The 72,089-nt window shown below is 40.5% G+C and overlaps 1 protein-coding gene across 1 annotated transcript; it reads right to left on the bottom strand.

Annotated features, from left to right (window-relative positions):
* Positions 1-44,207: 44,207 nt before the first annotated feature.
* Alkal1 (ALK and LTK ligand 1) lies at positions 44,208-62,972 on the bottom strand. Its single transcript, XM_042696122.1, has 4 exons — positions 62,786-62,972; positions 48,405-48,458; positions 46,192-46,272; positions 44,208-44,272 (listed from the first exon to the last, which is right to left on the bottom strand). Exons 1-4 carry the CDS (start codon positions 62,970-62,972, stop codon positions 44,208-44,210), a joined length of 387 nt encoding a protein of 128 aa, XP_042552056.1.
* Between the last annotated feature and the right edge of the window lie 9,117 nt (positions 62,973-72,089).

Below are 72,089 nucleotides of genomic sequence, written 5' to 3'. Positions count from 1 at the left end.
CAGTGGCTATGAATGATTTTATACTGAAAATACCATCATCTGAATTAATCAAGACGGGTATATAAAGACCATCCTAAGATGGTGTTATGTTTTACAGTGTTTGTTTTGTTTACATTTAGCATTCCATCTGTACCAATTAAATTGTAAATTTGTTCAGATACTGAGGAGAGAAAATAAAGAGTATGTTCTTTGAAAGTGGTAATAAGCCAACAGGTTTCAAAGCAGTAATGCTTAATAAACTATATGTGTATCCAATATGGTGCATGTACAGAATGATATATCATGATTAAAGAGGACTGGTAGTAATAAATATATGGAAATGCTCATTGAATTGCAGGATAGAGGTACATTCATCACCAAAAGCTTTATTTCAGAAAGCCATTTGCACTGTCTGAACTACTAATAAGAAATAATTGGAGGCAAGAACGTGGCCAGCAACTTCTCTCATTACTAACGTGTGGGGTTATGTCCTGAGCTATAATTAAACTGTAAGGACAGAAACAAGGAAGCTCGGGGCCTCTGTGCAAGGCCCTTTTAATTTTCTTTTTAAAAATACTTCCTTTTATTACTTGTAATAGTATAGACTGCTAGATATAATCTATGTCCAATTCTCTTTGTGTGTGTGTGTGTGTGTGTGTGTGTGTGTGTGTGTGTGTGTGTATGTTTATATTGTGTGTGCCACAATATAACTCAGGGCTTTGAGTACTGTCCTTTAGGTCTTTTACTCAAGACTAGTGCTCTTCCACTTGAGGAACAGCTCTGCTCCCAGTTTTTTGGTGGTTAATTGGGGGATAAGAGTCTCACACATTTGCCTGCTCTGGTTGGCTTCAGACTGGAATCCTCAGATTTCAGCCTCCTGAATAGCTAGAATTATACACATGAGCCCCTGGTGCCCAACAGAACATGACTTTTCTTGGCTATATTAAGATTTGAACTCTGGCTTTACGCTTACCAGGCAAACACTCTACCACGTGAGCCACACCTCCAGCTCAGTTTACATTTTAATTTCAAATGCTAAGTGTTTTTGTTACTCAGGAAACTAGAAGGAGAAGGAAATTGGTGCTGCCATATTAGGGTAAATATAGTGAATTTTGCAACCAAGAACCCACAACCCTGTTTGGGATTTTGCTTCACAAGTATATTCGGTATGTGATTAGTGAAGAAAATGCCCAGCACTGAGCCCTGGAGAAAAGAAACCCAAGATCTTATTGGTAGAGTGAGGAAAAACTGTGTCTGCCAGGTGCTGATGGCTCACACCTGTAATCCTAGCTACTCAGTTAGCTGAAATCTGAGGATTGCAGTTTGAAGCCAGCCCGGGCAGGTAATTCTGTGACTCTTATCTCCACTAAGCCACCAAAAAAAGAAAGCTGGAAGTGAAGATGTGTTTCAAGTGGTAGAGCACTAACCTTGAGCAAAAAAGCTCAGGGACAGCACCCAGGCCCTGAGTGCCAGCCTCAGGACCAGCACACAAAATCAATCAATCAAAAAAAGAGAACTGGTCCTGTGTCATTCTGAGAACTGCCAATGCATTCGTTTCCTCCACTTCTTTTATTTACTGATTTCAGAATAAGCACACTGGAATTTATCTTAAATACAGGTTTTCTTAAACTATAAAACAATGTTATTGCTCTTATGTTAAAATTCTATAATTTGGAATATTAAAATGAAGCCTTTTTACCATCTGTTGCCTATCAGTAAGGAAATGTTCAGTGTAGGTTTTAACCAAATGAAAATTGACAGGGGTTAGGGGCATAATGGTGTGGAGTGCTTGTTTAACATGTACTCGGCCCTGAGTTTGATCTCCAGCACTGCAAAACAATGTTTGTGTGTGCCAGTATTGGAGCTTGAACTCAGGGCCTGGATGCTGTTTCTTAGCTATTTAGTGCTCTACCACAGAGCCACAACTCTACTTCTGTTTTTTTAGAATTAAGAGTCTGATAGGCTCTCCTTCTAGGCTGGCTTTGAGCTGTGATCTTCCTAAGTAGCTAGGATTATAGGCATGAGACACGAGTGCTCAGCTCAAATTTTTAAAAGGAGTAGACACATATTTTTATTATGTACCTACCCCGCTCCTACTCCCCTTCCCTCCTCCCCTCCCCCACTGTTGTCAGCCAGGCACTGATGGCTCAGGCCTGTAAACCTAGCTACTCAGGAGGCTGAGAGTTGAGGTTCTCAGTCCAAAGCCATCCCAGGCAGGAAATTGTATGAGACTCTTATCTCCAATTAACCACCAGAAAAGCAGAAGTGGAGCTGTGGCTCAAAGTGGTAGAGTGCTAGCCTTGAGCACAAATGTTTAGGGACAGTGCCCAGGCCCTGAGTTCAAGCCCTACTATCAATAAAAAGCCCTACTATCAATGATGTTGGCCTCATGCCACAGCTGTTGTTTTGCAGCAGATACCAGTTTACCAGGTTTGAAATAACAAAGTGCTATGTCATGAACCTGGTGTTAGCAGCTCGTTGCTTCTCTTTGCTCTACACTGGTGGCATGTGCTGTGTCAAGATTACTCTGTCTACCACTGCCCTCACTGTGCAGAAACATCTTTGAACAATTAATATGCACTTTAGCAAAAATAATAAATGTTAAGAAGTTGAAACATGTCTTGTCTGGGGTGTATGATGGGCCCATACAGAGAAGGGAGAGGAGAGAGTCTATAGTCAAAATAAGTAAAACAAGGAAACTTGAGACTGTCTGGGAAGGGGAGGAAGGAAGAGAAAGAGAACGACAGAGGGGGCGACCTGGGTGACTTTCATCAAGACACATTATACACATAAATGGTCACGTTAAAATGAAAGCTTCTTGTACAACTGATGAGTGCTAATCCAAAAAACAAGATGCAGCCAGGCACAGATGGCCCACACCTGTAATCCTAGCTACCTGGGAGACTGAGATCTGAGGATCAAGGTTCAGAGCTGGCCTAGATAGGAAAGTTCATAAGATTCTTATCTCCAAATTAAACACCAAAAATCTAGAGGTGGAGCTGTGTCTTGAGTGGTAGAGCATTATTAGTCTTGATCACAAAAGCTCAAGGATAGTACACAGACCCTGAGTTCAAGCTCCAAGTCTGGTATGGCCTAGCAAATATATCCCACAAAATCCACTGGATAGCACAATGTTCTGTTGGCTAAATCCTGTTAGTTCTTCAATGATATCATTGACTTCAGATGCTACTCTATTTGATCTCCTCTTTAACCTCTCTTTTTGCTTTGTTTATATATTTTTCAGTTCTCTTCCAGTTAATCTTCACATGACTACTATAACTGTCAATAAGAAGGAGAAGAAAACCAACACTGTAGTTAGTGAAAGTTTTCCACCTTCTAGAATAAAAATCTTTCCCATCATCTAGTCACACCTTTGTTACAATCTGGGTAGTTAGTGAAGATTTTTCTACCACACATCCTGAACTGTGACCAAACACTCAATTCCACCAGTAGCATATTCTTGCATACTCAGTCAATCTCATACTTGGTGAGTTGTCTTTACTTCTTGGAGAAGGGTCCAGTATGTCACATACCTCCTGTGACAAGCTCTCAGGTCATCTTTACCTACCCTCCTCTGCACTGCACTTTAAAAAAAAAGATATTTGGCATTTTTTCACTGTAGCTAGAAGTTAAACACATCTTTTAAAGCAATTTTGAAAACATCAAGGTTACATCTAAAAGATGCTACTCATTGGGCTGGGAAGGTGGCTCAGTGGTAGAGCGCTTGCCTTACATGCCTGAGGCCCTGGGTTCCATTCCTCAGCACCACATAAGCAAAAAGAAAAAAGCCAGAAGTGGTGCTGTGGCTCAAGTGGTAGAATGCTAGCCTTGAGCTGAAGAGCTGAGGGACAGTGCCCAGGCCTAGAGTTCAGGCCCCACGACTGGACCCCCCCCCCCAAAAAAAAAATACTACTCATTTATCCATCAGAATTATTTTATAATTAGAATTATGTCTCTTCTCAAAATAGTCTGATGACTTTGTAAGCTCTTTCAATCTATCCTACATCCTATCTATCCACTGGGGAGGTCTCAGCCTGTTCCCACTGCCTTTGGGCCTATGGAGCAATTCTGAGACATTCCACTAGGAGGAGACCTTGCTATGACTGTAGAACACAGCCACGTATTGCTTTTTTTCTCAATGAGATCTTTAGTATTTTCCTCAAAAATCTTTTTGTGTACACTTGTGTTGGTAAGCAAAATGTAGACTCTGTAGGCAGCAGATGCAAATATGAAAATACTCTAATAATAGTTTATTAAATAAAGTAGCTAAGGATACTAATAAAGGCCAGTTTCTAGAAATTCGTATTACCATCTAAATTAAGGCCTAAAAGTATACATCAGCAGATACTCCAACACGACTTAGTATTCTTTAAAATCTAGAGAATAATATACCTTAGGAAGATTTTTTTAACTTCAATTAAATATTTCTGTTTAAAAACATTTTGTTTCTCTTTGTGGATAGTTATTAAACTGTAATGCTAAAATGTGCATCCTCTAGAATGCCAGCCTTGAGCAACAAAAGCTAAGCAAGAGCGAGACTCCTTGAAGTCGACTCAGTGCTGGCATGCATATGCGCACGCCGGTGTGCACACACACACATGCACATGCACAAAACAACAACAACAACAAGATTGCACATGAATGAGTGCAAAGGAGGTTTTTAATGAATTTTATCTTGGCATTTATTAATAAAAACAAATACTCATAGGTTTATTTTATGCCACAGTGTAAATGTGTGCTCATGTGTGTAGCATATTTGTTTATATGTGCATGTGTATATGCGTATGTAGCATGTTTGTTTGTATGTGCAAATGTGTGCATGTGTGTTAACACCATCATCCTGATCTGTTAACACCAATGGCAAGATAGCCCATATTATCTGTAGTTTTTATTCAAGTGTCAGCAATCAACTTGGCTTCATTCTAAAATCATCATCTGTAACAGTGCACAAAAGAGAGCAAAGCGCCACACAAGAGCAAGAGCAAAGCCACATTTTTAACCTTTCCTGGCATCCTAACTTCCAGACCTTGCAAAGGAGCCAGGCCACCATGAGTGAGGGGCAGATGGAACAGGCAGTAGTAAGACATTAGAAACATTTTTGAAAACGATTCTACAAAGCCAAGTGGCCTGTGGAGTGGAGATAGGGGGAGACTGGCGTGGCGGAGAGAACAGCAACCTGACTTTGAGATGTGTCAGCAGGTGGCCAGTGCTACCAAATGATGCTAGTGTTGGAGCATGGAGCTGCGAGAAGGAGGAGCAGATGTTCCCGTTCCCTGGACCTGCATTTGCCTCAGTATCTGGCAGATATTTTCTACACCTCACCCATTGGGCGAGTGGAAATTTGGGGCCAGGAGCTGCAGTGGATCCAACCTCGCCAAAGGCAGGACTGCTCCATGGAGGTACCAAGATGCTACTCAGACTAGTACTAAAACCCTCATTACTTGCAGGATGACATCCAACTCTGGAGTGTGACATTCAGGGCTCTCCACAATGCAATCTTCCATGATCTTTCCAACATGGCCTCCTGACACTTCACTTCCTAAAAACCACATTCCGCCGACATAATCATCTCTGTACTGGCATGGTACCCTCACCTTCATCCTGGCCATCCCTCAGCCTGAGATGGCCTTTGCCCACCTGTCAAAATCCTCCAATGCTTAGCTGTAAACCCTCTCTGAGAGGCCCCTCTCCAGGCCCTGCTCCAGCTCCTCTCTAGGCCCAGGGCCCCCATCTGTACCTCAACAATACTTTGACCACTTTTCATGTCATCATTCTGTTTCTCTGTTGGTTGGAAAGGACAATGTATTTGTACTCCACACAGGGTCTACTGAGACCTCTTCTATGTATCATCTGTTGAACACTGACTATGTGTATAGTCTCATTGTAATGTGCTTGGATTTGAATCTTGGATTCACCATTCATTAGCTCTAAAACACAGATGTGTTGCTTCAATGATCTGTGCCTCAGAGGCCCCACCTGTGAAATGGGATAGTAAAATCCCAACTGATTGGCTAACTGTGTTATCACATGTATACTGTGTAGATGGTTCCTGGCCCACACTAAGGGCTCAACATCCATTATTTTTAGCATTAATCCTATTGTTATTTTTCTCTCTGCACAGCAACACTACATCAAAGTACTATCTTAAATTTTGCCAAAAGCCACACAGCTCATGAAGTGGATGTAAAGTCAGGTCTTCTCTATAGCTAGTTCTCTTGATCTCTCTTGTCTTAGCATCACATTTAATATTGCTCTCAGGAAAAAAGAAAAATACTTTCGGGAAGGCTTATTGGATATATAGCAAGTGAATTAAATAACAGCAACACTTTCTGTTAAAATAGCAGAACTGAGGCAGGGTGCAATGTAATCTCATCACTTAGGGGGCTGACACGAAAAGATCCTGAGTTTGATGGAGGAGAAGGATGGAAGGGGTGACACTGACCAAGATGTATCATACTCACAAACTGACATGGTGACTTGAAACCCCTTTGTATAACTATTTATGGATAATAAACATCCATACACCAACTTTACAATAAAAATAATATTTGAAAAAGGATAATAAAATTTCTTAAAAAATTATGAGTTTGAGGCCAACTTGAGCTAGATAATAAGCCTCTGGACTTTCAAGATCATTAATTCTAACTATGATTTTTATAAATGAGGACAGCACATCATGCACCGAGAATATGCATGGAGCAGCTACTAAGTTTGAATCTGTGATATAGGTATTTGAGTAAGACTAAAAAAAAAAACTTAGAGTATGTGACACCCCTACAGAGGGCAATTATACCACTAACAGTGATAGTGGCGCTCTGCATGTCTTATCCTCCCCTTTTTACTACTGGAATTTGAACTTAAGGCTTCCCTCTTGCTAGGTAGACACCCCGTGGCACTATTTTTTGCCTTAATCATTCTTCAGATACACGCTTGCATTTTTGCCTAGGCCTAGATTATGACGCTCCTATCTGTGCCTCCCACGCAGCTGAGATAATAGGCACAAACTTTCATGCACAGTTTATTGGTTGAGATGAAGTCTCATTAATTTCTTTTTACCAGGGCTGGTCTTAAATTGCAGTCATCCCAAAATCTGTTTCCCAAATAGCTAGAACGATAGTTGTGAACCATGTCTTGGCTTTGTGATGAGCAAGTTCCATGTCCTATCATTGCATTATGACTTAGGAGTTATTGCAAAATAACTCAGTTTAACCTGGAATTTTTTGTAGAAAAATAATTTGTTTTCATCAACTCTCATGTCCCAGAAATTCATGTTTTCTATAGCAAACTGGATGGCCCCTGATGATCCCCATTAAAAAATAACATTTTTTCAAGATAAACGTTCATCCTGCCTCATAAGTGTTAGGGGAGAATAAATGTGTAGATGCCAAACTGTGAGGGCATTGGAACAGCAGCCTAAAAAGACCAAGATGGCCCCTTCTCACCTGCCTTTACTCTCAGTTCCCTGTCTTCTGATTATCAGGGGTTTCCTGTCCATGGCCCATCAGAATAGAAATACACTGATAATGAAGAAATTCCAGTTTGAGTAAATCAATAATTTGCCCAGGGATATGGGATGGACATCTTGTAGGGGGATGCCTGTCACTCAATATTCTAGCTACCATGTGGTGGTCCACATATGCAGGGGTTTCCTCCAGGTGTTTATCAGGGGTATCCATCCAGTGTCAAATGTGAAGCTAGGTTCGGTGTTGCTTGCTTGAGTGTGCATTAGAATTGAGTATAGGTCAGAAAATGGATCTTAAAAGTACTATTAGAAGCCGAGTGCTAATGGCTTCTGTCTGTAATCCTAGCTACTCAAGAAGCTGAGATCTGAGGATCACAGTTTAAAGCCAGCTCAGGAGAAAAGTCTATAAGACCCTTATCTCCAATAAACTACCCCCCCCCAAAAGGCAATAATAGATGTGGCTCAAGTGGTAGAGCATTAGCTTTGAACAAAAAGCTCAAGGATAGCTCTCAGGCCCTGATTTCAAGCCCCAGAACTGGCACACAAAAGAAGTACTATTAGAAATTTATTTACAATTGTGTCAGCAAAAATAAGGACATCCACGAGCTATTTCTTTCCAGAAACTGAAGACTTTGGCAGGAACTATCAGAACCAACCTCTTCAGAAGTCTAGGATATAGACTATAGATTTACATCAGCTGAACTCTTTTTATTTAAAAAAAATGAAAAGTCAGAATATTTTATTTATTATTTTATTTGTTCATTCCTTGCAGAAGGATATTTGGCTTGGCTCCAGTTCTGAGTTACTATAAGCACGTCTTTCTATTATGTAGATCTTTATTTACCTACACATGAGTTTCTCTGAGACCACAAGTACTAGAAGCCCTGAGTGTCTACATTGTAAACAACTGAAACCATAGCAGGCAATGCTAATATTATTTTCCAAGCCAAGTTTCTCCCTCCCTCACCAGCAGTGTATAAGACTTGCCATGTTTGCACATCTTTACCAATAACAATTAACATTGTCACCCAAAATTTCTTGCCCATCTTTGTGGCATCTATTATTGTATTTGTTTCTGTTGGTTGTGGGGCTTGAACTCTGGGCTTGGGTGCTGTCCCTCAGCTCTTCAGCTCAAGGGTAGTGCTCTACCACTAGAGCCACAGTGCTACTTTCTGGAGATAAGAATCTCAAGACTTTCCTAACCCAGGCTGGCTGTGAACTGTGATCCTCAGATCTCAGCCTTCTGAGTAACTAGGATTATCGGTATGAGCCACCAGCGCATGGCTTTGTGGCCATTTTTGTCTGGGCTAACTGGCCTCAACTAAGTGACCTCTTATACAGGGCAAAGTGACTGAAACAGGCTAAGGATACATAACATCATTAGCCTCTCCTTCCCAACTAGTGGCCAACTTGAAGACTGCCACGCCTACTCCAGTGGTGTCTGCTTAGCATGGGAAACCATCTTTCAGACCTGAGAATGGGGCTTTACAGAGACCTGTCTCTGAGTATTGGGACTTCACCGAAGTCTACCTAGGAGAATAGGGCTTCAAAGAGGCCTACTCCTGGAAAGGCTGGCAAACCCCTGGGAAAGATGTGTTTCTGCCTTTCTTTTCCTCATAAGAGTGCCTATTAATCTTTTACTGTTTCTACTGCTCTTTGTACTTGCTCATTGTCAACGTTCCCTTATTCAAAGCTCTTTCTTAAGAGTGTTGATGACTCCAATATCTGATGAGTGTCTTAAAAATATGACTAACTCACCAGAGTTAAGTGCTACCCTGAAACCCCTCTTATGGAGGCTAGTAGACAAGTTATAAGTAAATATAAAAGTATTGGGGATTTCACGAAGTCACTTCAGCAGAAGGAATTGTTTGTAAGGGATTTACAAGAAGCTGTAGGCTCAGCTAGAACAGAAAGAATGTATGGCAATTGCTGAGATAATTATTTAGGAGAAAGAATTTCCTGCTATTTACTAAGAGACTTGCTAGATCCAGGTCTCCTTGAGGTTTACTATTAAAGAAAAAACAGGAAAGATCTTATGGGAAAGTTAGGGCCTCTATAAAGATAGGTAATGGTTAATTGGTGACAAACATCGTAATCATTGTATTTCTTAGAGATAAGCCGGAAACAAGTGCCTATCAGGTGATCAGCTGGTGACCACCCAAAAATGAAGCCCTGCAGCAAGATTGTGTAACCTTTTGCCCTTTCTCATGGAGACTTCTGTTATAAAAGTTTGTTATCCTCTGCATTAAATCGCACTCAGCACTCAGCACTCAGCATCCACTCCTCTTGTGTGTGAGTTGTCTGTTTGCCATCTCCCCATCCTATTCCAGGTTTCTCCCGAGGTGTCCTCTGTAGTCCCGACAGAACCCGGTCCGCAGCAGAAGACAACAACTTGTATACCAGTATAGGGATCTTGTCCTGCAAAGTACCCTAATTCCAAGGACCTTCTTTGTCTGATGGGGAGAGGGGCAAAGCACAGGAATCCTAGAAAGGCTTGTGTTTTGATCTACTCAGGATGTTGAGCTGGTTAGTTCCTTGAAATAAAGGAAAGGCAAATGAATAAGTTGCTGCCACCTGGGGGCAGTGAGGAAGTAGCCAACAATAGGAAACCTAGAACCTGAAGGAAGCCAGGGAGTGAGATTTTGGAGGAATGGATAGTTTTGCATAAAAAACTATATTTGTCTAAGTTACTACTAAATATACTATTTCAATGGGATTTAGCTTCATATTTACTATCAGGAAGTACATATCTGAGACAGCAGAAAATATCTGGCCAAGCCCCTCTGGTGACTTTCACTTCTGCCTAGTCTCTGGTCTCAGAGTAACTAGTAAGCACAATCAAGACAAATTTACAAATGCTTGTGTGAGCATTGAAGCAGAGCCCCAGCACTAGCTGCAAATGCATGGAGAATGCATCTTCCTTTCTCTTTCTTTTTTGTTCTTTTTCTGTCTTTTTGTTACACATAATAATATTCAAAATGCCCAGGGTTAACAACAGCAAAGATAGATGCAAAGACAAGTATGACGGATTCACACGGAAAATAGACATGAACAAAAACTATCCTGAAGAAGCCTAGAGATTGGATTTATTAGATGAATACAAAAGTGTGTGTGTGCATGCACGTGTGTGTGTGTGTGTGTGTGTGTGTGTGTGTGTGTAATCAAATGTTCAACCACTGGGCTTTGTCCCAATGTTGTAAGGTGAATCATCCCAGAAGCCACATTTTGAAATATAGAATATTGGGAGTCTTTATTATTCAGTTAGCAGAAGACAGGCCGCCTGTTGTTACAAAGGCCTGCATCATGCAAATACACATAACATAGCTAGGAAACATGCTAAAGAGGAAAGAAATAAGAAAAACAGTACAAACAAGCCAATTCAGCTTCAATGAAATTGGGTTGCTATGATGACCAGAGATGAGCCAGGAGACAGGACACAAGACACGATCACAGAGACACACGTGGCATGGCGTAATGGCTCCTGTGCTGGTCCGGGCCTAAATAGGGTCAGTACAGGTGGTGGGTCCACAGGAAATTCCCAGTCCCGGGCACTGGACTGACAGATTCAGTAACCTATTGGCCAAGTGCTCACCCCTGCCTCCAGGGATCTGGGTATGCCCATCACTTGGGGACAGGTGATAGGGGCAGGGTGTTTTCTTCCTCCAGTATGAAGAAAAGATGCCAGACCCTACAATCCACCATGTGGCCAGTATGGTGCCGGCCAGACCTGACCACCTTACTTCACCAGCCCTTGATTTTTTTTTTTTTTTTTTTAGACAAATCTCACAATACAGTCTGAGCTGGCATCAAACTCATAGTCCTACTTCCCCTTCCTAAGTGCTAGGATTGTACTGCCACCATTTCCTGAGTGGTAGGATTACAAAATTCACTGGAAGAATAACAGATCTGAGAAGACAGAAGAAAAGTCAACAGTCAGGCGCCAGTGGCTCACACCTACAATCCTAGCTACTCAGGAGGCTGAGATCTGAGGATCACAGTTCAAAGCCAGCCTGGGCAAGGAAAGTCTGTGAGACTTATCTCCAAATAACCACCAGAAAACTGGAAGTGGCATTGTGGCTCAAGTGGTAGAGCGCTTGCCTTGAGCTGAAGAGCTGAGGGACAGTACCCAAGCCCAGAGTTCAAGCCCCATATCAAAAAAAAGGGGGAGGTGGAGAGAAAAGTCAACAAAACTTGTATATAAGGCAGATGAAATTGTCCATTTTAAAGAACAGAAAGAAACAGATAGAGGGTCAATTGGAAAATAAATTTGGAACAGTAAAAACAAAAAGAGACAGAATAAAGAAAAATAAATACAGCTGCAAAAGACTATCAGACACCACCGAGAGGATCAACATATCATTACCAGAATCTCAAAAGATGAGAAGAGAAAGAGACAGAAGACTATTGGAAGAAATCATGGTCCAAAACCTCACAAATTTTATACAAGGTATAAATCTACGTGTTTAAGAAAAATCAAATGGAATAGATGCAGAGACTCATACCAAGACAGTACAATATTACAATCAAATTGTCAAAAGCCAAAGAGAAAGGGAAAAATCTTGATACCAATACAACTCAACTTTTCACGTACAAGAGTTCATCAGTAAGATGATAGCTGGTGTCTCTTCAGAAACCACACAGGCTAGAGGCCAGTGGGGATGACATATTTTCAGTGGTGATCCAAACAATAAAATTGCCAACCCAGAAGTCCATATTGGGCAAAGCTGTCTTACAAAGAGAAAGTCAATATTAATACTTTATCAGATAAACAAAAGCAGAGGGAATTTATTCCTCACAAACCTATGACAGATGTGAAAATGTGTCCTTCAGTCTAAGCAGTAACTCAAAGCCACGCAAAGAATCAAGGAGCACTAGTAAAGGCAATAACAAAGGTAAATATAAAACAATTACTGAATGTTTTTGGTTTGTAACTCCATTATCTCCTCTGTAACAAATGCATAAAACAATACTCAAAAACATATATAAGGATATATGTTTTCCTTTACATGTGGAAGCTAGATTTAGATTATAAACTTACAGGTAAATACACTGGGCGGTATGCAAGTGTATACAAATGAATTAACCGAAATATGGTAGATTTAAGGGAGAATTCACATGGTATTATTCCTTAAAAAAGCAAAGTCAAAGTTCAATAAAATCAAAACCAGGAAACAAGTGCGTGAAAGGGGTGGTGGAATCAAGAGAAAAGAAGATAGACAAATGTAGAGAATAAGATGGAGAGGATAGAGTCAATGATTCAATGTATATCCTACGAAATTAAGAAGAATGAAGGAAAGGTTCGGGAGGGAGGGGAAATGTTGAGTGACATTGACATTGATCAAGATGCACTGTATGTATAAACTACTTTGCTAAATGGCAACTCCTTTGTACAACTACTTAAAGACAAAAATATTCATACCACCTACAAATAATAAGAACATACGTTAAGAGATGTGAAACTCATAAAAGATGTAATCTGTGACAATAAATACAAAGGGGGGTGAGAAGATGGAGCAGATGGCATCATGTGAGGTAAATTATATTAATTCAACATAAGTTATTTAGTTTAAGAAATTAACTGTAATCCCTAAGATAGTCTAGGAAACTAACTAGAAAATACGCAATGGAGGAAATAGAAAGTGAATATGGAGTACATGCAGACATGAAGACAGAAAGCACATTTAACATTTCCTAGGGGCCAGTAGGGGTAGTGGTGACAGGAAGCATCTGCTTAACAAGATTTCTGATGGAAGAGATAAAAGTTCTCTGGCACTGGATAGTGGTGAGGGATGTGTAAGAGGTGCTTAGAAGCTGTGTTCACTGAAAAGCACTGACTACTTCATTAGGTCCATGAATTAACTAAAAGCAGGAGAAAACTTTGAAATCCCTACCCCCATTTTCTGTCTTTGTTCTAAGCCACTCATTTTGAGTTGCCTTCTCCACAACCTGAGACACTCAGGAGGGAGATAATAATCAACCAGGTCATACTTTGACCAGGACTGTTTATAAATTATATCCTCTGCCTCAGTTCTGCGTCCATTTGGACATAAACTTATGTCTGTGTCCTGAAGATAGCTAAAGAAAGCTGAAGTGCTATCTTCCTGTGACTGCCTGTGCCATATAATAAATCTCTTTTCTCTATCTTTTACTATGTCTCTTTATTTAGTGTATGGGGGGTGGGCCAGACCAGACATGTGGAACTTAAAGTTTGGGCCTAGAGTATAAAACCTCCACTTTGATTGTCAATGTGCCTACCACAACTGAATTATACATTTTTAAATTGTTGCAGTAGTAAATTTTTATGTTATATGTGTTTTATCACAATAATAAAGGAAGTCAAAATCTAGCATGAGATTCACTCAACATTCAACAGCCTCAGTGGGAATCCATATTCAGTTTTGAACCATACTTGTAACAAATTTGTGGGAATATCTACATGCCATCATCTTTGAAATATGCCAGTGTTCCCTACACAGTTTCCACAGCCTCTAAGGCCAAATGTTATCCATACTAGACCTTACTAAAATGGATTTCTGGGGCTCAGGAATTAACAAGATAATTGTTTTATGCCACTACTAGGACTTTAATTCAGGGCCTAGCCTCTGTCCCATAGCTTTTCTGCTCAAGGCAAATGTGCTTAAAGTCAAATCTCTACATCTAGCTTTTTGATGGTTAATTGAAGATACAAGTCTTATGGACATTCTTGCCCAGGTTGGCTTCAAACCTCAATCTTTAGACCTCAACCTCCTGAGTAACTAGAATTACAGGCGTGAACTACCATTACCAACCTGCAATTCTTTTTCTTTTAGTTTTTTAATTTTTTTTTCTTTTTTGTCAGTCATGGTGCCTGAACTCTGGGCCTGGGTGCTGCCCCACAGCTCTTCAGCTCAAGGCTAGTGCTCTACCACTTGAACCACAATACCACTTCGGGATTTTTCTGGTTATGTGGTGCTGAGGAATCGAACCCAAGGCCTCATGCATGCAAGGCATGCGTTCTACCACTGAGCCCCAACCTTCAATCCTTGATAATGCATATTTACTGATAACAGCAAGGAAACTCATACTTGCAACTTCTTAAATGTTTTGTTTGATGTCTTAATATTTTATACATTTTTCTTTTGGTCCAGGGAATCAAACCCATGCTAAACAAGTACATTACCCTGCATTCCATTCTCTTTGGCATCAATCTATCTTGGCATCAATTTACTAGAACTCTATTTACATTTCTAGATGAGAAATTTTCTGGAGAAAAATGGAAACCGATCATGGCTGATTCTGTATGTAGTGGTGTCTGTACCTAATGAGTGTTCAATAAATATCACCTGACTAAATATTACATATCTTTACAATATGCAGGGGAAAGGAACTCATTAAGAAGCCAAATGAAACCACCTGTGGCTCAAGTAGTAGAGTGTGCAATCATTGAGCAAAAACACTCAGGGTTAGCACCCCAGCCCTGAGTTAAGCCACACACTCACCTACTTACCTACCTACCTACATACACACACACAAACACACACACACAAACACACACACACACACAAAACATCGAAAATCTTCACTTAGAGAATAAATCTTATTATTGGGAATCTAGAAATTTTTAGAAGTGTGTCTACTTTTTTTCCAAAAATGAAGTTAAGTTGTATTGGAGTATGTATGTATTTGATTCATTGTGTTTTTCCATCAATTCTAGGAGCCCTTCCTGCCCCCCACCCATGCATTTTGGTAAATAATCTAGATTTTAGGTTGTTTCTAATGCTTTCCAAAAGTACTTAACTATTACTTGTCTTGAAAGTTGAATGGATTCATTGGATTAAATAAAATAGAGTCCTCCAGCAGGAACAGAAAAATCACAGGCACACTCTGAGGGATGTTTGCAAGTTCTGTTGATGGTTTTCTTATTACTAAATTTAATGTTTTGGGCTGGTAGCACTTCTTTTGGAGCTGAGCACAGGTTTAAAAGAATTACATTTCTAGACCAAGGTTTATTTTGTAATTCAACACTTGACAAAGGCAAATGATCTCCTTTCTTCCTCCCTCCTTCCCTCCCTCCCTCCCTCCCTTCCTTTCTTCCTGCCTGCCTTCCTTCCTGCCTGTTTCCCTGCCTGCCTGCCTGCCTTTCCTCCTTCCTTCCTAATATTTTTACTTACACTAGTTATTCAAAGAGGGCTTCATGTGACATTTCTATACATCTATACCATGTATCCTGTCAGCCTCGCCTCTCTATCACACGTTCATACCCCCGTCCCCTTCCTAAAAAATTTACACAGGTTTCCTTTTTCTATTTCCATACATGCCAACAAGCTTATTTGTCTGTATTCACCCCATTCACCCTCTCCTTTTCTCCTACTGCTATCCATCCCCCAACAGAGCTGTTTTATTGTCTTGTTCATTTCAGTACATATAAATCATAATAATATCTTTATCGGTCTCTTTCCCTGTTCCATCCCCCTGTTGTTCAACAGTTTCTTTAACTGTTTATTTTTTAAAGTTATTCTGGGCATTAATCTCTTACCCATTGAATGGCTGGTAAAGATCTCCTATTCTGTAACTTGTCTCTTCTTTCTGGTAATTGTTTCTTTTGCTGTGCAGAAGATTTTTAATTTCATTCAGCCTCATTTTCCCTTTATTACTCTTATTTTCTTGGCAATGAGTAAACATAATCAGATGTAGTCGTACATGCCTGTCATCTCAGGAGGTGGAGGAGGATCAGAAGTTTGAGGTCAGCCTTGGCTACTACTGAGACCCTATGTCAAAACAAACATAATCAGGCACCATTGGCTCATACCTCTAATCTAGCTAATCAGGAGGCTGAGATCTGAGGACTGCGGTTCAAAACCAGCCCGGGCAGGAAGTCCTTGAGACTCTTATCTCCAATTAAGCACAAGAAGACTGGAAATGATAATGTGGCTCAAGTGGTAGAACACTAGCCTTGTGCTGAAGAGCTCAGGGACAGCATCCAGGCCCAGAGTTCAAGCCCCATGACCAACAAAAAAAAAGCAATAAATAAATATATGTATTTTATACTACTAAGTATGTAGTATTTACACTACTAGCATTGCCTTCAAATACAAACAAGAGCATTCCTTGTGAGTTGTTTTTGCTTTTGTTTTGATTTTTGCTCATTGAAACATGTTAATATTTTTAGAGAATGCAACCATCTAAAATTAGGAGACCAGCACACATCATTAGCTTCCTTCTGCTTGGCAGAGGCAGTGATGTCATAAAACCAACAAAACCTAAACCTCTGCCCTTGGCTAAGGCAAAAAAAAGGATCTCAGTGATGGCTTCCCACAGTCATCTTTCCTATAAGGTTGTCACTCTTAATGATGACACTTCTGGGATCAGAGGTGGGAAAATGAGGGTAGGAATATAGCTACTAAAGTCAGTGGGCTGCATCTGTGAGGCTAATCACTTCTGCTTGGAATTAAGTGGTGGGAATTTTTTCCCAGAGTCCTGCCACACCCATTGTAGCAGCTCCCACAGCACCAGCATGTCACAAGAGGCGTGGACATAGACAGTTTGTCACAGAAAAGTTTTCTTCTGAAGATGGTGATCACTTCAGCGTTTTACAATTGCTAGAGCTTTCCACTGAGGGTTTCTTCAACTGAAAAAAAATCTGATATTGAACGGTGATTTAGAAAAAAAAAATTAAGACCATTGAAAAAGAATCACGCTTTGCTGGTTTGAAATAAAATGTTAACATCCATGAAGATAACTATGATAGACAGGATAATAAGGTCTCATAGACATTCCAAGCTTACCCCTGGAGCTTTTATGTATGGTACCTCAGTAGCAAAAAAGAAGTTGGGCTGCACATGGAATTGAGTGTGCTAAACAACTGACTAAGTGGTGGGAAGATTGACCTGAATTATCCACCTGACTCCACATAATCACCAGGGTCTTTGTAAGTACAAGACAGTGGCAGGAGTTTGTAATAACTAGGAGATTGGAGATACTGTCCTCCTGGGTTTAATAACTAGGAGATTGGAGATACTGTCCTCCTGGGTTTAATAACTAGGAGATTGGAGATACTGTCCTCCTGGGTTTTGTTGTTGTTTCATTTTGTTTTTGTGGATTTTGGGGGGTAGGGGAGTGGTGATGGAGCTTGAACTAAGACTGTCACAGACTTTCCTGAGTGGACTGACTTTGAATTGAGGTCTGAGGACCTCAGCCTCCTGACTAGCTAGGATTACAGGCATGAGCCACAAGCACTAAGCACTGCACTGCTGGGCTTTTTTGTTTGTTTGTTTGATTTTTGCTGATGGTGGGGCCTGAACTCTGGGCCTGGGCGCTGTCCCTCAGCTTTTCAGCTCAAGGCTAGCGCTCTACCACTTGAGCCACAGCACCACTTCCAGCTTTTTCTGCTTATGTGGTGCTGAGGAATCGAACCCAGGGCCTCATGCATGCAAGGCAAGCACTTTACCACTGAGCCACCTTCCCAGACCCTACACTGCTGGTTTTTAAGAGGAAGAAAAAACATACAGCCCTGAATGCAAGTGAAAGAAGCGATGGGTCCTCCTGGCAGCCTGGCAAGTACACAGCGTTTGGGCTGTATACTTTTGGGCTTTGATTTTTAGCCTGCTGAGCTCCACTGGGCACTTCTGACTTCCAAAATTACAAGGGAATCAATTTACACTGTTTTAAGCCACCATGTTGTTAGTACTGGGATTAGAAAATAAATACAATAACTTAAGACCTAAAGTACTGCAACAGGGACACTAACATACACACATACACACACACACATACACACACAGAGCTAATAACAACTCAAAGAGCATTTAAGGTTAGTTGCTACACAGGAATTCATAAAGCCAGGTATAAAAGAGGGTTAATAGCTTTCATCAATTTAACAATAATTCTAACACTGTAAGTGACACTGCTCATTGAAAGCTGAGAGAAATTTCTAAACTATTAGTATAAAAACAAACAAGTTGTGTTCAATCATTGTAGAGGAAAGGTTTTCTAATTTCATCATTAGAAAATCAAAGTACATAATAACTGTCCTACAGAGAGGCAATTAAAGACAATGAGAGCTAGAGGGATAGATCAAGCATAGAGTGCTTGCCTACCAAGCCTGAAGCCCTTGCTAAAGTGTGTCAAGTAATTAATTAATATAAATATGATGGTACTGGATGCTAGAGGCTCACACCTATAATCCTAGCTATTCAGAAGGCTAAGATTGGAGGATCATGGTTCAAAGCCATTCCAGGTAGAAAGTGTGTGAGACTTCATCTCCAATTAACCACCTGAAAGTTAGAGCCATAGTTCAAGTGGTAGAGTGCTGGCCTTAAGCAAAATATCTCAGGGACAATGCGTAGGCCCTGAGTTCAAGTCCTAGGACTGTCACACACACAAAAGAAAATATGGTGCTATTTTCCTGAGTTTTCTGGCATTGTGACAGTGATCTATCTTTAACTATATTTGCTTTTCTTTTCTTTTCTTTTTTTTTTTTGTGCTGGTACTAGGGCTTGAACTCAGGACCTCCTGTCCTTGCTAAGATTTTCTTTCAAGGCTAGAAAAAATAGAAGATGGAGGAAAGAGACTAAGAGTGACTCGGAGATTGGAGATAATGAAGCCACAGAAGAAGCCACAGCCCAGCCCACAATGCAGGTAAAGGAAAGGATGGGTCTACTACTTGAGCCATACATCCATTCTGACTTCTTCCTGGTTAATTGGAAATGAGAGTATCTCAAATGTATCTTCCTGGGCTGGTTTCAAACTAAGATCCTTGGATGCATAGCCTCCTGAGTAGCTAGGATTATAAATGAGCCATCAACACCTGGCTCATTTAATTTTCTTAATCAAAATCAATATATAACTTTAACCAAATTTTCAATTCTTTTTCAAAATTATGTAAGTTTGAGGATGTATAAAATCCAGAATCTTCCTGGAAACTAGACTCTGGTAAACTGCCACATAGAATGTCCCAATCCATTCTTACCAGCATCATTTCTTCCCTTTTTTTTGGGGGGGGGGGGTCCAGTCATGGGGCCTGAACTCTGGGCCTGGGCACTGTCCCTCAGCTCTTCAGCTCAAGGCTAGTGCTCTACCACTTGAGCCACAGCGCCACTTTCGGCTTTTTTCTTTTTGCTTATGTGGTGCTGAGGAATGGAACCCAGGGCCTCATGCCATGCAAGGCAAGCGCTCTACCACTGAGCCACCTTCCCAGCCCCCATTTCTTCCTTTTTTTTTTTTTTTTTTAAACACAAAGAGACCCAGATTTGAAACAGCTGGGCCAGTAAACTACCCCAGGTTACTTGGGTTACAGCTTGGATTAGAATCTGATACTCCAAGGTCACAGACCAAGAGGATGAGAAAGTATGGTCCTCAGACCAACAGCTCACTAATTTCCCAGGACTGTGTTAGTTAAATCCTGCCATATCAGAGCCTCTGGGCTGAGGACTCACAACTCCCAATTTGATAGCACTCCTAGTGATAAAGATGCTCACTGAAGTGTAAGAACCACTACCCTAGAGCAGAGTTTGGAAGGCTAATACCATCTTTCTTTGGAGCAGTCACCCAAGTGTTCCACAAAGTATTGTGATTTTTCTGGATGTTAACTGGGGGTGGGGTGGGTTGTCGGGGGAGTGTCACTCAGCACCTCACATTCTTACCACCCTTCAGTGTATCTTCTGTTTTCTTGCTGAGGGTAAAGAATTATACCGAGTACAATTCTATTGCATATTTTGTTAATAACTCTAACTAGAATCTTGTCTTTCATGAAGCCAGCTTAGTTACTGGAGGCTAGAATTTCGCCAGCATTTGAGGAGCAACGCTGGCAGTGAGGCGCCATCTTGTGGGAAAATGTGGCCCTGCATGAAAATGATACATAGTTTTAAAAAAATTAGTTTTTGTTTATCTTTTTGCGTTATTTTTCCTTTAATGCATTACAAACTGAACTTGCTTTTGCAAAAGGAAATATACTTTTGGGAAATTAGATTGAAGAAAACATAAAAAAAATTGCAAAACATTTAAAACTGATTTTTTAAGTTCTGTGTTTGCTCCACGGTTTTAATGTTTCCTGGTATTACCTATCCTCATGTAGGACCAGTAACAATGTGCAGACACACACAGACCCACACTTGGAGCAGCAGTGCACTACTGCACTACCTAGTTGTTACAAGAGCATGCCTAAGAACACTTGTTTTGCAGAAAGGGTTTCCTTTGCTAAAGTGCAGAAAGAGCAAACACGATGCAAACAGAAGTTCTGAATTGACCACCATCAAGTGAAAGCCACCCAGCCACCACACATCCCTGAGACTTCCAGTATTTAATTGAACCTTTAATTTGTTTTCTTTGCTTTATTATTCTCATAAAAAGAATTCATATCCCCAAAACAATTTCTTAGTGAGTTTAATCTGATATTTGAAAAGAAAACTCTACATCTGTTTTTCTCCTTTATTTACCTGCACTTAACATTCTGGTATTATTTATACCATGATAGATAAGTGCTGAATGGCTAAAACCTCAATAAAATGACTAAAATTGATAGGTGTTTTAAGTTTTTTAAAAAATCTAATTGATCAATCAGCTAATTGGTTTGAAATGAACCAAAAAAAGCTAGAAATTCAGTCAACATTATCAGGCAGATATTAGCATCAATTTCATCACTAAATGTTAAATTGATGTCTATATGAATGAGAAATGAAGAACTTAAAATTAGAGTAAACTATTAAAACTTGTACAAAAACCTACATGAAAAGATCAATAGAAGTAACCACAAAAAAATCACATGCAATGATTATCTAAGTGATAATCATTGTAATTTATTATGACTCTAGTAGAAATTACTTAAAATGAATTTTCTTCCTACTCATTGTTTCTAAGACATCTTTAAAAATGACATCTTTGGAAGATGAATGAAAGCTTCTAAGGTACTTAGCACTGACCTAATGACTATGAAATGTTCATCTCTTTTTCAGATTCAATATACTTTCATGAAAATTCTATTCCTTCCAATTTTCAGTTATTTACAAAACTTGAAGAACATCTAACTCTTCTTATTTAATTAAATATCTTCTGAAGAAAAGTATTTCTGTTGTGAATTATTAATTGTTAAAAACGGTTAGAAGATGGTATACTCTTCTGAGACAAAAATCATAATCAAACCCATCAGTCTATCCCTATGCCCTTTTGTGTGTGTGTGTGTGTGTGCCTGTCCTGGGGCTTGAACTCAGGACCTAGTCTCTGTGCCTGAGCTTCTTTTGCTCAAAGCTAGCACTTTACCACTTGAATCACAGCTCCACTTCTGGCTCTTTGGTGATTAATTGGAGGAAAGTCTCAAGGACTTTTGTCACAGGCTGACATGGAACCACACACCTCAGATGTCAGCCTCCTGAGTAGCTAGGATTACAAGAATGAGCTACTGGCACGCAGCTTACCATGGAATTTTTGTTCTGCTGGGTCTTTGCTAGTTGCCTCATGAGCATTGCAAGTGTTTTCATTCTCAGTGAAGAAGTTTTTACCCAGGCCACCTTTCTAATCACAAAGGTTCCAATAACCCATGTTTGGCAGTCCTTTTTCTTTTTTTTTTCTTTTTTTCTTTTTTTTGGGGGTCCAGTTGTGGGGCCTGAGCTCAAGGCTAACGCTCTACCACTTGAGCCACAGCGCCACTTCCGGCTTTTTTTCTTTTTGTTTATGTGGTATGGCAGTCCTTTTTCTGAAGCCCTATTGGATTACAGCTGCTTACAAAAGTGGTTAGGAATATGTCAGGCAATACCTATTTGTGAGAGAAAAATGACATTAAAAAATATTTTACAGAGGCTGGGAAGGTGGCTCAGTGGTAGAGCATTTGCCTTGCATGCCTGAGGCTCTGGGTTCGATTCCTCAGCACCACATAAGCCAAAAGAAAAAAGCCGGAAGAGGTGCTGTGGCTCAAGTGGTAGAGCACTAGCCTTGAGCTGAAGAGCTGAGGGACAGCGCCCAGGCCCAGAGTTCAGGCCCCACTACCGGACCCAAAATATATATATATATATATATTTTACAGGGCTAGGGGTGTGGCTTAGTGGTAGAGTGCTTGCCTAGCATGCATGAAACCCTGGGTTGGATTCCTCAGTAGTGCAAATACACAAAAAAACAGAAGTGGCACTGTGGCTCAAGTGTTAGAGTGCTAGCCTTGAGCAAAAGAAGCACAGGACAGTACCTAGGCCCTGAGTTCAAGCCCCAGGACTGGCAAAAAAAAAATAAAAAAGGAAACAACAAACAAAAATATTTTATAATATTGGTTTGAGTTTGGGGGCTTGCACTTGGGTCACACCTCTAGTCCTTTCTGTGTTAGTTATTTTTCAAGGTAGGGTTTTACAGTATGCCCAGGCTGGCCAGGGCTAAGATCTTCCTACTTGTGTCTCCCCATGAATTCTCAATAGAATGTGTCCAGTTTCCTATGGGCTTATAGGGATGTAACCCTATTGTAAGCTCAGGAGCTTCTGTATGGCTGTATCTATTTTGGGGGTACAATGGCATGGTATGATGTTTGAATACAATGTAAAATGATCATATTAAGCCATCACCTGAAAGAGCTGACACCTTTTTGTTGAGAAAGTAAAAAAGTAGTTTTTAGGACCCAGGTGGCAAGGACAGCATCTTAGCCTAGCCTTATGCTCTCCTTAGCCCATCTAATTTCAATCAGCTTCCTAAGACTCGGGGAGAGAGTTTGCATAAGACATGATTAAAGTAATAATCAATCAATCATATTGTTGTAGGTCCAAACCAATAAAATGTTACCATCCCAATCACTTGATTATATTAGGAACCACCACTCAGAGGACAACTCAGGGTATAAAAACTTTTATACGGGGCACAAGTAGAGATAGGGAAGAGCAGATGGATGACGAATGGAATTCAACTTTTAAGCTAAATACTTCTGAATAAAGTTCTTCACACTTACCCTCAGTTGTTCTGGACTTCATTTGTTGACATTCTGGGACAAGAGCCTGAGGAGACCGTAGCAGTGATGACAGTTCAACACTGGCAGGCACTGTCTGCTGCTGAGCTGCAACACAATACACATGTTGCTTGCTGCAGGGCTGCAACCCTGGTGGTCTCTGCTGGCTAATGAGCCAGAAGTACTGAGTGACCTCTGCCCCCTACCAGCAAGAGCAGAAAATTCTATAGCAGTATTCAAGATTCAGCCTCCCATAGACACCAGTGTGTAGCAGTGATAGTTCTTGATTTTCTTCCATCCTCCTTCCTCTTCGCATTTTCTTTCTCCCTAGAATGCAAAGTTGGTATTAAGGTGCAGTGAGTATACATTAAGAGTGGAGTAATCAGAAGACTAGCTCTTTTTCCCCAGCCCTAGACCCAAGCTTGGTGCCTGAGACCAGCACGGAGTCAGGAAGAAGCTGGCTAGCCATCCAGGTACCTTAGACCAGCGGAACAACTAGACTCCAACATCTCAGAGTACTGCCTGCTAGCAGCTTACAGGACCCCCAGTAGCTCTCAACCTTCCCAAGAAAGCCTTGGAAGTTCAGTCCTACATCTGACTGCAGCACAAAGCTTATACCTGCCCCTCTGTACAGTATGTTCACAAAAAAATTAAATTAAATTAAATTTTAAAAATTTTTTTAAAAAAGCTTATACCTGGTTGGCATGTGATCTGAGAGGCTGGTTCCTTTGCCTTTCACAAAATGTCTCTGTGAAGCTGTTCATGCTCCAGGAGCCCCATGGTCACATCAAGACATTGCTTCTGCTCCTTTCATGCCCTGCCTTATCTGCTTTGCGCACTGCCTTCACAACCAGCCACTTGCACAATAGCCCTGACTCAGCCCCTGAGTCTTGGAAAGTAGACCACTGACAAACCATTTACGTCTTCAGGTCATTTGTGACTGTCTTTTTTTTTTTTTTGGTCGGCCATGGGGCTTGAACTCTGGGCCTGGGCACTGTCTCTCAGATCTTCAGTTCAAGGTGAGAGCTCTACTATTTGAGCCACAGCGCCACTTCCGGTTTTCTGGTGGTTAATTGGAGATAAGCGTCTCACAGACTTTCCTGCCCCAGCTAGTGGCTGGCTTTGAACCACAGTCCTCAGCTCTCAGCCTCCTGAGTAGCTAGGATGACAGGCTTGAGCTCCCAGCCCCCAGCACTGTCAAAACTTAAGGCCGTGTATAACTGGAAGCTAAATGCAGTTGCCATCAAAGCATCAACACAGTGTGAATGACAGATTCGGTAGTAAAGTCTGCTGTGTTTCAGGTGGCTGCCTTGGCTGCTGCCTGAGGCAGGGCTGAAACAACCCCTTCTCCCACTAGGCTGGGTCCTTCTCCTCAAGCCCCTACCTCTGTAAACTCAGATTCCTCCTCACCTTCTAGGCAGAGGCAGCCCCTGACCTCCTGACACACCCTCTTCTGGCCTGGGTTTTGTTTTGCTCTTAATTTTTTGTTGCAGCAAAACATACCTAATATTCACCACTTTAATCATCTTACGTTCCCTCCAAATGTTGCATAACCAACATCTTTTTCCCTTTGTATGAGGATTTAAACTTGGTTGGTTTTCTTATTCACAGCTGGTGTTCGACTACTTGGGCCATGCCTCCAGCCATTATTTGGATATAGAGTCTAATGGAATTTTCTGCCTGGCTTGGCTGTATTTGTTTATTTACTTACTTATTTTTTTGTGCTGGTTCTGAGGCTTGTACTCAGGGCCTGGGCACTGCCCCCAGAGAATTTTTGCTGAAGGCTAGCACTCTATTATTTGAGCTACAGCTCTACTTCTGGCTTTTTGGTAGAAAATTGAAGACAAGAGTCTCAAGGACTTTTCTGTCTAGTCCGGCTTAAAACTGTGATCCTCAGATCTCAGTCTCCTGAAGATTATAGGTGTGAGTCATTGGGGCCTCACACCACCATCTATTTGTCTTCCCAAACTGAAAATCTATATCTATTCAACAACAACTCCATGTGTCCTCCCCTCTCCAAGACCCTAGTGATCATCATCAGATTATGACAGCTTTCTTTTTCTACATTAGTGGCACCCAAACCACTTAACTTGTCCACTTGTGAGCCCTATGTGCTGAAAGAAACTCTTTAATATTGATCCTGCCTTGGTTTCTCTTTTAACATATTCCTATAGCACAGAAGAAGTGAGAAGTCTATTTGTCCTAATGTGCATACCTGTAATCCTAGCTACTCAGGAAGCTGAGATCCAAGGATCCTGATTTGAAACCAGCCTAGGCAGGAAAGCCTGTGAGTCTCTTATCTCTAATTAATCACAGAAAAAGCTGGAAGTCATGCTGTGGCTTAAATGGTAAAGCACTAGCCTTGAGCAAAAAGGAGCTCAGGGACAGTGCCCAGGCCCAGAGTTCCAGCCCCAAAACTGGCAAAGAAAAAAAAAAGTTTTACTTGCCAGGCACTGGTGGCTTACCCCTTGAATCCTAGCTATTCAAGGGGTTAAGATTTGAGGTGCAAGGTTCAAACTCAGCCCGGGCAGGAGAATTCATGAAATTCTTATCTCCAATTAGGAACCAAAAAGCCAGAAGTAGAGTAGTGGCTCAAGTAGTAGCGTTCCACCCTTGAACAAAAACGTACAGGATAGCATCCAGACCCTGAGTTCAAGGCCCAGTATGGTACAAAATAAAATAAAAACTTTTCACTATTGAATATAAACCTATTAAGCTCCCACTGCATGCCAGGTACAATGGTTTGCCCTCCAAAAGCAAGGGGGAGTGTTTTCTGATCTCATCCAATCATAGTCAGAAGGGGCCAACAGTACTTTAATACAAGAAAATAAGTAAAGATACAGTGATTGAGAAAATAAATAAAAATAACTTCTATAGAAGTGTGTCTTGAGAAAATAAATAAAAATAACTTCTATAGAAGTGTGTCTCTCTCCACTGAGGGAAAGATCAAATCTCACATCCAAATTTTGTAGTGCTGTACAGTCTGTATGAAGTGCATACTGTTTTTGCACCATCAAAAAGTTAAAAAATGAAACATTGAAAGTCAGGGACCATCTCTATCTGATAGCTCTTTATGAAGACCAAGTGGAGACACACTTCTGTATAAGTTATTATTATTTATTTTCTCAGTCCTGCCTTGAGGGGGAGACTGAAGTATCAACTCAACCATGATGTAAATGACATGCTTGAGTCTACTGGCCAACTATTTTTGTGCTCTTCAAACACACAATATTTCTCAGACATCCCAAAGTGGAATGAAAACAATATTCTCTCCAAAATCATTTTTAACAGGATTCAAGATAATCGTTGTAGATAGTCCTTCGTGTAGTACATGGCCTTAATCTTTACCCCACCTCTTGAAGACCAGTTTGACATAACACCTTGTTTTCCAACTAATGCAGTAGGACAGGAGAAAGATCACATCCTGCAGTGGACAGAGACCCACAGACATTCCCTTCACCATGTTGTAAAGGTCAACATCCCTGGTGATGATACACAGATATGATACAGTCCCTATCACAATGTGACAAAACAGACATACCTCTGTGGTATCCATTCCCAAACTCCTGCAACCACAGCCTACACATAAGGAAAAAATAAGAACAATGCAGGTTTGGTAACAGTCAGTGTGTGCCAGTATTGGGCAGTACTGGGATTTGAACACAGGGCCGTGTGCTCTTGCTTGGCACTCTACCACTTGATCTGCATCTCCACTTCTAGCATTTTACTGGTTAATTGCAGATAAGAGTCTATGGACTTTTCTGCCTGGGCTGGTTTTGAACCTTGATCCTCATATATCAGCCTCCTGAGTAGTTAGGATTATAGGCATGAGCCACCAGTGCCTGATGACCAAAGAGATTACTAATAACTTTCTTGGTTTTATCAAGGTAATTCGCAACAAGGTTTTTAGTCCCAGTTTTCTGACTTTAATGGTGATCTACATTGTACTCTACTAAATTGCCTCAAATTGTAAGAACTCTTCCATTTGGGTTTAAATGAGTCCAGTGATACACAGGTTTTGCAGAGATGTTGGGGGCAGGACTTACTGGAAGAAGAGTCCATGAACCATTCAGAGCAGAACAGAACGTGGGTTACATTTTGAAAGAGTTCAAAATAGCCAGATGCCAGTGGTTTACATCTGTAATCCTAGCTACTGTGGAGGATTATTGGATGAGGCCAGCATGGGCCAAAAAGTCCTCCAGATTCAATCTCAAAAGTAACTAGCAGGGGCTGGGAATGTGGTTTAGTGATAAAGTTCTTGCCTAGTATGCAGGAAGTCCTGGATTTGATTCCTCAGTACCACATAAACAGAAAAGGCTGTTAGTGGCACTGTGGCTTAAGTGGTAGAGTGCTAGCCATGAGCAAAAGAAGCTCAGGAACAGTGCCCAGGCTCTGAGTTCAAGTGCCAAGACCAGGGGAAAGAAGTAGCTAGCAAAAAGGAGGACTGGTGCCAGACTTCCTCGAGAGTCTCACACCTGTAATCCTAGCTATTCAGGAGGCTGAGATCTAAGGATCACAGTTCAAAAACAGCCCAGGCAGCAAGTCGTTAAGATTTTTATCTCCAAGTAAGCACACAAAAAATCAGGAAATGGTGCTGTAGCTCAACTTGTAGCCTAAAACCAAAAAGCTCAAGGAGAGTGCCCAGACGCTGAGTTCAAATCCTGGGACTAGCACAAAAAAAGGAAGACTGGAGACATGGCTCAAGATGGTCAATTGCCAACAGTGAAGAAGAAAGTTGAGTAAATGTAGTGGAAAGAAAAAAAGAAAGCTAAACTGAAGTCATGACCAGGAAAAGTGAAAGCATGCAGGAGACCCTAGGTGTGAGTATGGGACATAGCAGTGACATACAACTTGGTGAATAACATACATACTCTTGGTGAGTAGTGAGGAACAGAGAATATTTGAAGTTTAATTGTCACTGAACCACTCTGTGAATAGAAGTAGATATACTGAGGCTGACAGGGTGGCACTGGGTAGAACTGAAGGATTAAAGGGCTTAAAGTAGGGCTGCAAACAAGAAGGAAGACATGCCACATACTGCAAGGGCACCATTACCAACAGCAAGGAGGGCACGAAGATGGATCATCTACTGAACATAATCTTAGGCAGCCTGTTCTTTGTCCCAGCATGAGCCTCATGACCTGTACAAAGCCAGTGTGGAACAAGCTATCAGGTCCTTATACCGGATCTAGACAGCTATATGTGAGCACTCGACTTAGACATACAAAACAAGAAACAATATATTCTGAGTGACAAGGACCATTGAATGCTGTTAATGCTGGGTATTTCTTTCACCATACTTTGTAGACACATACTTTGTCTGTAGGTTCCCAAGTTAGGCATTATGATTGTTGGTGCTCTGTTCAGCCAACAGTGCACCAAGATATGGTACCAGGTGTGTGGTCCGCCTAACCCTGTGCTGAGAATAACAGAGCCAAATAACTTGGTGTTTATAATCTCACCATATCTTTAAATTTCCAATTTATTTTTTTCTTAAATAATGAATAGCTAATGCTATGTGATTTTCTTGTTATCTTGCCATCTCGACTACAAATTCAACTTTGGGAAGAACAATCTTTTTTTATTTTACAGTATTTTGAGATGTGTAGAAAAGTTACAAAAATATGTACATTTCCTGTACAGTCTCCACATGGGTCAGTCCAGCATTACAGTCTGATGTTATCATCATTTTTCTGTCAAACTAAGAAATTGATTATTAATCTCTGACTCTTGACTTAATTCGCAAATTTGTTTGGATTCCAGCTGTTTCTCCAGGATCCAATTCAGTATCATGTTGTATCTTGTCATCTTGTCTCCTCAGTATTCTCCCTTCTTCTTTATAACCTCAACAGGCTAGGAAAGTAGAAGCCAGGTATGCTGTAGAATGTCATTCAGCCTGCCAGGTGCTTGTGACTCATGCCTGTAATCCTAGTTGAAACCAGCCCAAGCAGACAAATCCGAGAGACTCTTACCTCCAATTAACCAGCACAAAGCTGGAAGTAGAGCTGTAACTCAAGTGGTAGAATACCAACCTCAAGACTAAAAGCCAAGTAAAAGCACAAAGCCTTGGGTTATAGCCCCAATATTGGTGGTTGTTGGTTTTATTTTAAATCTCTTTGCCTCAGTCTGGTTATTTGTGAATCTGTGTGTGTGTGTGTGTGTGTGTGTGTGTGTCTGTCTGTCTGTCTGTCTGTCTGTCTGTCTGTGTGTATGCCAGGTCTGGGACAAACTCAGGGCCTGGGCATTTTCCCTGAGCTTATTTGCTCAAAGCTGTATTCTATCACTGGAGCCACAGCTCCACTTCCAGCTTTTGTTGGTGCTCAATTGGATATAAGAGTCTCATGTACTTTCTTGCCTGGGCTTGCTTTGAACCACAATTCTCAGGTCTGAGCCTCCTGTAGCTCAGATTTCAGGCGTGAGCTACCAGCACCTGGCAGTCTAGCTATCTTTAAAGTAAAGCTGAATACTTAGATCTCTTCATTGAGCTCTTACAAAGTTAAAAATGTGGAAAGCAAGCTGCTCAGTTTCATACTGATACATACATTGACAAACAATTAGTGATTGCCTATGATTTCACTCAAATAAATACCAGAAATTAATTTCCATTACAACACAATGAGAAGTTCATTCATTCATTGATGGCTTCATATTTCAATTCATTCCACAAATGCTTTAAAGCTGCTGAACAAAAATTTCTAATTTTGGAAGCTACTATTTTAATAACAATGACACAACTCCAAATGAGGATGGCAGGAAGCTCTCATTCTTTATAGCAACTGGAGAAGAGCCCCATTGTGGGGAGATGATAAATCAGCTACACAGAGGAATGAGTAAAGTAAGCCTCCCATTACTGCCTCTCTCCCTGGCATCTAGCGCAAGCAAATGGAGTAAAGAGGCTCTCAGTATTTCCCAGAAGCTGAGCATAGGAGCATGTTCCTATAGCCTCAGTTTGATGCAGGACAATTGTTTCGGTCCAGGAGTTCTATGCCAGCCTTAGCAACATAGGAAGAAGTTGTCTCCAAACATATATTTTTCTCTATTAAGAAGCAAGAAGTTAAACCAGGCACTGATGGCTCATGCCTGGAATTCTAGACTTTCATCTCCAATAAACAACTCAGAAAAGGCTCTGTGGCTCAAGTGATACAGTGCTAGTCTTGAGGACAAAGATGCTCAGGGCCAGCGACCAGACCCTGAGTTTAAACCCTCAGACTGGCAAAAGAAAGAAAGAGAGAGAAAGAAAAGAAAGAAAGAAAGAATGGAAGGAAGGAAGGAAAAAAGAAAGAAAGAAAGAGGAAGGGAGGGGGAGGGAAGGAAGGAAGGAAGGAAGGGAAAAAGAAAAAAAGAAGCAAGAAGCTTTGACAGACTGCTGGAATCATATGTCTGAGGCAGCTGTAAAACCATATACTCTGAAGCTAGCACATGCTTTAATCTGTGAGATTCTGAACCTCTCCATCACAAACCTCCATTTGGGCTGGAGGAATTACAGCCAGTGCTAGAGCCCTTACCTAGCATGCACATGGCCTTGGGTTTGGTGGCCAGCAAAACACACACACACACACACACACACACACACACACACACACACACACACACACACACACACACACACACCACTTCTTTCACTTTGGAATCAAAACAGAGAAGGGAAGCATTTCATTTTATGAGATTACATCTCTGTTCTTAGGTTTACAGTTTTCTTATTCTGGTCCCTCCCAAGGCCAAGGTTTAAACCTGTGAATTACAGTAACTCATACCCAGAAAATATCTCATTTTGCTTAATCCAAATTAAATTGTTTATAGGGCTGGGAAATTGGCTCTGTGGTAGAGTGCTTGCCTCGCATGCATGAGGTCCTGGGTTCGATTCCTCAGCACCACATAAGCAGAAAAAAAATGCTGGAAGTGGCACTGTGGCTCAAGTCGTAAGGTGCTAGCCTTGAGCTGAAGAGCTGAGGGACAGCGCCCCAGCCCAGAGTTCAGGCCCCAATGACTGACAAAAAGAATTGTTTATATTAGTTACACACTTGCAAATATATTTGATAATTTTTTTGTAAATATCAAACTATGGATTTGAGATATGTTATTGCAACCACTAGGAATGCTTTGTGTGCTTTGATAATAGAATCCACCAGAGGGCAGAAGTACTCAGCTGAATTTTCTGCAATCCATGAAAACCAGTTTACGCTCCATTTTAAATGGAAGCTGGCCCTATTTCCAGCAGAATACTCTTTTTTGTATTTTTTTCTAGGAGCACAGTGTACACATTGAGTAATGGAAAAAGTCTGAGTCTAATTCATATGCATTTCAACCCTTCTCCTTTCCCCACTTGGATTTTTTTTTAAACATATGTAGTCCAGAATGGCCTTAAACTTGAAATCTTCCTACCTCTGTCTTCTAAGTTTGGGGATGACAGGCATGTACCATCACATCTAGAACAATCTTTGTTCTTTGACTGAGCCCATGACTCTAGAATGAGAGGCTCTAGCTGTGGATACTCATGTGTGCCAGACACCGAGCTAAGCACTTCATTTTCTATTTACTTTTTTAAAATTTTACTTTATTGTCATGATGTTGTACAGAGGGGTTACAGTTACATGAGTAAGGCAATGAGAACATTTCTTGTCAAGCATTGTTACCCCCTCCCTTGTTGTTCTCCCATTATCCCTTTCCTCCCCCACCTCCCTCATTCCACCCTCCCCCCCACCCAAAGTTGTAAAGTTCATTTCCAATATACTGTCTTGTGGGTATCCTTGTTACATTTATTTACTTATTTTAAAATTATTTTCTTAGCATGTATTAATAAAATAAAGTGAGAGCTTTCATTGTGATATTTCCATATATTCATATAATATACTTTGATTATATTCACCCCCTCTAAATCTTTGCTATAACTCTCTCCACGACCCTGCCTTCCTCTTAAATTATATGTACATGTAAGCACATTTTCTCACTCAATCTTATTTCCACTTTCCACTTAGCACAGCTCCCTAATAGTCCCATTTTTATGACATGTTTCTTTTCTTTTCTTTCCTTTCCTTTTCTTTGATCTAGATTCTGCATATGCAAGAAAATGTGGTATGTATTTGTCTTTCTGAGTTGGCTTTATTTCACTTAACATGATGATCTCCAGTGCTACACATTTTCCTAATTTCATTCTTTATGGCTAACTAATGTTTGCTGGTGAGTATATACCACAGTTCTTTATCCATTCATTGGTTCATAACCACCTTGGCTAATTCCATAGTAGGCTTATTGTAAATGTATTGTAATATGAGTGTGGAGGTATTTCTGCAGACTTACATTCCTTTGTACTTCTCTCTCTCTCTCTCTCTCTCTCTCTCTCTCTCTCTCTCTCACACACACACACACACACACACACACACACACACACACACACACACACACACACCTACACACACATAGATTCCCAGGAGTAGTGAAGCAGGATCATATTTCAGTTTTTTTGAAGATTGTTTATATTGATTTTTATCATGACATGGAAGTACTAACTTACTTCTCCACCAGCAGTGTAAGAGATTTTCCCCCACATTTTTGCCAGCATTTCTTGTTGCATTCTTTTTTTTTGTTTTGTTTTTTGGTGGTAGTGGTGGTGGTCATCATTGTGGGGCTTGAACTCAGGGCCTGGACACTGTCGCTGAGTTTTTTTGTTCAAAGCTAGTGCTCTACAACTTTGAGCTATAGTGTCACTTCCAATTTTCTGGTGATCAATTGGAGATAAGAGTCTCAAGGATTTCCCTGCCTGGGATGGCATCAAACCATGATCCTCAGATCTCAGCCTTCTGAGTAGCTAGGATTACAGGTGAGAGCCACTGGTGCCGGGCTGTTGTATTTGTGTGTGTGTGTGTGTGTGTGTGTGTGTGTGTGTGTGTGCGTGCGTGCGTGCGTGCGTGTGTGTGTGTGTGTGTGTGTGTGTGTGTGTGTGTGTGTGCCAATCCTGGAGTCTGAACTCAGGGCCTGGGAGTTTTCCCTGAGCTTTTTTTGCTCAAGGCTAATGCTCTACCACTAGAAACACAGCTCCACTTCCTGCTTTTTGGTGGTTAAGTAGAGATGAGAGTCACATAAACTTTCCAGGTCTTGAGCCACCAGCTGTTGTTTTATTCTTGATGGTTGCCATTCTGACTGGGGTGAGATGAAATCTTAGTATCATTTTTTATTTTCATTTTTTATTCATTTTCTTTTCAGCTAAGGATATTCAAGATTTAGTGTGTTTATTGGCATTAGTATTTCTTTTGAAAATGGATCGTTTCTCCATTTGCTAATTGGATTATTGTTCTTTTGATGTTCAATTTTTTGAGCTATTTATGTATTTGGGGTATTAATCTTCTGTCAGGTAAATGGGTGGTAAAGATTTTCTCCCATTCTGTAGACCGTCTTTATTCTGGTGAATATTCCCTTTGATGTGTAGAGGCCTTTTAATTCGATGTAATCCTATTTGTCACTTCTTGCTCTTATTTCCTGAGCTATTGAGAATCTGATTTGGCCTTTAAGTATCTTACTTAAAATTTTTTAAATGTCAAGTCTTAGATTAAGGACTTTTATCCATTTTGAGCTGATTTTTATACAAGATGAGAGAGATTTAGTTTCAAAAAGATACCATTTTTCTATCACCATGTGTGGATTTTTCTTCAATGTATGTTCTTGACTCTTGTCAAAAATCAAATGGCTAGTTATGCAGGCTTATTTCTAATGTACTTTATTTTATCCCTTTGGTCTTCATCTCTGTATTTGGCCAGTGCCATGCCGTTTTCTTACTATGGTTTCTCTAGTACAGTTTGAAGACAAGTACCTCTTTTTGCTCATGGTTGTTTTGACCATTTGGGATTTTTTTTTTTTTGCTTCTGTATGAGTTTTATTATTGTTATTTCTTTTTTTAATGACATTGGAAATTATATAGGCATTACATTGAGTCTAATTGTGTTTGATAGTATAGCCATTTCCAACTACTTAACTTTGTCAATCCATGAACATGGTAGGTCTTTCCATGTTCTCCAAACCAGATTGGAGGTGTGGCTCAAATGATGGAGTTAGAGTGCCCACCTTACAAGCAAGCTGAATGAGAGTAAAAGGCCCTGAGTTCAAGTCTGGCACAGGAAGGGAGGAAGGAAGGAAGGAAGGAAGGAAGGAAGGAAGGAAGGAAGGAAGGAAGGAAGGAAGGAAGGAAGGAAGGAAGGAAGGAAGGAAGGAAGGGAGGGAGGGAGGGAGGGAGGGAGGGAGGGGAAGGAAGGGGAAGGAAGGAAGGAAGGAAAGAAGGAAGGAAAGCAGGCAGGCAAGGAGGGATGAGAGGGAGGAAAAGAAAGGAAGAGGGAAAGAGGGAGAAGAAGAGGGAGGGAAGGAGAGAGATGTCTATGTTAAGTACGGATAACTTTTTCTCTAAATAGATTGTTTTATTTGTGTGTGATTCTAGGAATTAAATGCAGGGTCCTCTGCTGCATCTACCCCAGAGCTATGTAATTTTCTCTGAATATCTTCAGTAATCACTTAGTTGTATCCAAGGAAGCACAATTCGTAGATATAGAGAGCCAAGACAACAATGTATATATACACACATATACACATATGTGTGTATGCCTGCATGTGTTCTGCTTGTCTTCAAAGGGTCCAGCTGGTAGCACAGCACTGGCTTGAGGCTAAGTACTGATGACTCCACAATCTTGTACGAGTGACCCCTATTCACACAGAGCATCTAGCAAGCTCTGCAATTCTGTCTTACCTCAGAAAAATCCACTTCCTATCCAATGCCTATTTCTTCTCCTATATTTTTATATTTCTAGTGACCCCCAAAGAGCACGAAAGAACTGAAGGCAGATTTTCCTTGAGGTAATGAGGTCGTGGCAGGTGTCAGAGGTTAATCAGGTTGTTTGATGAAATGGATTGGTGTCTCTGAATAGAGCCAGAATATGTCACTAATGAAATGTTCTAGATACCTTTTCTCTGGTGATCTTATAGCTGCTCATAGCAATCATGAAATTCAAGATATTTTCTCTTTTATTTAATTTGGTCTACAACTTATCTTGTTAATTTTTTTTCTGCCAGTCCTGGGGTTTGAACTCAAGGCCTGGGTGCTGTCCCTACACTTTTTTGCTCAGAGCTAGCATTCTACCCATTCTACCCCTTGAGCCACACCTCTATTTCTGGCTTTAGGATTTTTGTTTTGTTTTGGTGTTTGGTTGTAGATAAGAGCCTCCTGAGTAGCAAGGATTACAGGAGTGAGCCATTGGCTCCTGGCTGTTATTTTGTTGGTGGTGGGTTGTTTTTTTAACAACTTTGGTTTTTATCAATATACTAACTGCATGAGTACATTCTTATAGTAAAAAGCAAGATTAGCCACATTACTGAAAGATAATCTTCCAATTTCTGGAAGCTTCCCAATCACAACTACCAGAGATATTAGCCCCCATTCTCTTCAGGGCTACTATTTCACAAATCCATAAGTCAGGGGAAAAATTAGCTGCTCCATTAAATTAAGACAGAAGGTTGAAAGAAAGGTAGTGGCCAATACTTATGAACTGGTCACTCCATCAAATATGTATTTTTAATACTGATATCTGATATGTGTAATAGGGCAATTCCCTGATGATACTAAGAGACAAATGGAGCCATATTTCTAATGGCCCACACTTCACAACCTCCCCACCCTTAACTGGCAGAGGCTGAAGGCTTTTACTTCTGCTGAGAGTGAGTAGGCCCTTGAGGATCTGTGGAAGACATGGAAATGGGCTCACAGTCCTGGGCTACACAACAATTTCTCCAGGAACCCCAAAGAAATTTCCATAAGCCAAAGCCAGGCAAAAATTGAAAGCCTATCACTAAGTATTCTCCATAAGGAAACAAACAAAGAGGATATCCAGTTCTTCAAAGAGGAAGAAAGAGGGTCACCCTGAAGAAAACTCCAACTTCAAATGTCCATCAGATATTAAGAAACAGTAGTTTGGGGCTGGGAAGTTGGCTCAGTGGTAAAGCGCTTGCCTTGCATGCCTGAGGCCCTGGGTTCGATTCCTCAGCACCACATAAGCAAAAAGAAAAAAGCCGGAAGTTGTGCTGTGGCTCAAGTGGTAGAGCGCTAGCCTTGAGCTGAAGAGCTGAGGGACAGCGCCCAGGCCCAGAGTTCAGGCCCCGCGACCGGACCCCAAAAAAAAAAAAAAAAGAAACAGTAGTTTATCAGCCAAAGAGGGTTCAAATTTTTAAAATTTTAACTGGCCCAATATATTATTTTTTATTCAAGTGCTAAAGAGCTATATTGCTCACCAGCTTTTCTAGAAAATCCAAGGAAAGCCTGTAGCAGCATAGGCCAAAGCTGAAATCCTCAGACCAGCTGAGGACTTCTGCCCCGTGATCCATTCACTGTACTTGCATTCACTGCCTGGCCTGCAGGTGTAGAGTTTCCTGGTTTTGAGGTTTAATGACCTGGCGGTTTTATAGACACATTTGTGTCTATGACTTGAATTAATTAAAGCAGTTTCAAGGATAGAAATGGAACTGTTTTTATCCTTCTAGGTAAACAGTGTCTGTACATAAAACACAAGAGTTTTGATGAGTAACTCAACTTTTGCTCTGTAGTATTTCCTAAGACAGGTTTTGCTTGTTGTGTAGTCTTTCTCCTCATTAATTGGAGTCTGAGACAATTTATTTGTTAATTATACAAAGTATCTACTAAGAGCAAGGCATCGTTCTAGGCTTTAGAAATATTTCAGAAGAGGAAGTGGTGCTGTGGCTCAAGTGGTAGAGCGCTAGCCTTGATCTGTAGAGCTGAGGGACAGTGCTCAGGCCCAAAGTTCAAGCCCCACGACCAACAAAAAAAAAGAAAAGAAAAGAAAAGAAATATTTCAGAAGAAACTGCCTTCTCTGAGGACCTTATTTATTGTGGGAAGATTCATAAAAATATAATGATTGCAGACTGATAAATGATATGAAACAAATTATGTCAGGAAATGAGTGGGAAAAGCAACTTCAGGTAGGACGGGGCTTTCCCATCAACTCATCTTTGTAAACATGTAGGAAATGAACAGACCTCCACACCAATTAAAGCACAGTTCCTGTCCTCTAGGAGCTCAGAAAGGCTAGCTTGAGTAACTAGATCTTGACCTTTGAAGCAAAAAAATATAAAGTACACAGTAACTGGAGGTCAGATAATTAGAGACAGCTTAAAGCTGAATGGGGTTATTTTCTAAATCTCATGGGTTCATAGTTAAGAAGCATCCATTTCGTTTATCTTGCTATAAATACACGAGCAAATATTGTTAGCTACCTGCCTTGCTGCTTAAGCAATGAGATCACTTTTCAGATGCCTAGATGTTTCTTCTCTAAGTAACCACAAAAAACGTTCCTCACTTGCCATTCACTCACTCATTTTCCTATGTGAGAAAACTTTCTCCGTGGACACAAGAGTCTCTTTATTTATGGCTCTTTCAACCTTCCTATGCTGGAGTTAATACAATGAAAAAATGACTGTCATGTAGTAAAATAAACATCCTTTTGATTGAAGACATGTTTAATCAATCTTGAGTATGCTTTTAAATATATATAGCATAGAAGATCCAGGTACTGGTAATTCACATAATCCTAGCTACTTGGGAGTCTGAGATCTGAGAATTACAGTTTGAAGCCAGCCTAGGCAGCAAACTCTGAGACTCTTATTTCCAATTAACTACTAAAAAAAGTCAACCTTGAGAAACCTTGAGCAAAAAGCCAAGCAAAGAGTAGGAAACCTGGACTTCAAGCCCAAGCATAATAAAATAAAAAATATATACATATTCATAGAATAAATCATTTAAATACAATAGTAATCCATGAGAATGCTTAAAAATCTAATTTCAACCAGGTAGCAGTGTCTCATCCCCATAATCCTAGCTACTCAGAAGGCTGAGATCTGCGGATTGCAGTTCAAATCCAGTCCAAGCAGGAAAGTCTGTGAAACTCTTATTTCTATTTAACCACCCAAAAAAGCTAGAAGTGGAGTTGTGGCTCAAGTGGTAGAGCACTAGCCTTAAGCAAAAAAGCTCAGGGACAGTGCCCAGGCCTAAGTTAAAGCTCTAGGACTAGTGCACGCGTGCGTGCACGCACACATACACACACACACACACACACATGCATACACAAATCTAATTTAAGAGAATTGCATTTGAGATTATTTACTAAAACTGAACTAATTATGAAACCCCCTTAGGCTATTTTCTGGATCTCTGCCAAAGATATCTCACCAATAAATTCTTATTATTTAGTAACCTCCTGACTATAACATAATCGCTCTCTGCTCTCTAGATGGCTAGATGCAAGAACTGGTTCATTTTTTCCAAATGAGGTAAAATATTATAATTACTGTGGTAAACACAGCTAACTGGAGGCCTACCATCCTTTTCAGGCTTTTATTTTGTAGCAGCATTTCAGGACTTCATCCCTCCCCTGCCCGAGGTTTTAAAAAATAATAATAATAATTTCTTGTAAATCTTGGCCCATAGGCCAAATACTAAAAATGAAAATTCAGATGTCAGTTTCATAATATTTCTGGGGTCAGAGGGCATTGATGAGTGTGGTTTCCTGGTGGGATGGAGTGGTGTATCTACACATGCGTACATCATATGCTCAGTGACTGACCAGAGGGGCTGGGAGGAGGAAGTGAGGACCCAGGTGCTTACACGTTCTCAGACATACCATGTCTCATGGCACCCACACAGTCAGGGAAAACACTCAGAAGCCAATGTGTGTACTGTTGGTGTGTTGCTTAGAATGCTTAGAGTTTTCACCTACTTCATTAAAGTTTTTTTAATTTTTTATTATTGTATTGAAATGAAACTCTGGAGAAAAAATTAAATGTTTTGTAATTCAATGTATTGGGGTGATTTTTGTTACGTTTAAACAAACCATCCAGGCAACCTGTACATTCTTTTGTCTCTGACACACAGTCCCAGTTCAAGAACTTAAACAGATTTCTTTCCATTTAAAATAGCAGATGTGGGAGTATGATAAATCATTCAGGTCTCACACACAGTGATATCAAAGGAGGATATTCTTAGGAGAGAAACACAAATGTACAATGTCTAAGTGCATCTTATTATACAAAATAATATTTATTAGAATGGACTTCAGGAAATGGAATCAAGAGGTTTATTCTTTTTTGCTATTTTTTTTTTTTTTTTTTTTACAGTATATCTCCTCTGGAAAACATAGCACTACTATTGAGTGACTATCGCATGCTATGGAGAACTTCTATCTTCGGTCACAGCGTTAAGAGCTCTTGGTCTTTTTTGCTATTTTTGTTTCCTTTTCTTTTTGCCTTATTGGTTCATTTGCATGTCTTTGGAAGTATAAGGGGAGGCACAGAAATGGAGTGACACAGGTAAACAAATGCAGCAGTGTTTGAAATGAACTATACAACTTATGGGTGGGGATGGGAAGGAAAAGTTGTGAGACAAGAAAAGGGTAAGATTGTTCAAAAAGAGATGTGCTCTTTACCTGACATGTTACTGAAACCCCTCTGAACATCACCTTTATAATAGCAATAAAAAGTTTAAAGAAAGTTAAACAAATAACAGGCATGATGGTGTATACCTGTAATCCCAGCTACTTATGAGGCAGAGATCAGAGGATCATGGTTTAAGGTCATCCTGGAACCTCATCTTATCAAAGAAGCTAGATGATTTGTAATCCCATTATAAGGAAAGTTTAGGTAGGAGTGTTACACTCAGTGGCCAGTCCTGGCAAGAAGTACAAGACTGTGACAAAAATAATAAAAGAAGAAAGAGCTGGACATATGGCTCAAATAGTAAAAGGTCTGCCTTGCAAGCATGAGGCCCTGAGTTCAAACACCAGTATCACTAAAAGAAATAGTAGTACAAAATAATCTAACTTTCCAAGGCAAAAATACAATTATATACATGTTATATATAGTAAGCATATTTCAAATAATATAACCTCTCCAACAAATATTTTTCATTCAAAGATAAAACAAAAACATCTAATATTTCAATTTTTAATAAAATTCACATTTCAAATTAATGTAAATAAAATCAATAAGTTCTTAATAAATGCATTTAAATATTATTAAATAAAACATAAAGTGGATACTATACATGAGTATTTATAAAACATATTACTATACAAATAATTATTTCTTACTGGTCATCAGGCACAATTTACATAATTAAATATTTAGTATGGAATGTTAATTATAAAAGAAAAATAATGTTCCTACCAAAAATAAAGTAGAATGTCATAATCTTAAATATCTTATTTGTAATATGTGATGTGAAGTCTATATTAAAAATCTATAAATTATTATATACACAAAGGTAAACTAAGAAATATTACATCCTATGACACAGCTTATTTGCTACTTGTGAAAAGTCTCTTATTTTACTCAAGCTCACTTTCACAGAAGTACAATGTCATCGTTGCTTCACATTTAGTATAATTGCAGGCACTTGGTCTTCAAATTACATTCTTATCCTTATGAAATGTCTGTGGGAGAAGTAGAAAGAGAAATACTAATAAAGTGGTTTTAATACACAGAAAAATTATAGTATTAGGTTAAATTTTATATTGTTTTAGTGAAAGAATCCATGGACTCTTTTTTTTTTGTCAGTCGTGGGGCCTGAACTCTGGGCCTGGGCGCTTTCCCTCAGTGATTCAGCTCAAGGCTAATGCCCTACTACTTGAGCCACAGCGCCACTTCCAGCTTTTTTCTGCTTATGTGGTACTGAGGAATTGAACCCAGGGCCTCATGCCTGCGAGGTAAGCACTCTACCACTGAGCAAACTTCCCAGCCCCGATGGACTCTTGATATACAGTCTAACCCTGGCCTGTTGGTGGAGAGGGAGAGGCCTTTCAAAAATACAAAATGATGATTTCCCTATTAAAGTTTTATCAGATATAAACACACCCCTGACAAAAGTGAATTTGATATCATCTCAAAAATATCCTAAAATACCCTACTTAAACTGGATTTACAATATTTGGTTAAAAAATAATTAAAAGCAGATAATACCATTGAAAACTGAAGAAAAAGTCAAATGTCTAAAGTCTAAACAAATTAGGAGCAGATAATATATAATAGAAAGCTGAAGAAAAAGTCAAATCTCTAGCCACTCACCAATGGCTCAGGCCTGTAATTCTAGCTACTCAGGAGATTGAGATCTGAAGATCACATTTCAAAGCCAGCCTGGGGAGGAACATCCATGAGATTCTTATCTCCAATTAACTACCAGAAAACCGAAAGTGGTACTGTGGCTCAAATGATAGAGCACTTGCCTTAAGCTGAAGAGCTCAGGTACAGCACTCAAGCCCAGAGTTCAAGCCCCACTGCTGACAAAAAAAAGTCAAATCTCTAAAGTCTAAATTTTAAATAAATAAATAAATAAATATATGTACATATACTAGCTTTTATGATGCTCATGCCAAGAGAATGTAGATTTTTGTACAATATTTTATTTTTATTTTACTTTTTGGTGATGTTGGGGATTGAACCCAGAGCTTTATGCATAGTAAGCATATGTTCTACCCACTAACTTACATCCTTATTCCCATACTTATGATATGATTTGGGAGTGAGTGCTTCTAATTTTATGTGGATTGAAGGATCTTATATAAATCTACTTATTTACAGAAAATGTGTTTTTTTTAAAAAAAAGAAAGGAATACGTATAGCTTGATCTAGGTCATTTCAATCACCAAATGCATATCTTTCATTTATTTATGCTTTGCATTACATAGAAGCTTTGCAACTGGAAATAATTGACTCAAGCATCTTGCCACAGAATATTGACACAATATAGCTCATTTTTTAAATTTAACACAAGGGAAAATTTAAAATTTAGTTGCTGTAAATATCCCTAATTAACTACCATTTATTACAAATTTATAATGCTAGCCTTCATAAAAATAACAACAACAATGACATTCAATTGCCATTAAATTACCATTTCATAATCATAGTGTGGATATTTTAAATGGCAGCGCTTAAATATTATGTTTAAATTACTATTTAATTTCATTAACTTAAGCATTAAGAACTCAGCAAGCTGGGCATCAGTGGCTCACGACTGTAATCTTAGCTACTCAGGAAGCTAAGATCTGAGGATCGTGGTTCAAAGCCAGCCCAGGCAGAAATATCCCCATGAAATTCTTATCTCCAATTAGCCATTCAAAAACCAGAAGTGGTAGAGCACTAGCCTTGTACGAAGAGGCTCAGGGACAGTGCCCAGGCCCTGAGTTCAAGCCCTGCAACCAGTGGGGGCAAAAAAAGAATTTGGGGTCGGGTGCGGGAGGTGGGGGGGGGGGAGAGAAGAATTCAGCAGAGCATCCTGACATTATTCAGAAAGTGAAGTCAGAATTCTCTCAGTAATTACAACAAACTTGAAAAGTGGGCTAGGGACAATTCTATGCAATCGTTTGGGATGAATGTATTACACTGGTCATTACATGATGTTCATGGATCTTTCAGGACTATGGGACTACATGGCTTCCCCTCCCATCTTCACAACCTGAAGAACCAGTTTCCTAAAAAAAAAAAAAAGACTTGTCCATGGTACTGAAATTCTAAACAAAAATAATTGACTTTGTACCACATTGGAAAAGAACTGCTAATTCGGATAAATATTTGCAAAGAAACTATCATCTCTCTATACTGCATGTAGATTCTATGTTTGGAAATAGCATTGTGGTGTTTTTATTTTTTGTTTATTTTTTTCATTTTTTATTTTTTTTGGGTCCGGTCGTGGGGCCTGAACTCAGGGCCTGGACGCTGTCCCTCAGCTCTTCAGTTCAAGGTTAGCGCTCTACCACTTCAGCCACAGCACCACTTCCGGACTTTTTCTTTTTGCTTATGTGGTGCTGAGGAATTGAACCCAGGGCCTCAGGCATGCAAGGCAAGTGCTCTACCACTGAGCCACCTTCCCAGTCCCTTGCTTTTTTTTTTACTAATTTTGTTTGGTTTTTTTGTGCTAGTTCTAGGGCTTGAACTGTGGGCCTGGGCTCAGTCCCTAAGTTGTTTTGCTTGAGACTAGCACTCCACCACTTGAGCCACAGCTCCACTTTAGGCTTTCTGATGGTTAACTGGAGAAAAGAGGCTCACAGATTTTCCTCCCTGGGCTGGCTTTGAACCCCAATCCTCAGATCTCAGCTTCACAAATAGCAGGATTACAGGTGTAAGCCACTGGTGACTGGCTGATTTTTACTAATTTGTTTACAATTACATTAGTATTTTACCCCTCAGGCTTTTAGAATAATTGAGCCAGAATACAAATTAAATATTTCATTGTACTTTGTTAAGTGATATGATATGCTAGAGCAGATAATGAGTACATGCTCACTTTTTTTCTCCTACATTTCCAGTACCTTCGATCTCTTTCTTATACTATATAAATCAAAACTTCAACCTAGTTTTATCATTTAAGTCATTAAGAAAACATATACCTGTAATATAGTTTTTTTCATATACTTTCTGTCTGCATAAATAAGACCAAAACTTTTGAACATTTTTCAAAAATCATTCAGGGTTAGTAAGGCCACCCCAAAGCTATTTATTTTACTGTAGTCATGGTAGACATTTTAAATTAATTCAGTAAAGCAATAAGTAAATTCAGACTTGGTAGTCTAAACAGAGTTAAAAACCCCACAAATTAAGTTCAATAGGCATTGCTATTTTCTTAAGACAGACTCTTAGGGGTGAAGGTTAGCAGTACAGTTCAACGTACTTCCCCAGTATGTGAAGGCCCTGGGACTGATCCCTAGCATGAGCAAATTATACAAAGACCAGTAAGTGGAAGAGGAGGAGGAGGAAGAGGAAGGGGGGGAGGAGGAGGAGGACATCAAATTATTAAACAGGATAAGAAAAATAAATGCATGCATACTCACATGGTACATTTTTTAGGTCTGTGAGCATAGTGGACTCAATGCTAATCTCGTTAGCAATCTAGCACATCTTTTGTAATCTAGGAAAAACATTTAAAAATAAATTTAATAGGTATTATAAATGTGAAGGAGATGATACTAATCACTGTCAGCAATTCTTATACTAATGGGTATAAGTTAATAAACACCTAATGTATTACCATGGACTTTCTCAGTAATTCCCTTAATAACACTGTCAAATGTGACTCTGTTGCCCTCACTTTAGGGATAAGAAAATAGCTTCAACTGGGCTGGGAAGGTGGCTCAGTGGTAGAGCGCTTGCCTTGCATGCATGAGGCCCTGGGTTCGATTCCTCAGCACCACATAAGCCGGAAAAAAAAAAAAAAAAAGCCCGAAGTGGCACTGTGGCTCAAGTGGTAGAGCGCTAGCCTTGAGCTGAAAGAGCTGAGGGACAGTGCCCAGGCCCAGAGTTCAGGCCCTCTACCGGACCCCAAAAAAAAAAAAGAAAGAAAAAAGAAAATAGCTTCAAAATGTTGCTTATAGCTAGTAAAGAATTTGGTCCTAAAGACATGTACTCCACCATACTGTGCTACTCCTGAGTGATGTTACTTGAAATATAATGTGCTTATATGCTTTATTTTCTCTAGCTGTTAAATACAAGTTATTCTGTGTGTGTGCACGCTCGTGTGTGTGTGTGTGTGTGTGTGTGTGTGTGTGTGTGTGTGTGTGTGTGTGTGTACTGGAGCTTGACCTCAGGGTTTTGCAATCTTGCTTGGCTTTTTGCTCAAGGTTGCTGTTCCACTAGTTGAGTCACACCTCCATTTTCTGAAAGTTGTTTTTGAAATAAAAAAGATAACAAATATGACATTCTGAATCAAGTTAAATATTTCTCAAGATGAACAATCTAGGTAATAAATGTGAAAATTTTATTTCTTTTTAAAGTAAAGCTTAAGCTTACAAAAGAATTTTAAAACAAGTCAACTGAGTTACCACTCATAACAAGAATTGGGACATTTTAAGTGGTAATTCTTCAGTATTATATTCAGAATTATTATTAACTTCAAAAAATGTATTACAGTAACATATGTACGTATACTATGGCACAATTATCCAGGAATTCCTGCACTTGTTGTATAAATTACATGATATACAAAATACAAAATACTTACTTTAAAATATCTTAGGAAGGCAAGGTAAATGCAATTATAGTAATCAATATATATCCTATGAAACTAGGAAAATTGAGGGGGAGAGATTTGGTTGGAGGGATTGGGGAGAATGATGAAGTAGGTGACATTGATCAAAAAGCATTGCCCAAATAAGCTGATTTGTTGAGTGGCAACTCCTTTGTACAACTACTTAAAGATATAAAAATATAATTCAAAAATAAAATAATTTAGCCAAGTGCTAGAAGCTCACACCTCTAACCCTAGTTACTCACGAAGCTGAGTTCTGAGGATTATGGTTTGAAGCCAGCCTGGGTAGATAAATCTGTGAGACTCTTATCTCCAATTAACCACCAAAATTCCAGAACTGAAGCTGTGGTAGAGAGCTAGCCTTGAGTAAAATATAAAAATTAGGGACATCACCTAGGTCCTAAGTTCAAGTCCTAGGACTGGAACAAAAAAAATAAAAATTTAAATGAAATAATTTAAACAAAACAATTTAGGAAGAAATATTGACTTATACCCCATGGTCACATTTTCCCCACTTCTATGAGAGAGTGTGCTTTGTTTGTGCCAAGAAATTTGAGTAATGACAAAAGGTTTCAATCTTAACAAACATTTTGATCTTTGAGGAAATCCAACTATTTTAGGATTTGGATATATTCCCAACCAGAACGGAATCTCATTCCTTATGGCTTCAACAGCACACACAAACCTTAAGTATTTGTCAGTGTTATAAATAACATTTCATGAAGTGTTTAGTCTATTACATCCCACCCCAAGACAGTTGAAGTTTTATTGTTGGGTAAAGATTTTTCTAAAAGCTGACTTACAGGCAGGCGTTGAACAGTCCCTGGTGTTGTGGTAGAGACGATGGAAGTGTTTGCTACATTCAGCTGAAAATGTGACTGGCCCTAGGGGAAAGGGAAAAAATGCTTATTATAAGCATAGGCATGTTTTCCAAACAAATTACCAGCACTTTATGGATGGACATAATATAACTGTAGTTTACATTCTTCTTGCCCTTAAAAGAACTTGCCTGTGAGTTCTTCCCTCACCCTGACTCTGTGGGAGGTTCTGAGCTATGAAAAACAACCTAAATTCACTCTACATTCTCAATCTCTCACATCATGGAACCTTCATTTCCAGTAGAACTCTTTAGACTAACTGGAAGGGGCATGCTCCAGAGGGAGAAAAAAGGACATAAAGAATAAAAAATAAAGATCACTGGGCTTTACTTTCTGTTCCTGGTTTTTAGTTAATGGGAAGCAAAGCTTTTATAAAAAATACTTATTTCATTTTTTTAGAACTAGAGTGATGTATGATTCAAATGTCTCAAAGATTACTAAAAAAGTGGGCAAAACTTTCCTCCTTCTGTGTGGAGTCTACTTTGCTTATTTTACCATTCATGTGGCTTGAACTCTCAACCAAGGTCTTGTCCCTGAGCTTTTGTGCTCAAGGCTAATGCTCTACTACTTGAGCCACAGGTCCACTTCCAATTTTTTGTGGATGATTGGAGATAAGAGTCTCATCGACTTTCTTCCCTGGCCTGGCTTCAAACCACAATCCTCAGACCCCAGCCTCCTAAGTAGCTAGGATTGTAGGTATGAACCATCAGTGCCTGTCTTGGAGTATATGTTTAAGCACATGGAAAAGATAGGAAAGTCCTCCATCAGGCTGCTAGTGCCTAGCATTTTCTTCCTTCTCCATGCTGTAGATCTCAGTTAACAAATATGGCCCTAGGATCTGATTAAGTGAAAAAAATGAGAAATCACATCTTCCCCACATTATAGGTCTAAGATGTGAAACAATAAAAAGTATTCCAGTCTGGTTCTGGTGATTCATGCCTGTAATCCTAACTACTGAGGAAGCTGCAATCTGAGAACCGCTGTCCAGAGCCAGACAGGGCAGGAAAGTCATTGAGACTCTCATCTCCAAGTAACTACCAAGAAGGCAGAAGTAGAGTAGCAGCTCAAGTGGTAGAGCTCTAGCTTTGTACACAAAAGCTCAGGATAGTGTCCAGGCACACACACACACACACACACACACACACACACACACACACACACACACACACACACACAGGGCAATCAATATCATTATGATCACAAGAATAAATATGAGGGATAGACTGTTTGATTTGGTAATTTGCTAAGATTTGAGGCATAAGATGACTTAAAATGATTCATACCAGAAGCTGGTGGCTCATGTCTGTAATCCTAGCTCCCTAGGAAGCTGAGTTCTGAGGACTGAGATTCAAAGCCAGTACAGGCAGACAAATTTGAGAGATTCTTATTCCAATTAACCAGTAAAACAAAATTACAAAAGTGGAGATGTAGCTCAAATAGTAGAGTGTCAGCCATGAGCAAAAAAGCCAGGGAAGAAAGTGAGGTTCTGACTTCAAGTCCCAGTACTGGCATTAAATAAAAACATTTTATAAAGTGAAATAATTCAAGTTGATATAAAGAGCAGTACTGTGAGAGAGCATTTCATCAGTACTTAAGGTATGGCCCTGAGCATACAACTTCAGATGCCCAAACTTGCTGGGAACATAGTCTAAATTTTTCAGCATGCCTTTTCAGATTTTTCACAAGTGATTGCCAACTTGCCTTTCCAACCTTCTATTTGCTCCATGGCTAAACATATCTCTCTCAAAATTCACTCATAATACACATACACCATCTGTCTATCTTTCCTCCAACCATACCATGAGTCTTCATACCTTACTCAGTGGATTTCTCCTAACCAGAATGCCCCTCTCTTCCTGAGAGACCTTATTCACACTATCAAGTAAACTTAAATATCATGTCAACTGCAATTCTTCCCTGGGAGTTCTTCACTAAATCATTCCCTTTCTGTATATCTCTACACTTTTACTTATTCTTCTATTGTTTATCATGCTCTGGCTTATATTATAATTCATACAATTTATTAGCATTTGTCTAACACCCCAGCTGGCTAGTGAGCCTCTCCTATACACTTACCTTCACATCTCCAGTATTCTGAACTTTTTACTTACTGAATCATTTATATATCATATGCTTACCTGTGAAATGCTTTATGAATTTGTCTTTTAAGTTCAAATCTCTTGGCAATACTTCTGAAAAGAAGATTAAAAAAAGATTTTACATTGTTAGAATACACTTTCATTATTGAAATTTATCCTTAATACACTATAATTACAAGCATTAAACTTATTTCCTGGGGCCCTGAGCACCAACAGACTGCGCTGCGTGCTCTGTGTTTCTACCAGAGCGCCTAAAACCCTCTCCGCAATGCACAACCACAACTGAGTGTCTGACTTCATGGCTGCCCCAGACCTCTCCATGTTCCCCATCTGTTATAAATAGCACCATAAATAGCCGTAGTCACTCATACCCTTTCACTTAGGTGCCCTATCTTTTCTCAGCATTCCTCCCAACCCATGAGTTCGCTTTGCATTATTCCATTTCCAAACATGTATCTCAGATCCTTGTACTTGTGTCACCTTCCACGAACACAGGATGGTCCAAGCCCTCATACTTCTCTGACTGTACTTTGCCAACCCGCTCCTTATTAGACTCCTCTGCCTTTTAATCCTTTTTCCCTAGCAGCAGCCAGAGCAAGTAAATTGAAATGTACTTCGGGTCACTAGAATCTCTCACTTCAAAGGCTTTGAGCTTAAAATAAACTAAATTTTAAAAATCAAGATCCCTCTCAGACTTTAACTGGTATTCTCTAAAAATATGCCATCCAAAAAAAAAAAGCAATCTATAAAATATAATCAAGACCAGATGCAACTCATGTAAAAGAAGAGAAAACTTAACCTCCTGTAATAAAATACTTGACCTTCATTTACACCTACAAAGATTTTTTTTACTACAGATTGACTCATGTAGGTGTCAAGCACAATATAAACACACTAGGAAAGTGAACATTTATCATATTTTCATAAGTGAGTTTGAGCCTTTGCATAGACAGAAATGTGTTTATGGAGACCAAGTAGTGATGACTGGACTCTGGCAGCTAAGGAAGCATGTTGAGGACCCCTCCCTGGAGAGGTAGCTCCTGGCCCCTGGCAATGCCAACTGAGCTCAGGACAGGATGGTGAGGGTCGAGGCCAGAGTGCAGAGGCCCGAAGCTCCCTACCATATAGCAGTGAACGCCTGTATGTTACAATAAAAAACAATCTAATGCTATGTAGGATGCAAACTACACACTGGATGATGTTTCCCTCATTTGCAATAATTAGTATATCTCTAGGATAATTTTATAGATGACCAGAAAAGCTCAAAAGCTATGTTCATATGACCGTATAAGATGATGCTAAGTGAAATGAACCCCAAGATATGGACACGAGGTCTTTCTTTGTTTTTGTTGTTTTTAGTGTACTATGCGATTTTTTTGCTTCCTTTGTCTGTTCTTCCCCCTATGGTATAGCCCCTGTTGTCATTGTGCTTGATTTTGGTACCCTTCATCTTGTATATACATTTGTGTAATTTGGGGAAGTGAAGGGGAATAACGAAATGCCGAAACAAGGACACAGGATGACCCATTGCAACAATGATATTCACAAGACAGTATATTGGAAACGAACTTTACAACCTGGGGAGAGGGGAGGAGTTAAAAAGTGGGGGAGGGAAGGGATAGTTGGAGAGCAACAAGGGTGGGGGTAGCAATGCTCGACAAGAAATGTACTCATTGTCTTACTCATGCAACTGTAACCCCTCTGTACAGCATCTTTACAATAAAAAACAAAACAAAACAATTTAATGTTATGTAGGCTGCAAACTACACACTGGATAATAAAATACATAGTGAATAATAAGATAATCTTACTGATTGTTCCCTAGCTTCCAAATTTTTGCTACTTGAACTTTGTTCTACTGATCCACAGTTATTAGTTTTTTTTAGGAGTTTTGTTTCTTAGCTTTGCAGCCCAGACCCAGCTCCACTTTGGCTTTTCAGTGGGTAATCAGAGACTTTCTTCATGATTATATTTCGGCTACAAACACAGAGGCAGAATTGAGTAATTGTAATCACTTGCTCACACTTTATGTGTAAGACAAGCCCAGATGTGTTTTATCTTAAGAAATGACAATATACAGTCAGCTCTCCATAGTTTGTTTCTGAATCTTGGAATTCACCCATCTGCTGATGGAATGCATTGACATTAAACATGTGCAGACTTGTTTCTAGTCATCATTCCCTAAACAATACGACTTCCATAGCACTTACAATTTTATAAATAATCCAGAGATAATTTGAAGTATACAGGAAGTCGTATATAGGTTATATGCAAACACTGCACCATTTCATATGGAGGACTTGAGCATCTGTTCTAGAATCAGTCCCCCATGGATACCAAGGAAACATTGTTATGTTTCTCTCCTTGGGCTGCCATGACAAAATTCCACCAACAGGATGCCTTAGATCAACAGAAAGGCATTGTCTCATCATTCTGGAGGCTGAAACATTCTGGACAGTGGGATGTGAGCAGGGCATGCTGTGTGTGCAGCTCCAGGGAGTAGATCCTCCTCTGTCATTCCAGCCACTTTGGCATCATTCTAGGCTCAGCTTTTGTCATCACATGCCATTCGCCCATATCTCTGATGTTCAAGGATTCCATTCGTATTGAACTAAGAGTCCTCACTATTACACTCTACCCTTAGCCAATTGCATTCATCTGCAATAGAATCTCATATATCCTAATAAGGTTATCTTCTGAGGCCCTGAGGGTGGAACTAGAATGTATCTCTATTAGTGGAACACAATTCAGCTCATATACAAATCAGTCTCCTAAAATAAATTGGATATTTTTATCTTGCCACATAAAAGTTATCTACTTTCACAATAATTTGTCTTTTATTATTTTTATTTTGCTCATTTACACATGTCACTGAGTGAGTAATTCTTACATAGATAAACATAGTTTGTAATATGAGGTTCTATCAAAAGCCATTGGGGGGGAGAAAACAGCTTAGTCAAGTTGGCCAATGATGGATCCATATTGGACAAGGAGCATCCCAAATGAAAAACTTCCCCCAACAGAAGATGTGTTGAGCACCGACATCAAATAAGTGAAAACAGGGATTATACTGTTGGGGAGGAACATACAAAGAAACAAAAAAATCACATGGTACATTATAAATATGTTAGAAACAATAGCAAGAAAGAAAAAAGATACTTGTGTCCTCATCTTGGGGTACATTTCGCTTAACATCATATTATATGGTCATATGTACATAGCTTTTGGCCTTTTCTGCTTGTCCTACACATGGGACCTATGTTTCTTTGGGCCTGGCTTACTTCACTTAATAGAATTTTTTCCAAGTCTTTCCATTTCCTAACAAATGGGGCAATGTCATTCTTTCTGATGGAGGCATAGAATTTCATTGTATATATGTACCACATTTTCTTGATCCATTCATCTACTGAGGGGCATCTGGGTTCGTTCCATATTTTAGCTATGGTGAATAATGCTGCCATAAACATAGTTGTGCTGGTAGCTTTAGTATGGCCTTGTTTGTGATCATTTGGGTAAATGCCCAAAAGTGGGATTGCTGGGTCATAGGGGAGCGCTATGTGGAGTCTTTTGAGGAACCTCCATACTACTTTCCAAAGTGGTTGAACAAGTTTACACTCCCACCAACAGTGCAGTAGGGTTCCCTTCTCTCCACATCCCCTCCAGCATCTGTTGTTATTAGAGTTCTTGATTATAGCCCATTCTAACTGGGGTGAGGTCGTATCTCAATGTTGTTTTGATTTGTACTTCCTTTATGGCTAGAGAGGTCAGAGAGGGGAAGGGAAAAAACAAAATGCTTAAATAAGGATACAGGTTGACCCATTGTAACAATGAGATGTACAAAACACTATGTTGAAAACGAACTTTACAACTTGGGGGTGGTGGTTGTGGAGGTGGGAGGGAAAGGATAGTAGGGGGAAAACAAAGGAGGAGGCAACAATGCTCAATAGGAAATGTACTCATTGCCATGCTCGTGTAACTGTAACCCCTCTGTACAGCATTTTTACAATAAAAAAGTACAAAAAAACCTGAAAAAAAAATGTGTTGAAGCACCATTCAGTCCAGTCACTTCCATCAGGTCAAACTATTTCAGTAGCAGTGTTTGTTATTAGTTTTCTAGATAGCTTTTAAAAAATGAATTATCACTTATTTAAATAATTCTTTTTTCCTCACAAGTCACTTTAAAACACAGATCTGCAAATGCTATTACTGAAAACAGAATGTTTTAATGGTCTCCGTAGCATTTAAGAGTGACACATTTTTAGGATTGAGGTCCTAGTTCAAGAGGTAAAGGGCATGCTTAGCTGCCCATCAAGTTGGAAATCCTAGGTTCAATCCTCAGTACTGAGAAACAGAGACAGAGACAGAGGCAGAAAGAGGTGTATCACTACCCAATTTCTCCTCTTATTAGCATTGGTATTAGTTGTCCTAAGGCTCCTTAGACTTCTCTTAGTTCTGTAAGTTTCTTGAACTTTCCTCAATTTGGTGGTCAAGTATTTGGTAGAATGTTTCTCATTTGAGATTTATCTAATATGTTGCACATGATTAGACTGAAGTTACAGGTTTGCGGGAAAAAGACCATTCAGGTAAAATGCCATTTTTATTACATCTTATCAAGGATGCATACTGTCACATGATTTATGACTGATGACATTGACCTTGATTACCTAGTTGACATAGTGCTTGTCAGGCATCTGAACTGCTGAGATTCTTCCTGCCCCCTTCCACTCACTGGAATTTTTAGAAAGAGGTGACTGTATTCTGCCCACCCTTTGGAGAATCTGTTCTTTCTTTGCTGGATGGTATCAAGCTATGTGATGTACAATTCTTATATGTGGGAGGTATATCCCTTTTCCCTCAGATATTTATTTATTTGGTTATCTACTGTACTAATGTGGACTCATGGATATTTGTTTTATACATTATATCATGATCCAATACTACATAATTTTTTTGTTCAAATGATTCCAGTTTTGGCCATCAGGAACTCCTTCAGTTGGTTCCTGTCTCCCTGTAATAAGCTGTAAAGGTTCTATTATTGTTATTTTGTATGCCTACTTCTTTTTTACTTTCTATCTATACCAGATACCCCAAATCTAGTATATTATTTGCAGTCCTGGCCGTAGTGTCAAGGATTTCTCCAAGCAGCCCTGCTTTTTTTGTTGTTGTTGTTGTTAATTGAGAATAGTACAAGAAACTAAGGTGTGCTTCTTCCTACTGGGCTGTGGCTGCTTCTAGGCTCTCTCAGCTCAGAGTAAGGAAGCATATGGCACTAGTGAAAGACCTGATTTATAGTACATTGTCTATTTGTGTTCTTTTTAAATTTTCTCTGTGGTGGTAAAAATGCGTATGTGTGTATATGTGTGTGTGTGATATACACATATATATCACATACATGTGTAATTTATTTGTTGATAAAGGGGTTTAAACTCAGGCTCTGCAGTTACTAAGAAGAGCTAATTGAGTTATTCCTTCAATCCTTGCTTCAGTTTCTTTTCAGATAGAATTCACTTTTTGCCTCCTATAATCTTCCTACCTCTACCTCCTGAAGAAGCTGTGATTACAGGAGTTGATCCCACACTTGGCCTTGGCTGTAGAATATTTTTTTACAATGGACAGTATCTGTAACATGTCAGGTATTAGAAAGACTACATAAAGTATTTTTAAATAATCCAAGTTCAAATACATACACCTACTTGTGCAACATTATACCTAACACTTTCACCTAGGTGGGAAGTTTCTTGTCCTAACGCCTAGTAGTTATACTTGGTCTTATCTATCTGAATAAAATTCTCTATCAAGCCAAGCCAAATAACTTCAGTGATGCCTTGGGTTTCTACTAGAAACTGAGGTAGACAAACTGAATAAGCTCTCAAATCCTCCAAGTCATATATTATAAAATGTCATAAAATCCTAATAAACCCAAATACCAGAAGACCCTACAGAACTATTTGAATCGGTAGTAACTTCATACTACCCAGAACAGCAAAAACTTGTCTTCACTGAAGCCAGAAATAAAAGACACAGAGCAGGATTGAAAGCAAGAGCACAAGTTCATGTGGGAAAAGAGAATCTCATGTTGAGCCTGAGATTCTTCAATTGGAGATACTCAGCAAATAAAATAGTACTTATGTGAATTTAAAACACAAGGAGGAGTCAGGCGCCAGTGGCTCATGCCTGTAATCCTATCTACTTGGGTGGCTAAGATTAGGAGGATCGTGATTCTGGGCCAACTGGGTCAGAAATGTCTGTGAGATTCCATTTCAGAAAAAAAAAATTGTCATCTCAGCTACCATGGGATGCCTAAAATAGGAGAAGATTGTGGTCCAGGTACACACCTAGACAGGAAACAAGATCCTGCCTCAAAGCAACCAGTGTCAAAAAGGACAGGAGGAGTGGCTCAGCAGTGGAGCACTCATTTCTAACAAGTGCAAAGTGCTGAGTTCAAACCCCAGTTCTGCAGAAAAACAAAATTGGTGCAAGAGGAAAAGGAAAGAGATACACTTCAGGATCCATTTCACAATGATTCAAACATGAAAAGTTCAGACTTGGAAAGTGTGAAATATTCGTGAGTCAGAACAGATCCCTAAGTGCCTAGGCGGATGCCTAGGCAGAGATGAGGAAGGACTGGTCTGAGAAGGAAGGCAACAGTGGAAGCTAGGACTCACAGAGGCTGCCACGAAAGGGCCACAGCCTCTAGGCTTCCTGGAGGCCAAGTAAGATAAAGACTGCCCAATCCCTCTGCAAATGGGTTTGGTCCAGGCTGTGCATAGATCAGGGGCTGGGGCAGGACACAGGTGAGGTGGATGAAGGAGGTCATATGTTTGTCTTGTGGGTTCATAGTCATGATTTCTTTTATTTTCTCTGTTTTCTGATGCTTTGACCTCTTGGGGCCTTGCTGGCCCATGCTCCTAGCCACATTTTCCTTCTTTCCCTCTGCTTCCAGCCTGCCTTAGGGCCTTCCTTTTTGGCTTTCAATGTTGTCTCATCACAACCATTTTTCACCTGTGTGTCTTCTCATACTTAAAACAAATCCCAGTTATATTATAAAACATAGCTGGTGGAAGAAGCTGGGAAAGAATGCTTGTTTTATATTCTCTGAGAGAAACATGAAAGTAAAGGTGACAAGAAAGCTTTTGTCAATCTTTATAATCTTGTGTAAAAGTATGAAGCTAACTTACTAAATGAACTGCTTACAAGGAGGAATGGATTGCTTCAATCAGGAAGAGTCTTTCAGTATGATCTAGTACTTTTCCATCATCAATTTTGTTTTGTTTTGTTTTTCAGTAATGAGGCTTGATCTCTGGGCCTGGGCACTGTCCCTCAACTCTTCAGCTCAAGGCTAACACTCTGCCACTTGAGCCACAGTGCCACTTCCGGTTTTCTGGTGGTTAATTGGAGATAAGACTCTCACAGACTTTCCTGCCCAGGCTGGCTTTGAACCATAATCCTCAGAGCTCAGACTCCTGAGTAGCTAGGATTAAAGGTATGAGCCACCTGTGCCCAGCTTACAATGATCATTTTTGAACTGTGCAATTTAGTGACTCCGGGAGACAGAGAAGCATCCTGTGCTGGGTCTACAACTCCACAAACATATGATTCATACTCCCTCCCTTTCCTTTCTTTCCCTTTCCCTACTCTATCTTTCCCTCCCTCCTTTCCTTCCTTCCTATTTCTCATCTTTTGTTCTTTCATTCTGTTTTTCATTATCACTGCTTTCCTTCCTCCCTTCCTTCCTTCTCTTTCTTTTGTTCATTCTATCATCCTCCTTTCTCTCATCTGTTACCCTCCCTCCCTTCTTCCCTCCCTCTCTTCCTCCCTCCCTACTTTCCTTCTTTCTTTCTTTCCTTCCCTCCGTCCCTCCCTCTCCCTCATTCATTCCTTCCTCCCTCCCTCCCTCCCTCCCTCCCTCCCTTCCTTCCTTCCTTCCTTCCTCCTTCCTTCCTTCCTTCCTTCCTTCTTTCCTTCTTTACATTCTGAGACAGGGTCTCATACACACTCATGGTTAATGTTTAAGTTTCAAATTAGGCACCTAAGAGAATAAAAGCAATAATAAACAGTCGAATAGACCAATTATAGCACAATAACAACTAGGACAGTAGCAATGTCAATGTCGTCTCACTTGAAATATCTTCCAGGACTCTAGGGGTTTCACTTAAAGGAAGAATGTTACGGCTCTTCCTTGGTGATGTGCCGGTGTTACCATTCTCATTATTTAGGTCATGATGAAGGAAGTGAGAGTTGCTTAAAGTCAAGCACTATACCAGTGCAGCACACAGTTGCAGGCCTGACATCTCACAGATCCTGGCTGATTAACTGGCAGGCAGTGTATACATGAAAACTCTGACAAAGGGATGGCTGATAGCCTGGATGGGACAGATCTGTCAGCAGGAAGTTTATTCATGATGCTCAGAATGACACACAACTTTAAAACTCAACAATTGTTTATTTCTGGAACTTTCCATTTTGTATTTTCAGACCTCAGTTGATGGTAGGTAACAGAAATCTCTGAACATAAAACCGAGAACCAAGGCAACACTCCTGGACTTCCTAATGCTTTGGTGTTTCCTGTAGTCAGTCATAGACACCGGAGGGAAACATCACCTGCATCTATTTGTCTGCCCTCCCATGCAGCAACAAAGATCTTAGACATCAGAAGAATTCACATTATGAAGACACTTTCTGTGTATGCCATAATTGGAGGTTGAACTCTGGGCCTTGGGCTCTTGCTTAGCTTTTTTGACTCAAGGTTGGTGATTACCACTTGAGTCACAACACTACTTCCAGTTATTTAGTGATTAATTGTAGATAAGAGTTTCACAGACTTTCTTGCTGGCCTGGCTTCAAACTATAATCCCCTGATCTCATCCTCTCATCCTCCTGAAAAGCTAGGATTATAAGTGAGCAACTTGTAAGTGGTGTACAATTTACCAAAGGAATTTTTTATATTAGTCTTCCTAGTATACCTAATTATAAAGTGATGCTCTAAGAGTATGCTCTTGAAGAGAGGGAGCAGCTACATTGGGTGACACTGTCAACTTCCTGTACAGAAGCTCTCTACTTTGCAGCTAAACAAATTGCTCCTGCAAGCAGGCAATAATTACTACCAGAATCCCCTCTGGTTACTCATAGTAAGTGATTATGAGTTACAGCATCCACTACCAGGCCCAAAGGATAGACAGCAAGAACCTACCAAATACATGTGGCAAAAACTCATATGTAATCTCTGAAGCTAGACCACTCTGAAAAGAAAATATTAAGTCTTAAAATTGAAGATGATGGGTATGTTTATCTAACAGTAGTGATTCTTAGCTCATATATAGGTACAGTGAAGTATCAGGTCTCAAATCTTAAGTGTGCACAATAAAAAATAAAATTTTACTAAAAGCATCCACAGGGCTGGAGTTATGACTCAGTGCTAGTACACTTGACCAGTAGGCTATGGGTTGAATCCAGTAGCACACATATACACAGAAAAAAACCCACTTAATCAGGTGTGGTATCACATGCCTGAAATCCCAGAATGTGAGAAGCTGAGGCAGGAGGATGTCAAGTCTGAGGTCAGACTGAGCTACATAGCCAAAATCTGACCCAAAACAAGACAAAAATCTATGCCTTCTTCCATATGATAAGTCCAGTAGCAAAAATCATTTCTTTTATTTATATGAAATAAAATATTCATTGTCAGGTATGACCACATGAACAGAAAGAATTATTTAAAAAAAAACAAACAGATAATAGAAGGAATTGAATTGCACAAATTCCATCCTTTTGCAAATCCCAGCCAGATTCAAGAATATCTGGGGCTTTTGAGGCTTTTGCCACACCCGTGGGTTATTTGCAAATAACCACAAAGACATCTCAAGAAAGAGGGCTGTGATACTGAGAAATTGACCTTTGTTCTCTCTGTGCATATGCTGATATACAGCTCCTAAAATCTTCCAGTCTCCCAAACCATCCTGTCTTTTAGCAGACTAGTGAGCTGACAGAGAGCTACCAGTCCTTTCGAAGCTTCTGGACGAGAATTAGTCACTAGGAACACCAAATCAGGATTAGGGCTAGGACTTTCACTCCTAAGGAGGGAGAAAATATCAGAGGCTTAGTTCATCCCCAGTGGAAAGTTGTTTAACCAATCCTGCCTACGTGATAAAGGCACCATGAAAACTCAAAGCACAGGATTCTGGAAGCTTCCTGAGCTATGTCCACGTGGAGGCTCATGGAAAGTAGCTTGTCTCTGAGAGGGCATGGAAGCTCAATGCCCCTCCTTCCACCCCTCTCTCCACCTATGTTCTTTGCAATATTCCTTATGAGACATAGGCAAACAGGCCCTGAGTTCAAACCACAGCATTTCTAATAGTAAAGTTAATACTAAAACCAATGAATGTTTATCATAAGATAACATGGTGTTTCCCTAAATTCTGTCAGTTGCTCTGGCAAACAAAACTGTCTTGAGACAATAGTCATGAAGACCCCACTCTGTAGCTAGTAGTTAAGACAGAAAATAAAGATGGAGTAGCATTGGATCCCAGCCCTTAAAATGGAGTCAGGAGGACATGGTTAACCAGATGTCAGACAGGTCCATAGCTGAACCTTTGATATTTGTTGTAGACATGCCCCCTCCCTATACACACACACACACACACCCCAAACTGACCTTTGGACAAGGCCAAACCATACTTTCCTGAGATATTGTAATCTCTCTGCAGAACTTGACAATAGCCTCCTCTGCCCAACCCAAACTCTGGCCTGAGCCCTCTCCTTCTTCCCAGGTAGCTTTGTTTCTGTCACACAAGTCATAATAACTGAATAACCAGTAGTATCAACTTTCATCACTTGCTGTTTCAATCTGTAAATGCAGTTGCCATTATGTAACCCTTCAGTGCACATGCTTAAGATGCTTGAATGGAAAACCCATACCACCCCCATGACATCTGGCAGTCCTAATTAGCCCCAATAAATATATTCTTTGCCCCTGACTACCTTGACTTTATCCTCATTGCTAAGTCAGAAATTTCAGAGGCATGGACTTATGACTAGCAGTCTTGGGGACAGAAAGGAGGTTTTTCAATCAGTAGATTCTGTCCTGACCCTGGGTAGAGAGTCAGAACTGGAGGTTCCTGCTGGTGGCCCTGCCTCAGATTGCTTGCTAGCTGGTGGAGAGAAATCCGCACACCTTTGAAGTCATGAAAGTCTTCTAGTGGACTGGTGGGAAAACAACTTATCTTTCCTACAAGAGCCCAGTGGATGTGTGAGGATCCATTCAAGTCTATGGCTACGGGAGATGCCCTCAAGGTGGCCCCAGAAAGGGGAGTTAGACAGTCACAAAGGGACATGGATGTCCTGCTTTCAAGAAGAGTTCAGATTATTCTGGAAAATCAAGAGAAGTTATGGCACGTCTATGATTAGGGACCAGCTCTTCAAACTAAGAATATCAGCGGAGCACCAGTGATACTTCTTCGTAATTGTAGCTACTCAAGAGGCTGAGATCTGAGGATCCAAGTTTGAAGCCAGCCCAGGCAGGAAAATCTCATGGAATCTTCTGCTCAAACTGGCTTTGAACGTCAATCTTCACACCTTAGCCTCTTGAGTAGCTAGGATTGCATGCATAAGCCACTGATACCCAGCTAACCTGACTGTTTATGGGTGGTTGAAGTGGACCTTACATAGTATCCAAATTGAATTGATTCAATGCCACCAGCTGGTGTCTACTGCAGAATGAATTGTTTGCTTGATGGAGCAGGGAGACTCACACCCATCTGGTGCCAAAAGTGACTGGACTTGAGAGGAAATAGTAGGAGAAACTGAGTCTGTATTTGGATTTTCTACTGACATGAGCAGCAAGGGTGTCAGACCCAAAGCTCATACAGAGTGAGGGTGAGGATGATCACTGTGTTGCTGAATTCTAGGGCATATTCCAGGCCTATCCTTGGCTTCTAGGAACAGGGAGATGTTTCATTCTGACAGAGCTATGGGCCCTCTCACTCCCTTAGTGTCCCGTGAGAACATCAGAGATGGGTCCTCATCTTCTCTGTATCATGTCTCTATTTGTCCCTCATCCATATCAAATGCTTCATTCACAGAAGGCTTCAGATGGAGGCTGAGAATGTGGCTCAATGGTAGAGTGCTTGCCTAGCATGCATGAAGCCCTGGGTTGGATTCCTCAGTACCACAAAAACAGAAAAAGCCGGAAGTAGTGTTGTGGTTCAAGTGGCAGAATGCTAGCCTTGAGCAAAAGAAACTCAGGGACAGTGCCATGAGTTCAAGCCTCAGGACTGGCAAAGGAGGAGGAGGAGGCAACTTTAGATGGGATGAGCCATCCTTCTTTCCCCTTGTGAATAAAGTATGGGTCTCAAGAGGACATCGCCTCAAACAGTAACAGTGCTAGAAAGCAATCAATTTTGAGAGTGACTCACAGCCAGGCTTTATTGTTTTCTAAACTTCCCATGTTGCAAACCACTTTTAGCTTGGAAATGTCCTCTCTCTTGTAGTTCACTTAAGTCTCTCCCTGAAAAGATCTGTTTACCTTAAATGAAGCTGGAGGTGTGAAGTAACAATGTGTTACCTTAAATGTTTGTGTAGTTCAACACTTTCTCCCCCTCCTTGGACATTCAAAAATGGCACTGCCTCCCCTGGCAGGAATATTTGGGTTAACAAGAATTTCCAGTTTAGGATCAGTATGACCAGTCATGGCATCTCCCTGCTGAGGTCACACTCTCTACCTTATCCTCTTTCCTGAGAGTTCCACTTGTGGGTGAAATGAAAGGCTCCAGCCAGGTCTTCCATCCACCAAGCTTTCTGCCTAGCTGCTTCCCAAGCCTTCCCTGTTGCCTTTCTCTGAACGAGTCTTCCCAATGTGGTGGGGTAAGAAGACTTCTCACTATTGGCTACCTTGAATGGCCTCAGCCCTCTGCAAGCCAACCAGTTTGTAAAGACTATATCAAAGGAAGTTTGTGGAGTGAATGAGAAAGAAAAAGAATGGTACAAATCCTATTTGCTTTCTTAAAAGTGAGTAGAGCTGGGCACTGGTGATTCACACCTGTAGTCCTTGCTACTCAGGAAGCTGAGATCTGAGAATCTCAGTTCAAAGCCAGGCTGGGTAAGAGTATCTGTGAGACCCTTACCTCTAATTAAACAACAAAAAGCTGAAGTAGCACCAGCCTTGAATGGAAAAAGCCAACTCAAGAGTATGAGGTCCTGATTTCATACTCCAATACTAGCACAAAATATAAACATTATAAAAGTGAAGGAGGAGCACAGAAGAAGCTCTAGCCTTCATGTGCTGACAACCAGGGGGAAGCTGCAGGGTATCTTGAGACACCCCTGGGTTTGGACCTCACACAAAGCTGGGTGCAGACCACCAAGTAGCCATTGAAGATCGGCCTTGTGCTCCCAGCCTCTGCCATAGCTCTGTGTTTGCCAGACTTGCACAGACATTCTGAGCAGCTTCTTTTCCCTTTGTTCACTGCCTGATTTCCTCCCAGTGCCTAGCACCTTCCTGCTGCCCACAGTCCAGCCATCCCAAGAAGTCCCTTTCCTCTGGGATTTCTCCCTTTCCTATTAATTCACAGGACTTCTGTGCTTTTGGGTGTTTCATGGTCTTTTAAGAGTGGCAACTTTTCCTCCTGCCTTCTTCCTCTCACTTTGCAGGCATCTGAGTAGCAGGAACCTGGGTGTCCAGATCTGACTTGAGAGCCACCAGCAGCACCATTTGGTGAATTCTAGCCCTGGAAAGGTGCAAACTGTCAGCCTGCTGAAATTGGTGTTTCCGTCACTCATTCCCTAGAACCCTTCCCTTTAAAGAGAAGGGAAGGGGCCTTCTTACCTAACTTCAGATATCTGATTGCAATCAAGTTAGGAAACTCAAAACCTGGACAGCTGGGTGGTAGTGTCTTACACTAGCTACTCTGATGGCTGAAGTTTGAGGATTAAGGGTGGAAGACAGTCTGGGCAGGAAAGACTGTGCGACTCTTTTCTCCATTTAACCTACAAAAAGCCTGAATGGAGCTGTGGTTCAAGTGGTAGAGTGCTAGATTTAAGCAGAAGCAGCTCAGGACAGTGCCCAGGCCCAGAGTTCAAGCGCTACTAGCACCAAAAACAAACAATCCAAATCAAAACAACCCTGGGAAGATACACAAGTAACCGCTGCTAAGAGCTGCATGCATTCTCCACCATCCCTGGGGGCGGGGGGGTGGGGCGGGAGGGGGAGACTGTATTCCAGGTCTTTCCGTCACTCTATATTTTATTTCCAAACGCTTCCCACTCCTAGCAGGGATAAAGTTGGGTTCTGGCCCGCTGGATTTTACTATTTCTCGGTCAAGGTGCACTAATAAACTCACTCCCTCTTTCCCAGGGAGTCTGGCCAGAGCCTGGCCCACTGGGACCCGGGCTCGGGCAGCAGAAGGGCTGGGACAGGGACGACTTACCTGCGCTGCGGGCAGCGCCTCCAGGAGCCGGGCGGACCCCCGCAGCGGGGAGGAAAAGCAGCGGCTTGGGCTCTGCGCCCCGCGCGGCTCTGCGTCCCCGGGGCCGCCCCTGGGTCCCGTGCGGAGACAGAGCCAGCGCCAGCAGCAGGAGAGCGGGCAGCGGGGCGCCTGGCTTCGCCGGCCGCATGGCCTTGTGTTTGGAAGAGAGGGCAACAGGCACAAGGGTGCCGACCCGGATCCGGGGGGTCCGCAGCCCAGGAGTGGGGTCCTGAGCCGTCACAGCCCCTCTGCCCTCGTCGGCGTTTGGGGGACAGGGGAGATGTGCTCGGGCTGCAGCCGCTCGGGGACTTAGCGGGGACCCTCTCCTAAGTCACAGCGTCCCGGGGCACTGGGCGGGGACGGGAGGCGGGGCGGCGCTGGGAAACGCGGGGTCCCCCCTCCACCGAGGATGAGGGCGTGTCTCAACGCGCAAGACTCTCTTCGAGACCCCCTAACGCCGCATCCCTCCGGCAGCTTTGTCCCCAGAGGCCTGGATACAGGGACCCCCAGCGTGTCACACAGGGATCCGGATCCACAGAACCCGCAGCCCCCAGGGGCCCAGGGAAGTCAGGGGCTGGCTGGCCAGGGGTTTATCCCCCCGGCAGGGAGTGGCTTTGTAAGGTGCAAGTTCCACCCTCTCTTGCCAGGACCCCTGCTCCACTCGGAGGGCTGACCGTCGAGTGGTACAGCTCCCCTCCCCTCTCTCCAGCTACAGCCCGGGAGCCCCAAGCTGCTGGTGAGGGGCTGGAGGGGTGGGGGGAGGGCAGGGGTGTCTCTCCCCACGCAAAGGTTCTGAACAGGGGACCTGGACCACAGAGCCTCTCCCCTCCCAGCCTCTCTGGAGTTCCTATGGAACAGTCGGCTTGGGGGTGCATACTGGTATTATCACCAGGGTGGACCTGTGTGTCCCCAGAACACAGACAGCTAGAATTTTGAGGTATGAAATTCTTGTCCAAAAGTTTTGCCACACAAGAAGAAAGGAGAAAAGATTTTACTCCTCTCATTCTGATCAAAATGAAACGATCCTTTCTGATAAAATTGGGTTAAGAAACGCTTTAGGTTTTAGTCATTTCCATTCTGTTCATTGTTTTATGTAAAGTCTACTGAGAAATGTTGAAATACTTGCCTAAAGATTGCTTGCTAAACGTGTGTGTGTGTGTGTGTGTGTGTGTGAGAGAGAGAGAGAGAGAGAGAGAGAGAGAGAGAAAGAGAGAGAGAGACCCTGGTTCTAGGGCTTGAACTCAAAGCCTAGGTGCCATCCCTGAGATTTCTGGATCAAAGCTGGCATTCTACCACTTGAGTCACAGCTCCACTTCTGGCTTTTTGCTGGTTAATTGGAGATAAGTCTCCTGAACTTTTCTGTCTGGGTTGGCTTCAAACTGTGATCCTCAGATGTCAGCCTCCTGAGTAGTTAAAAGTACAGGTATGAGCCACCAGTGCCAGACTGCTTATTACCTTCTCATGTGCAATCATGTACAAAGTGACAAAGGAGGAGGGAAGTAGTGAGGATGGCCTGTGAGGCCCACCATCACCTAGGCATACCTCAGTGTCAAACTCCTTAAGCAGAAAAATAATCCTAACTCATTTGAAGAGTTTATCTATGCTGGACAAGTCCTGGAAATTGAGGAATATAGAAGCCTTACGACATCACGTCTCTGAATGAAGCTCTTTGCAGAAAGTCTTTATACCTTGAAGACTGTCAACTAAGGATCCTTTACTATTAAGGAAGTGTAAAATTTTAGTATTTCTTGAGCCAACATGGTAATGATTGAAAAATGACTTCCTCTTGAGAGACAAGGAAAGCCTGGAGAATTCTAGATTGAGTATCTGAAGATCATAGTTTGGTGGAAGGAACTTCTCACAAGTCTACTCATGTGAAACAAGAAAATATAAGTTCACTGACACCGACATGAATATCAAAATTCTATTTTGGTTTTAGATATAGTTGGGGACTACTTTGAAAAGCCAAAAGGAAAATGCAGAGTGGAATCCTATTAGAGAAGAGGTAATAACAAAATGGCAAAAATGAGCTCCAAACCATTGTCAGGGAAAAACAAGCCTGGAACCTGAATTATTGTCTGGTTTTTCACTGCATTGCAAGAAGAAACAAAAGAAAACAGTGAACTTTTCAAAATTTGCTATAATTTTTGCTGAGACTTTCACCATATGAGCCTAAACAAGACACATAGCCTCAGGATTCTCCCTTGCAAAGGGAAGAGACTGGACTTCAATGACTTTTCCCTATAGCTCCTCAAAGAGGAGGTGTATGAAGAACGCAGATTTCAGGGTCTTGCATAGTGGCTCCCTCCTGTAGTTCTGCTGCCCCAGAAGCAGAGGCTTGGGATCACTTGAGCCCAGGAGATTTAGGGGAGTGAGGTAGAGCAGTTGATTTTACTCTTAGAGTTCTAGTTCCATAGAAGAAGGCCAAGAGTCTATATTTTAGGGGACTCTGGGTAGTCCTGGAGTAAGTGATCGTTAAAAGAAAATCACAGTTAGTCACTCAGCCACAAGTATTTAAAGTCAAATTTCAAGCTACCCACAGCTGAATGGCCCCAGGGGAAGATAGACAATGCCCTAGCCTTGGTGACACTCTTGCTTCAGGACTCCAGCCATCTACCGCAATGATTCTACCACGAGCAAACAAGTGGTTTTGAGGCTTTGTTCTGGTTTTTGTATTTTGTTCTGTTTTGCTACCCCCTACATGCAACCTTCCTACCACTTGTTAACTTTTGGAGTGCTTCAAGTGTTCACGTAGATACAAAGTCCGTAACACTTACTGACGAGTTCATGTGTACAGGAGAAGGTATCTGAATAAAACAGATACTTAGTAGTAACTAATGATTTAAATAATTCAACTTTTTAAAAAGCTTAACTCCAGGCATTCCACATTTTCTACTTTTTCTTTTGCTCCTTTTTTAGGGGGAGGTGTGGTAGGGGTAGAGGGGTTAGTTTTCTCTAGCTGCATAGCCCAGGCTGGCCTAGAACTTACCATCCTCCATCTTAATCCTTCTCCCTGAAGTGCCTGGGATTATAGGCATGAATCACCACACCCAGACACTTACTTTCTCTACACAATAGCTAAGAATTTTAATACAAATACATGAAGTTTTTCTAAATATTTAACATCAACACTCTGTAGACTCAGATCTAGTTTGTATAACGTGGCAAAGCACACCAAGAAAAATGGTTTCAGCCAACACATCAACTATCATTGACCCTCTGTGGTAAATACAAGATAAAGGGACAAAATCTGGAATCTGACACTATGGCTCCTGTATGAGCAGCATGGCTAGGGCCAGGCACTGGTGGCTTATGTATATAATTCTATCTACTCAAGTAGGCTGAGGTCTGAGGGTCTCCATTTGAAGAAAGAAAGAAAGAAAAGAAAAGAACAAAAAGAAAAGAAAGAAAAGGAAAACCTAAAACCTTGGCTAGTAGTGTCAGGACCTATGACATCTCTTCACCTCAAAGTCAACTCTCACTCCAAAGCCAGAAAGGAAGATCAATAGAAGTTCTACCCGCAGAAACTTTGCTGGCCTGTAATACGTGAATTGATATTTGTCAAATGCATTTTTTTGCATTGTGATTTGAACTTACAGCCAAGAACTTGTTAGGCAAGCACTCTACCACTTGAGCCACATCCCAATATGAGTTGATTTTTGTAATAACTATATATATAATAGTCATTCTCTCAAACATTTCAAAAAAAAAAAACCAAAAGGTTAAGATAAAAGTCTTTTTCTGGCGCTGGGAATGTGGCTTAGTGGTAGAGTGCTTGTCTAGCATGCATGAAGCCCTGGATTTGGTTCCCCAGTACCACATAAACAGATAAAGCCAGAAGAGGCCCTGTGGTTCAAGTGGTAGACTGCTAGCCTTGAGCACAAAGAGGCTCAAGAAAAGTCTCTTTTAAAAATCCATTGTTAGGGGCTGGGAAGGTGGCTCAGTGGTAGAGCGCTTGCCTTGCATGCATGAGGCCCTAGGTTCGATTCCTCAGCACCACATAAGCAGAAAGAAAAAAGCTGGAAAAGGCGCCGTGGCTCAAAGTGGTAGAGCACTAGCCTTGAGCTGAAGAGCTGAGGGACAGCTCCCAGGCCCAGAGTTCAGGCCCACGACCAGACCCAAAAAAATTAAAAAAAAAAAAAATCCATTGTTATATTACATCTTCCCTAGTTTTTTGTTTTGTTTCTTATTGTGCTTGGATTTGAATCCAGTGCCTCTGTCTATGCTAGGCAAATATCCTACCACTTTAACCCATCCCCAAATTGTTGAAAATTTGAAAAATCTTCATCTCTATCAATATGCATTGCGTACTTTTTTTTTGGAAAACAAGGGTTAATTTCCCGAACAAGCAGATGAAGACCTGTTTCAGGTTGTCTTGTATTCTTAATTTGGGCCTGTCATTTAGAACTTGGTTTGATCATAAGTTTGAGGAACAGGACAATGATATAAAAACCTGGGGGGAACTTCTGAAGTTATAAAACCGTATTGTAAAAGTTCACAGTTAGAAAACCTTTCACACAACTGTCTCCCCTAGAACTTGGTGTGTTACATTTCATTCTGATTCTCTCTTTCTCTCTCTGCAGTTCCCTCCAGGTCCTGAGGCTAACTGCAAATCCTACATGCTATCCCTGAGCTTTTGTCCTCAAGGCTAGCACTCTATCAGTTGAGCCACAGCTCCACTTCTGCCATTTTGGTGGTTAATTGCAGTTAAGTCCCATTTCTGGTTCTTTGGTGGTTAATTGGGGATAAGGGCCCCATGGATTTTCCTGCCTGGGCTGGCTTTAAACCAGATTCTCAGATCTCAGTCTCCTAAGTAGCTGGGATTACAGGCTTGAACCACTAGCACCCATCTTTCCATTCTCTTTTAAGCACAATCTTCTACACATTTTAAATTAAATTATACAGCTTTTTATGTTTGTATTCATTGAATTTTGCACACACATGCATATATACGCACCCATACTAGGATTCAAGATTGTTACTAAATATTTACTGACCTATTATTGGCCTATACTTGTTTAATACACAAACAGTGTGATCTGAACAAAATATGACATTTTTATAAATGTGATTTTAAAAATCATAAAAAAATCATTTCCAGGCTGGGAATGTGGCTTAGTGTTAGAGTGCTTGCCTAGCATGCATGAAGTCCTGCGTTCAATTTCTCAGTACCACATAAACTGAAAAATCAGAAGTAGTACTGTGGCTCATGTGGTAAAGTGCTAGCTTTGAGCTGAAGAGCTGAGGGACAGCGCCCAGGTCTGAGTTCAAGCCCAAGACTGGCAAAAAAAAAAAAAAAAAATCACATATCCTCCTCCACTGGGGCTCAACTCCCCAGATTTTGACATGCTCAGCTAGTGCTCTACCACGGAGCTACATCTCCAGCTACTTCCTTTCCTTTGGTCAATACTGAGGCTCAGTGCCCAGGTCCTGAGTTCAAGCCTCATGACTGAAAATCCCTTAAAATTTCATCATAATCACCACAAGATTATTTCTTTTTTATGTTAACTACATTTTGGACCTTGAATGCCTCCAAAGGCTGATCCTATTGAAGGATTAGAATCCATGGCATTATTAGGAGGAAGTGGAAACTTCAGGAGGTGGAACCTAGTGAAAGGAAGTTGGGTCGGTAAAAGTGTGCTCTTGAAGAAGCTATTATCTATTAGAACCAGGGCCCCTTCTCTTCTTTCTGTCATATTCTGGCTGCCAGGAGATGAGAAATTTCCTCTGCCACATACTCCCACCATGACTTACTGCCTTGATAACAGGCCTAAAAGCTATGGACCAGCCACCAAGGATTGAAACTTCTATAGTAAACCTTTCCCCATTTTAAGTCTTTTAAGTCGATTATTTTGTCACAGTAACAGAAAGCTGACAAACACCATTTTCAAACCCAGCTGGGTTAGCTGGAGCCCTACAAGCCACCTCCATTTTCTTTGCCAGTCCACACGTTTATGAAAGCCACCTTTCTTCTCTGAAGCAGCAAAGATGTTCAGGTATATAAACTGGCTACCTGAATTGTTATTTCCTAGGAGATTTTAGTGGAGATTAATATCATATTGTTCCACATGAGGAAACACAGCAGGGTAACCAAGGCCTACGTTTTTATTTTATTTATTAATTAATTAATTAATTTATTTATTTATGTCGGTCGTGGGGCCTTACCTCTGGGCCTGGGCGCTGTCCCTCAGCTCTTCAGCTCAAGGCTAGCACTCTACCATGAGCCATAGCACCACTTCTGGCTTTTTCTGCTTATGTGGTGCTGAGGAATCGAACCAAGAGCCTCATACATGCAAGGCAAGTGCTCTACCACTGAGCTACCTTCCCCCAAGGCCTACATTTTTAAAGAAATGAATTCATGTAGCTGTTCCATGTTTAACTTCAAGTTTTCTAAATGTCTTCTAAATTTTTTTTTCAAATACAATTTTAATGTTCCTTCTTAAAGCTATCAGCTTCAAGAGTTTTTTTTTGTGATACTATAAAAGTTATTTATTAACTATACAGTTGTGTCCCCAGCTTCAAGAGTTTTATTGTGTATATATGGTATTTAAACACTTAAGTAGTAGAATAAAAGGGGAAAATTTATTCATGATTTAAATGAATAAACTTATTTATGAATTTAATTCTTCTTATAACATGCATGCAATTTCACAGGTAACCTGAGCCTATTAGTTGTGTAAGCTGAGTGCTAGTTGTCTTTGTAATTATTTTAGAAAAAATATTTTATACATAAATATATTTAGGTCTAAAGAGTTTAAGCAGTCATTTTTTTTCTTATTCATACTTCACTTTAAATAGTCAGGTAAGAAGAGGATATGTGTGTGATGTGTGTGTATATATATATATAATGTGCTTTTATTAGCTGAGCTGTGCTGTTTGTTTGTTGATTCTGGGCTGATTCTCCTCCAAGGAAGTCAACACATTAGGCTTCATAGAAAATCTGTTTGTATGAATATTCACACAGTGAGACCAAAGAAGGATATTCTTAGGAGAGGATCACAAAGGCACAATAGCTATGTGCATATGATCATATAAAATGATGTTTATCAAAACAAATTCCAAGAAATGAAAACAAGAGGTTTTTGTTATTTTAGTGTTCTTTTTGCTCTGTTTTGTTTTTACTTTGTTGCTGTTTTTTTATTTCTGTGCTTTTTGTCTTGTTTTGAGGACAGTAAGATGGAGCAAAGAAATGCGAGGACAAAGGGTGAACCAGTGCAGCAGTAATACTACATCCTATGTTGGAAATGAACTATACAACATGTGAGGAAGGAGGATTGGGAGGGAAAAAACTGGGAGAAAACAAGGGAAGAGGTGACACTGTTCTAAAAGAAATGTACTCATTACCTAAGTTATATAACTGTAACCCCTCTGTATATCATCTTTACAACAAAAATTAATAAATAAAATCCGTTCATGACCTCAAAAAAAGAAAAGAAAAGAAAGTCCATTTTGGATGCTGCTGGTTTTAGACTGATTGCCCTCCAAAGGTCAATATAGAAAAGCCTGAGCCATGAGTTGGAAGCATTGCTGGTGCTATGGGCCTTCAAGAGGTGTGGCCTTGAATCATGGGATGAATCCTGGGACCCTATGATTCCCAAATTCTCTATAATTTCCCTCCCTCTCTCCCTGATTGCTTGCTTTCCTCTCTCAATCTCTCTCTTAATCTCTTTGTCTCTCAATCTTTCTCTCAGTCTCTCAAAATCTTTCTCGGTATCTCTCTGTCTTTCTCTCTCTCTTCCCTGACTATAGATATAAGATCATACTCTAACACATGCTCCCACCATGAGGTTCCACCTTCACTACAGACTCAAATGGGGCCACATGATTGTACACTTGGTCATTCAGAACTATATTCAGAACAGAACTACTTTTGATCTCATCAGTAACCTGTCTTAGTCATTTCTTGGTAGCAAGAGAAAGCTGGCTGATAGATTTCCATTCACTCAGAGATGGTACACTATACAAAGTAAGAGGGAAGTTTAAAGATAGTTCTAAATTATGTCAAAATTATTAATAGCTTAATTTAGAAATGTCCATGCCCTTCCCATCTTATGTGCTTACGCTTAGATACCTTTACATCTCTATTATGACTCTGAATTCGCTAAGGAGCATGCGCAAGTCAAGTGAGAGGAAAAGGATAATATTTATAACTCCAACAGCAAGTATATCATAGCTCATTCTATCCATATTTTTGAGCTGAGATACGCACAAAACAAAGACTAAAAAGAACACAAATAGTTACAGTCTTAGGTAAATGTTTAGTCATCATAAACTTTCGGAAGTTTTTCCTATGCTGAGAACACATAAACCTTCCAAATGATTGACAATAACTCAAAAAAGCAAAACACTGGAATTTAATTTAAAATATTTAATAAACCAAGTGCAGTGGCTCATACCCATAACACTAGCTACTCAGTAAGTCGGTATCAAAAGGATCAGAGCTGGAATCCAAACTTCCATTTCAATGGAAAAAGCTGCATGTGTGGTGCATGCCTGTCATCCTAACTCCAATAGGAAGCTAAAATAGGATCCTGGTTCAAGCATGTGGCTAGGCATAAATGAGGCCTTGTCTCAAAATAACGAACCTGCTTAGCAATTATGAGGCTTTGAGTTCAAAATGCCTGGCTCAATATGATGAGTTGTCTGGCTCAATATGATGTCCTCCAGTTGCATACATTTTCCTACAAAAACATAATCTTATTTTTCTTTATGGTACGTATTATTTCACGAAAGTCTGTGGGACTCCATTTAAACCAGTGGCATACGCCTGTCTTCCCAACTACAGAAGAAGTGCAATTGCTGGGCATTGCCTGCTATGTCCAGTGACTTGAAGAAGCATAAGTAATAGAATTTCAGGTCAGAATGGCTGGCCAGAAAGCAAGACCCTACCTCAAAAACTAATGCAAAAAGAGCTTGAGGGTTGCTTCAAGTGGCAGAATGTTTGCTTAACAAGCACGAGTCTCTGAGTGTAATCCCCAGTACAGAGAGGAAAAGGGTGAAGATGCAAATTTACCCAAAGAAATAAAAATATAACCCCATCACTAGCAGATGACTAGCAGCTCTGAATGTGCCCAGGATATGCAAGATAAGGTAGCAGTGAACCAGATGGCAGCTAGTGTTCAGCCATCCATTTCTGACTTGGAGAGTAAATCAATATATCTGAGAAATACCACTGTATCCATGTTTTTTTCAGCACTGTTCACAACAATCAAATGATAGACTAGTCAATCCTATTCTCAAATTGTAATCATCCATCTCTCTCTTT

The sequence above is a fragment of the Dipodomys spectabilis genome, unplaced genomic scaffold (assembly GCF_019054845.1).
Source record: "Dipodomys spectabilis isolate Male_0828 unplaced genomic scaffold, ASM1905484v1 ptg000199l, whole genome shotgun sequence".
NCBI classification, from domain to species: domain Eukaryota; kingdom Metazoa; phylum Chordata; class Mammalia; order Rodentia; family Heteromyidae; genus Dipodomys; species Dipodomys spectabilis.
This window is presented reverse-complemented; position numbering and strand designations above follow the sequence as displayed.

What these genes read in the sequence shown, in the direction of transcription:
- Alkal1 (XM_042696122.1), bottom strand. Translation starts at nt 62,972, where the DNA reads ATGCGGCCGGCGAAGCCAGGCGCCCCGCTGCCCGCTCTCCTGCTGCTG. An exon ending in AGGCGCTGCCCGCAGCGCAG is followed by an intron (nt 48,459 to 62,785) that starts GTAAGTCGTCCC and finishes TCTTCTTTTCAG; the next exon opens with AAGTATTGCCAAGAGATTTG. An exon ending in GGACTGTTCAACGCCTGCCT is followed by an intron (nt 44,273 to 46,191) that starts GTAAGTCAGCTT and finishes TGTTTTTCCTAG; the next exon opens with ATTACAAAAGATGTGCTAGA.